Raw genomic sequence first — 72,089 nt, forward strand, 5'->3', positions numbered from 1 at the left:
TTAATGAACTTTTACAAAAGAATAAATTTTTATAAATATTTTCAAATAAAATCTCACTAAATTATTCAGAGATTTACCTCAAAGTAAATCTTACCAAATTATTGGAGGACTTTACTAATTATTTTGAATAAAATATATTAATAAATTCGACGACAGAACCTATTCAAGGTAGGACACTAGTCTTCAAGAATACTCTTGAGGTGAAAAAATTATCTTAAATTGCTACCAAACTATTGGGGTAATATTATGATTAATTTTTTATATTAAATATTTTGGTAAAATATAAACATACTTAAAGTTTGGATAATTTAAAATCAAACTGGTATCATTCTTTAAATGGGTATTATGGGATGCTATAACCTTTCTCACACATAACCATACTTTCCAAACCTAAATCTGATTTTGTAGATTATAATATACTATTTAAATATACCTAAGTCAATCTTGGGGCTTATTTTTAAATAGGATGATTCGATTAGGTGGTTAATCACACATAAACAAAAAAGATTAATGGCGACTCCTCTAATCCATAACTAGTGGTAGGTCTACGGATCTATACGTTATGATAGTTGTTATTATTTATTTATTATTTTTTATTTAATGGCCAATAATGAACTATTAATGGTTTTTAAAGAAGGATCTTTTATGGGGCCTTTTATGTCATGCCATTTTGGGCATTCAATCTGACCAATGCAATGGACCTCACTATGGAACCTCCATCGGGCTTCATTCTCGAACATTTAAAAATGGATCGTGTAATGGGTCCAAAAAACTTATGGTCAAAGTCTAATTGCAAATCGAGCTTGGGTTAAAGTGATAAAATATCCCAATCAAAATTAAGTGTCTGCAAATGAACAATGATGTGAGGAATAATTTAGGAACGTTTAGAATTATAAATCCTAACCCAACATATTGTGAGCCATTAGAAGCTAGCTTTAAGTAAAGCAATGCTAGCCATTTTTGTATAAATTACCTGAATTAAGACATGTAAAGAACATTTTGATGCAACTTATATTTTGGGGGTAACAATAATGCAAAGGAAACTAAAATTAAAAAAAAGAAAAAAATTCTTCCAATGAACGTTTTTTTGACAGACTATTTGATTAGTTTAGTGATTGCCCAAGAATTGCATCTTAAAAAAATATTTTTATTTTTCAACAAAAAAAACACAAAATTTTCAAGAAAAAAATGGAAAAGAAAAAACAAACAAAAAAAAAATTTCTTAATTTTTTTTTGTTAGTCAAATAAAATGTGAAAATGTGAAAAAAAAAAGGTTTTAAAAAAAAAATTTACCCTTTTTATTTCAAGCTAAATTTTCTCTTAAGTGAATTTAGAATCAAGATTTTGTTCCCATATTTTTTCAAATAAAAGGAAAGTTTTTTAACTGATTAAATAGTCTAGCGGGGCTTGCAAAAAAAAAAGAAAGAATGATTTGGTAAAAAGTTCAAAATAAAAAAATAAAAAATAAAAATTTTCAAAAAAGCAAAAAGTGTTTTTCCTAAATTATTTGATTATTGGGAAAATAAAAAAAATATAAATATAAAAAAAATCTTTAAATCTTAGTCATTTTGTGTGATTTTTTTCTTTGTGTTCTTGAATTTTTTCTCTTTCTAGAAAAAGATAAAATTTTGAGTATGAGTGTTGTTCATTTGATCTTTTTTACATACATATTTTTCATGTCTTTGATGTTAGGAATAATAAGATGGTATAGGCATTCCATCTTATATACATTTTGATAAGATAGTACAAGTATTCTATCTTACATACATTTTGATAAGCTAATACATGCATTTCATTTCGTGCGCATTTTAATATATAGTACATGCATTTCATCTTATAAACGTCTTAACAGATAGTACATGCATTCTATCTCATGCAAATTTTAATAGTAATGTCAATTTCATTTGGTTTGCAAACACATGTATTGCATTTCATGTAAACATATCTCATGCACTTTATTACTCATATAGTATGTAATTGTATTTCTTGGATAAATTCACATATGACGTGATTCTAAATTTGTATTATATGCACATTGCGTTTCATTCAAACATATCATAAAATAGGGTATTGCATTTTATGCATACACTTTCACATTATTTGTATTGTACATATACTGCATTTTATATAAGTGTGTCTAATCATTCATTTCATGTGTATATACTCAAAAATGGTACAATTATCATCACATTGCATTGTAAATACACTTCATTTCATATAAATATGTTTGGTTAATTGGTGTACATACGTGGATAAATATTATAATTCGCATCTAACTTGAATAGTACATGCATTACATCTTGGAGAGGTATGCATCATCTTTATTGCACACATATTCACAAACTCTTCATGGAAATATCAAGCCATTCATACATTTATTTAATTGTTTTCTCATGACATCCCATCATTTGATTAATAAAGAGTGCTTCCCATGGAGAAAATTAAAAAATAAGAAAGTTCTTGCAGAAAAAGTTCATGATCATGAAAATTTGATAGAGCCCAATTTGTTTTCCAATGTACTTTTTTTTCATATAAGTTTTGGTAAGAACTTCGAGATGTTGAATATTGGAGAAGATTGAGCACGTCAGAGTGAATAGGTCCAAGACGAAAAAAAATAATGTTGTGAACATGAAAGGCACAGTTGTTAATCATAGACGATCATTAGTCTCTCTAGCTTTGTACATAATTTTATTTTGAAAACTCTTGAGAGTAGATTGTTGTTTAGGAAAAAAAAATGGCTTTTAATTTTTGGATGTTGCAAATGATAACATATTGATTGGTTACATTAGATTTGTAAATATTTTTTATATTTTTTCTAACCTTTGTTTGAGAAAATTTTGAAAAAAGATAAAAATAAAAAATAAAATTAATGTGAAATTGTTTGAGAATAAAAGCCCATATTAGTAGTTTTTTTTAAAAGGAAAATTAAGATAAAAAATAAAGCAAAATTTTGGAAAAAAATGAGCCTTTTTAAAAAAAGAGGAGAAATATATGTTCTTATAAAAAATAACGAGAGTCTCAAAGAAATTGGTGGTTGCTATTAGGAATAAACTCATCAAATACATTCACATTTGTTTTTGAACATTCTCATGTTTCAAATCATTCAAATAATTTTGCTCATTAACCATAATCCTTTAAGAGGTATGAACTAGAATTTATGAATCTTGTCTTCGCTTGATCATATGGTGATATAAAAATATGATAATATTTTTTTAGGCAATGAACAATGAGATAATCAATTTTAAAAGAAAAAAATTAAAAACTTCTAGAAGATCAGGTAAACACTACATTTTTAGAATATGGATGTGATATTTTAATATTGCAGCTTTTAAAATTGCCAAAGTTAAAACCATCCAAATCTTTTTAAATAACTTTGAACATACCAACCTTTCAGTTCTTTACCCTAAAATTGTTCTTGACCAATGTCTAAAAAAAAAGACTTCATTGCCTTTAAGACAATTTAAGTTACAATCAATCTGTTTGTTTTTGAAAAGTGACGTAAACCATTTGACACCTTAAATGAGTTCATTTCATATGACTTTTCATTAAGGGTGACTTGTCAAAATGAGGCATTTTTCTTAAATGATGGTAGGGGACATGCAAAGAAAATCAAAAAACAAAAAAACCAAAAAAAAACCAAAAAAAAAGAAAAAAATTTCTTTATTGTGACATCATGTACTTAGAACACTCAAATGAATCTAAAAATAAAAAAGATTTCAATAAATTTATGAAGAAACCAAGAAAAAAAACCAAAAGAGAAAATGAAAAAAAAACCAAAAAAGCTTAAAAAAAAGAAAAAGAAACTTTTTGAAAGAAAAAAACCTATCTTTAAATTCATTTTTTCCAATTTAGTGATTATAATTGAGATGATAAATGATCATATTTCATTAAAGTTCTTTCAAAATAAACCCTAGTCAAGAATCATCATCCATATTAAGAGGTAAAAAGGATGCATTTAAGGGTTAAGTATGGCAAAGTCTAAGGAATGGATCTTATATGCTGAAAGCAAAGACCCAATAAAAGATTTTCAAAGTTTTGAAAAAAAAAAGTGAAAGAAAGAAAGGGAAAAAATGAAAGAAAATAAGAAAAGGGAAAGAAAATGAAAAAAAAAGGGAAAAAATAAAAGAGAAGGATAAAAAAATAATTTTTTTTCAAAATAAACCTTAACCAAAGATTATCTTTCATGTTAAGGGTAAAAAAGATGCATCTAGGGCTTAAGTAAGGCAAAATCTAAGGAATGACCTTATATGATAAAGGCAAATGCTCGATAAAAAGTTTCCAAAGTTTTGAATCCACTTAAAGAAAAAAAAATGAAAGAAGGAGAAAATAAGAAAATGAAAAAAATGAGAAAATAAAAAAAGCAAAAAAATGAAAAATAAAAGAATAAAAGAAAAGAAAAATGAAATGGGGAAAAAATGAATAATTGAGTGGAAATCATGGGAAAATAAAATGATAAATGCCCTAATATGAATGCTTCAAATAATGATCTTTAATTTAATTACCTTTAAACACTTATTTTGGGTCTATCTATCTTTTTCTTTGAAAACCTTGAATCTTGACCTACATTATGTCTTAAAAAAAATTCATATTGAATCAAGTATGGATGTTTAAAATTGAAGAGCTTCTCTTTAAAGTATAAAAGAAAACTTATAAACTTTTTTTTATCTTCCTTCATTACCTAATTTACTTGTTTAGACCATCAATTCATTTTGGATAAGTTTAAATTATTAAGTTTATGATGTAATAATGAAAAAATGAATGTGACTTTAAGGTAAAAACCCTTTAAAAGGACAGTCTAGAGCAGATCTTGAAGGCTTTAATACCGATCCTAATACTAAATGAAATATATGCTAACCAAAGGCAATCTAGACCTTTTGAAAGATCCAAAAATATTAAAGTACCCAAAAGCTTGAAACGTGTAAAAAATGATTGATTTTGAAAATTTTATACCTTTTTTTCTTATTATTAAATGACCTTTTAAAATTTTGATCATATCATAGTTGACCTTAACATCTATCAAAATGTTGGACATATTTGGTTTTTAAAGGATTCATGCTTTTTAGAAAAACTTATGTTTCATTTCTTAACCTATATGAAAAATTATACACCTTTTTTATTCCCTTTAAATGGTGCAGCCCTTTTGGATAAACCTTAAGGTGTTAAACCATTTAATTTATTTGAAAAAAAAAATTGTTACCTATTTCATTTGTAATAGAAAATGTCAATTTTCAAAAAATTTTAAAGTCACAATTGTTTGGATATTTCATTATTTTTTGCTAAGAAATTTAATTATATGGGGTAATTTTATTGATAATTTTAAAAATTTTGAATAACCAGTCACTTTATTTTTGTGAAAAATAAGGAAACCTTGTTATGAAAACCTTTAGATTGGTTCAAATTTAAGAAAGAAAATATTTTTAATTGAAAGAATTAAGAAAAAATGATTTTTTTTTTTAAAAAAAATGTGGTGATTTATCTTTTTTATTTTGCAGTCAAATTCGAAAAGCATGTTGCATATTGTAAAAAGAAAAATATGTTGAAAAATGAAAGAAAAATCAAGAGAGCTTCTTTCAAAAGAAAAGAAAGTAGAAATTGGTGAAGAAATAAGATAAAATAGGTGAAAGAATAATGGAAAGGTAAGTTTAGATCTTTTTGGAAAAAAAAGTTAAAGATGTGATTTGATAGGCAATAAGGAATAAGCAAAATTGAGAAAGGAACAGTTTTGAAAACAACGTAGTTTTAGTTTTTACATTTTCAACACTTATTTGTGTCATCATTTTAAATATTGTGGTTTGTGTCCATGTTAGGGCATATGTACCATGAGAATTTCTGCATTTGCATAAGCATTAGCGTTTTTTAAGTGAAATTCTATAATTGCATAAAGCACAATATTATTAAAAAATAACGAAATTTATAAATTTGTATTTATACCTTTTCGGCATCTATATTATGTATGAACATTCACATTTGTATTAGTAAAAAGGTATTTGCATGTAAAAATTTTGTTATTGCATATTTATTGGATAAATTTATGCCATGAAAAAATTTGTATTTGCATCTTTATAGAGGCATCCACACAAAAAAATTATTGGCATTTGCATTATATGGATAAGTTTGGCGTCTGCAACTATGTTAGGTACATTCACATCATGAAAATTCATTTGTATTGCAATCACTAGAAAAAAAATTTTCATTTGTGATCATTTGCATTAGTGTAGAGTTATTTACATTTTCAACATTAGATGCTTGCATCTTATTACATTTGTCAATTTTGTAAACATTGAAAAAAATAAAAAATGTGGACATTTTTTTTAAGTTTTGAAAAAAATAAAAACAAAAGAAAGAAAAAAAAATTATCAAGGAAAAAAATTTGTCAAGAAAAAAAAAGAAATAAAAGTTTGTTAACAGAAAAAGAAAGAAAGAAAAAAGCAAAAAGAGATAATGAAGTCTATAATGAAAAAAGAAAGAGAAATAAGATTAAGATAAAATAGTTCGACAAGAGGCCAAACTGTCAAAAGAGATTGAAAAATCGAAAAAACATATGCAAAAAATGAAAAAGTTGTTGAAAAAATGACTAAAAAAGATGAGATCTAATAAGAAGCTGAGTTTTTAGAAACAATAAATGTCAAGAAATTTAGAAAGAGATAAGATTTAAGCCCATATTAGTTGGCATTCAAACTTTACGCCTAGATTAGTTGGTACCCAAATTCTAAACTCAGTTTAGCTGGCATCCAAATTTTAAGCCTAATAAAATTGGCACCAATTAAGAAAAATGTTGTCATCAAGTTTTCTTCAAACTTATTCAATGATGATATTCAAGTTTTCTTCTGTAGTGATATCCGAAGATATTTGTATATTTTTCTCGATGATATTATTCGAGATCCTTTCAGTAATGATATCTGAAATCATTTGTATTCATTTGGTGTTGATATTCGAGTATTCATATTCATGTCTAAATTACATTTTCCTGGTAAGAGTTTCATTATATGATTCTCGGTGGTGATATCGAGCTTTTTCAAAATCATTTAATAGTGATATCTTAGTATTCAAATATGAATTTCATTAAATTTTTTGATGTAAGCTTTCATAGCATTCACTCAATAGTGATATTCAAGTTTTCTTCGGTAGTGATATTCAAAGATATTTACATTTAGTTGATGGTGATATCCGAATATATAAATTTGAACTTGCATAATTCTTTCGGTGATGAATCCAAGTTCTCTTCGATGGTGATATTTAAAATTTAAGAAATTTTAAAAATGGAATGTTTCATTTTTTACAAGTAAATTTTCAAAAAATGATTTGTAAATTCTTCGGATATAATCCCAAAGACCTCTGAGCAAAAGTTCAAATAATTCAAAAGTCCTTTGGATAAAAGTTTTAAAATTTTAAAGTTATAGAACCTTTATTTAGATGAGCATTCATAGGTGTCGAGATTTGTAAGACTTATGGGCGAAATCTCTAAATTCATAGCGTAAAATTCGTAAGTTCTCTAGCCATGATATTTTAAAATTTAAAGTTATAAAATTTCTATCTAGATGAGCATTTATAGGTGCTAAGATTTGTAAGACCTTTGAGTAAAATTCGTAAGTTCTCCGAGTGAAACATATTTTAAAATTTAAAGTTGTGAAGCATTTATTTAGAAAAGTATTTATAGATATTGAGATTTGTAAGTCCTCTAGACATAATCTCTGAGTTTTTTAGGTAAAATTCGTAAGTCTTTTGGGCAAAATATATTTTAAAGTTATGAGGTTTCTTTTTAAAAAAGCATTTGTAAATGTTGATATTTGTAAGACTTCTGGACATAATCTCTAAGTCCTCCGAACAAGATTCATAACTCTTCCAGGTGATTCTGTTTTCGTATTGAGATTTGTTGATCTCCAAGTATAGTCTCTGAGACCTTTAGGTGAATATTTTTAAAGTTGTTGAGTCGTTACACTGAAGCTTTTCAAGATTAGATTATATTTTTAAAGTTTTCAAGTTTTTGCAGCCGAAGGTTTATAGGATTAAATTTTTAAAGTTTCAAAACCTCTGTCCAGAAAGACCTTTTTAAAGATGAAATTTTTAAAATTTTAAATCCTCTGTTCTTGAGGAGTTTTCCAAAGATCAGATTTTTAAAATTTCAAAACCTCTATTTAGAAGAAACTTCTAAACATGAGATTTTTTAAAGTCATTAAGCCTTTACTCAAAAGAGCTTTCAAATTTACCTTTTAAAGTCATTGAGTGTTTGGTTAAAAGAGCTTTTAATTTACTTTTTGAAGTTGTTGAGCCTTTGTTTAATAGAATTTTTAAATTTTTTTTCAAAAGTTGTGTAGCCCTTGTTTAAAGGAGTTTTTAAATTTATTTTCAAAAGTTATTGAGTTTTTGCTTAAAAGAGTTCTTTAAATTAACTTTCAAAAGTTATGGAGCCTTTGTTTGAAGGAATTTTTAAATTTATTTTCAAAAGTTGTTAAGCATTTGCTTAAATAAGCTTTTTAAAATTTATTTTCAAGAGTTGTTAAGCTTTTGCTTAAAGGAGTTTTTAAATTTACTTTCAAAAGTTGTGGAGCTTTTGTTTAAGTGAGTTTTTAAATTTATTTTTAAAAGTTATTAAGCCTTTGCTTAAAAGAATTTTTTAAAATTTATTTTCATGAGTTGTTAAACCTTTGCTTAAAAGAATTTGTAAGCTTATGTTCAAAAAGTTGTGGAATCTTTGTTAAGAGGAGTTTTTTTTTTTAAATTCAAAAAATCCAAAAAATTGAAAAAAAAAATTCCAAAAAATCAAAAATCAAGAAAATCTGAAAAAATAGGAAACACAAAAAAAATCAAAAAGTAAAAAAAAAAAAGGGCCAAAAATAAAGAGAAAACAAAATAAAACAAAAACAAAATAAAAAACAAAAAGCAAAAGAGGAAAAAAATTTTGAAAAACCTTGAATCATTAACTCTGAATAAAATTATTATCTATATTTTTGTCTTATTTCTGATTTTCAGTAACATACAAAAAAGAATAACTTTAAATACTTAATTTTATTTGGGTTATTTCGAGTTTGTTCTATTTTGCTAATTTGCGAGCCCTGATTTGGATTATTTGAAAATTTTAATTAAATTTATCTTATTAGGTCATTTGCGTTTTATTTGCTTTAAGTCAAATTTAATTTTGTAATGAGTAATTTAAAATTGGATTATTTAGACTTAAAAGTTCAAATTTGATAAAAAAAATGCCCATAACAATTTTTATAGTTAAAATCTATTATTAATGACCCAAATTCAATCCAATTTAAAACCTAAAATTTAGGCCTAATTTTATTTAATGAGAAATTAAAAATTAAAAAAATAAAAAAGCAAACAAACAAAACAACAAAAAGGGAAAAAGACAAATTATGGTGGCCAATAGTTATGCAAAGCACCATTTGCCCAATTCAAGCCATAAGTAGCCAAAATTTCCAAATTGTTTGCGCTACAAAACCTAATTTCATAGATAAAAAAAAAAGAGGAGAAGAAGCTAGGCTAAGGAACCATCTGCCCTATTTCCAAATTGCACCATCGTCTAGTTTAATACAGCCCTTAACCATTGCCCAAATCAATGGCCATCATTGAACCATCATCCTAATGCCCAGCATTGTATGACACACAACCACCTCAAACCACCACACATCACTTTAATACCTATCCCTACAAGAGCCATTATCACAAAAATCACATAGATCTACAAGAAGACATAACAACACAAGTTGGGACCCCCACTTAACTAGCAAGAAATCCAGTAGAAAACCCACCCCCAAACAGACCTTCAAGCTCATTTCCAAGTCTAAACCAATAATCGAAAATAATACCCACTAAACCTCTACTATAAAAAATGCATTAGCACTCATTCTCTCATAAATAGCCATCCTTAACCAAACCAACTATCACCCATAGAAAAGACCATAATTAAACACCAAAGACATAAAAAAAATCCTAACAATCTATTAGCAGAAAAAAAAATCAAGCCACAATCTTTTTGAAGCAACAAGAAAAAAACCACATAAAAAAATAATGAAAAAAAGAGAAGTCAAATCCTCTGGGGTTTTCAATTTGGAGTATTTGGAAAAGATTCAGGGCCCAAAGTTTGATGAATAAGGGGTCTAAAATTAGATGAAAAACATAGTTTAAAATGGAGTTAAAAGAAATGACGAAATATGATGTTTTAAAAAGGTGAACCAATGACTTTTGTCTAGGATTTAAGGAAATTTATAGGGTTTCTAGGTGTAACTAAAACTAGATTTATGAAAAGAAGGTGAAAATGGGGCTCTAGGTGAAATTTAGGCTTGAAAGGATATTGACTAGTAGTCGACAGTGGTGCCGATGATCGGATTCTAGGATTATAAAGATTGGTATTGCTTTTGTTTAAAGAGGGAGAGAGAGACTTTTGAGAGATTAGTTTTTTTTTTTTTCTAAAAAGGACTAAAATATGCCAAAAAATGGTTATATGTAATGATGTAAAACACACCATGTAAGGAGAAAAAAGAAATGCAACATGTTGATCTAGACTTAACCTGTTACCTATTTTGACCCAACGCAGTTCGATCCTAGTCTGATTCAGATCTTGTTTTAGTTAGGCCACTTGACTTTTTTGCGCTTCAATCTAATGTTCAATTAAGGTTTTTTTTTATGTAGCTTTAGGCCTATGTTGTCATTTTATTGCATGCATTTTTATTTCTTTTTTAAGGTATTGATGAGTATGAAAATCACTTAAATTTTTTAGAAATAAAAAATAAGATGATATAAAAAACTAAATGATTTTTTGAAACCCTGCCTAGATGTCAAAGGAATTCAAATTACATTTTGAAGAATTAATTTTCTCAAATTTTGGGTAGATTTTAGGGAATTAAAGGAAATTTTCTTTCATAAAATGAATTCAAAATAAAATTTCTTCCATCCTTAATTTTCTTTTAAAAAAGGAGATAATAACAAAAAATAAAAATAAACAAGATTAAATACGTATATGATGAATTGAATTGTCATTTTGCATCTTTTAATTTGTATTTACATCATTTGTGTATCCCTTATTGCATTAAAACTAGAACTTTTAAGGAAAAATGGGAATCATGAAAACTGAATTTATTTCAAAAATCCGCCTAAAAATTAAGGATGATTGAGAAGTTCAAAATGTCAACAATTTCCATTTTTCTAATAAAATACCCTAAAATCTTAAAATCCCTAAACCCTAAAATCTTGAAAGCCTAAAACCATAAAGCCTTAAAACCATGAAACCCTAAAACCCTAAATCCAAGAATTCTAAAATCCTAAACCCTAAAACAAACCTTAAATCCTAAAAACTCACCATGCCATAAGTTTAACCCAAGCTCTAAAATCAACCTACAACCACAAATTATCGAGACCCTGAAACTATTCAAATCCTAAAAACCATAACCTATACCTACAACCAAAGCCATTTTAAAATTCTAAGAATTCTCATGAAAATCTCATATCAAGTAATTTGTTTTCAAATGCCGTCTAGAGGACAAGGTACTTAGGAAATTGTGTTTCATCAAGCTTTTTGTACAATTCGTTAATCCAATAATAATAAGATTAAACAAAAGAATAGAAAATAAAAATGAAATCTTAAATATAAATGATCACACTTAAACTTTGTCTAAAAGTTGAGAGTTCGGGCGGTCTCTTTATATTTGAGGACTTGATTTCAAAATTACATCTCATTAACATACTTGATACCTATTTGCATATTTTCATTTTAGAATTTTTGCTTGTATTTGTTTTGCTTGTTTATTATTTGTTATTTAATTATTACACCATTTTCCTACATAAATATCTTTTTTATGAAAAATGTTATTTCAAAAAAAAAAGATTTTGAAATAAAACCAAAATAACATTCTAAGAGAAATAATTTTTGGTGCTCTGCCTAGATATTAGAAATTCACCAACAATTATCATATATCAAAAATGTTATTTTCATTTTAAAAAGAATGTAGTGGTGAATCTTAGGCAAAAAGGGTTGTTTTTAAATTCTACCTAGATGTTAAAAAATTTTAAAATAATTCTTTAACGTAAAGATTTTCTCAATATTCTAAATAAAGACTTTGAATAAAATTGATTTAATTTTAAAAAAAAGTGAAGGGAATTATCATTGAATTTCAAATGAAAACCATTTTTATCCAAAATCAAAGATAACATATGATTAATTGGTACCATTTTTAAATGGTCGCTATGAAGGTGTTAATTCTTTCCTACACATAAACGTACTTCGAAACTCAACTTTGTTTTCATAGACCAAAACATCTTTTGATAAAACTTTATATTTATTTTTATTTTTATCAAAAAGATAAATTTTTTATGTGGTCAATCACACCTAACAAAAAAAATTGATGGTAACTCTTTTTTTTTTTTAACTATTTTTAAAATTTTCATTTTATAGTTTTCAAAACTGTTATGACAATGTTCTAATGTAATGATGAATTTAATCTTTACCATAAGAGTGTTTCTCATTTATTAGCATATAAATCAATGTATGATAACTATTTTAGTTTTGAAAAATGAATGATAAAATTTAATAGACATATAAAACAAATTCACCATAAAGAAACTGAAGTAAAATATTTAGCAACATATAAATTCCAAAGCATTTTAATGAACACCAACTTCTGGCCTTATTGATATACCTTTTAATATCCAAATCAAGAAAAAATTTGGATCCACCATCATACATGTAAAAACCTTTCTATACTCTAATTCCATAGTCAACATTTTATATCCTCAATTTTTTTGTCTCAACTAAAATTTTCCTAAAAAATAAAAAATTAAAAGTTAAAAGAAGTATACATATAAATAAGACTAACAAAAAATGCGAAAAAAATGATTTTTTTTTATTTTATTTTTCCTTCATTTCTTCTTCTCTTCTTTTTTCCTTTTGGTTTCAGTCTATTTTCAGTGATTAAAAAACCAATAAATCATGTGACTATCAATAAAGCCACAGAATCCTTGGTAAAAGACAAAAGAAAAAGTTTAAAAGAGCAACATAAAAAACCCACAAATCCAAACTTTGATTGGAGTCCAAACCTTAAAAAATTGAGTGTTTAAGGAATATAAAAAATTGAGTTTGAGAGAAAAAAATTATAAAAAAAATGAAAACTTTAAGTTGAGATCAAGCAAAATACTCAACAAATATTTTTTAAAAAATTAAAAATCTCATTTGAAAATCTTATTGTTAAAATTTTAAAAAGCTAAAAAAAGAAAATTGAACAAAAAAAAGTCATGGCTTTGCAAATTGCCTATACTTTATGAAGGGTTTCTAAATTACTTTTTTGTTTTCATAAAAAAGTAAAGAATGAAAAAGAAAAGAAAAGAAAAGAAAATCATAAGATCAGAAAATAGGGAAAGAAAAAGGTAGTAAAAGCCCCTGCTCATCTTCCTCTGTCCATTTTTTCTCTTTCTATTGAATCAAAAGACGTTGGGTAAAGTGAAAACATAGACAATCATGTGGGTATAGGGAAATAAAAGGACAAATCACAAATTAGAGTGATGTAAAATAAATATTTATTATTTTGATTGATGATAAAAAAATAATTATTAAAACTTTTAATTTAAGAAAATTTATTGTCTTTTTATTATAATAAAATAATTAATTTAAAAATTAATATAAAAAGCTAATCAATAAATATGTATAATTAATTGATGATTACAAATTGATAAAAATAAAAATTTTATGTTTATTAATTAATAAATATAAAAATATTAACCCAAATTAGTAAAAAATTAATATAAAAAATATTTATTATCTTTTGTGCAATAATAAGAAATAATTAGTTGAAAGAAATTTTGTAATATAAAAATGAAGAAAAAAACATGTGCAATTAGTTGATAATTACAAATTGATGAAAGTTGAAAATTTTATGTTTATTAATAAATTAAAAGAAAATATTTTCTTTTAATAATTAGGGTAAAAAAGTAAATATATTTTATTAATAAAAATGACATATTTTTATTACTTTACTTAATTAGGGTAAAGTAAATTTTTTTATTAATTAAAAAAAGCAAAAAAGTAATTATCTTTTTAATTAAAAATATCATTTTTATTTATTATTTTTTGTTTTAGAATCCATTAATCAATTGTTTTATTTTAATATCTTATTTTGTAATTTTTTTTGAAAAGAATGTTTGACTTCGTCCTCCTTTATTTTGAAAAGATTAATGAAATGAAAAACGTTGACACGCGGATTAGGGGTGTAAATGATACATTAGTACTCGCAAGTTATTCGGGTTCGATTCGAAAAAAATTCGAATTCGATTTGATTATTGTTGAGTCGAGCTCGAGTTCGAGTAGCTCGACTTATCGATCGAGCCGTATTCGAGTATTCTTATATCTGACTCGAGTAGCTCGCGAGCTTAATTGAGCTTTTATATTTAAATATATTTTTATTATTTTAATTAATAAAATATTTCGAGTCCGAGTTCGAGTTTGAATTCGAGCATGAATAATCAAACTCTTGTCGAATATACGAATCGAGCTTATTTTTACATATTAATCGAGCTTAATCGAGCGAGTTCGAGTAACTCGAATTCAATCACGAATCGAACTCGAACTTGAAAAATAAAAATCGATCGAGTTCGAATCGAGTATCGAGTCTCGAGTTGTGAGTCGAGCTCGAGCTCGACCTTCTCACTATTCGACTCGGCTCGGCTCGTTTACACCTCTAACGTGGATAATCTGAAAAATGATCAAATTACTTTGGAAAGGGTAAAATTAATATTATGGATTATGTATTCTCGGTAGTAAAATTCGTAAGAGGACAGTTTGGAGAAAGAGTTAAATGTTGTGGGGGCAAATCATGTATTTTCTAAACATTTGGGCAGAATCTCATATTAAAGTAATTATGCCGGTAAATCAGTGAATGAGGGACATAAAAATAAATAAATAAATAGCGTCCATCGAGGGTAGGGGCAAATCAAAACGACAAAAAACACACAAGCGATACGACACTGAAAAAAGTAGGGATCAGAAAACAGAAGCCGTAAGTCTTGTTTTTCTTGTAGGCACCAAGATCAGAATACGATCAGCGATGGCGGAAGATCTGGTACTTGACACGGCGATCAGAGATTGGGTGCTGATACCTCTATCGGTGGTGATGGTCCTTATCGGCATCCTTCGCTACTTTGTCTCTAAGCTCATGCGCTCCTCTCAAGTTCCCGACCCTAAGATAGTTAAAGAAGGGCACGCCTCTCACAACTTTATTTTTTTTATTCCGATAAATATAAATAGGTCTCAGATTCTCCGATTTTTGAATTTCTATTTTCAGGCAAGTAATTGTTAGGGCTCGGAATTTGCGAGCTGGTGCTAATTTTATCCCTCCCAAATCCTTTCGCTCTCGTAGGGTTTATTTCAGCAATGAGGTTTGCCTTTTCTTCTTCTTTTAAAACTTTTATTACCAAAATTTTATAATATTAATTGTTTTTTTTTTTTCGAATTTTGTTGTTTTAAGCCTTGTTGTACTGTTAGCCGATTGTGCATTAATTATAAATAATCACGCGTTTGTAATCAGGCTTCGGTCAATTTAGTTTTTTTTTTTTTTTTTTTGGAATTAAATTGCAACCAATCAAGACGCTGCATACTGCAGCTACCATTAAACTTAATGGAGTGTTAAAATCAGGTTAAATTGATGAAAATAATCCATTTAGGTGTATATTAAGTGTAGTGGAGTGTTAAAAATCCGGTTAAAGATGAAAATAATCCATTTACGTATCTATGTGTCACAAAAAGGAGAAATTAAAGGTTAGTTTATTGCACTTTGTAGGAAAATGGGTTACTGTTTGTCCCCAAGGGCCAAGCTCAAAATGCGCAAGCGCAAATGTTCTCTGACCCTAACATGGCTATGGACATGATGAAGAAAAACCTCTCTATGATTATACCTCAGGTATTTTTATGGTGCGTGGACCTTTAGTGTTCATATGCTTTTATGTAATTGGTCATGTTAGAGAACTGAGTGTTTTCTGTAAACTTGTTGTTGCTGTCAGACTCTCACTTTCGCATGGGTCAACTTTTTCTTCTCTGGATTTGTTGCAGGTTTGATTCTTTACTACTGTTTTACTTCCAAGGTTTCTGAGTATTTCCCTTTTAATGCTACATTTGAGATTGAACTTGCAAATTTATTTATAAAATTGATTTCATTCATCTGATGTTATGAATTTGCCAAGGTTAACCATTTCGTGTTACTGATTAGATTGGATCTTTTTTTTTTTTTCATTCTTTATGACATGGTGATGGACACAATTCTAACTTAAGTGATCATGTCAGTGTTATTAGGATTTTTATTTGTTGATATTATTGAACTAATGGTAAATGGTAATGTGACTGCCTCTTCTATATCGCTTTCTTTCTTTCTCTCTTGCAGCCAAAATACCCTTCCCATTGACTCAGAGGTTCAGATCAATGTTGCAGAATGGAATTGATCTTAGCACAGTTGATGTGAGCTATGTCAGTAGCCGCTCATGGTACTGGTCTAATTTTGTATGCAAACCTTTTCATATATGATCTTTTAGTTGTTTTTTTTTCTCCCTCTCTCTCTCTCTCTCTGAGCTCTTCTATTTTTGATAGCTCATTATTGACAATTTTTTTATTTCCAGGTATTTCCTCAATTTGTTTGGTTTGAGGGGTTTATTTAGTTTGATTCTAGGAGAGGAAAATGGTTAGTATTGGATCATGAACTTCCTATTATATTTTATATTAGATTGCGATCTTCACTTCCAGATCTTGGATTTATCATCTATTTGTAGAGTTTCATCATGTAAATTGTGATATTTTTGGCAGCAATGGACGATACACAGCGTATGATGCAGATGAGTGGATTTGGCTTTGATCCAGCAAAGGTATTGATTCAATATGTTCTCCATTGAGCTTTTCTGGCTCAAGAAGTCTTGCAAGTTTCAGATGTCTAATATAATTTCGCATGGTCTTATATTCGTCATCAGCTTGTTCTTTATGTAGCATGTGTAGGAAGCAAATTAGCTTAATTTATTTCATTTGAGAATTGTGTTGTTAACACTTTGTTATTATGCTAATTGAAATCTTTTTGCAATAACTCAAGTAGATTTCTTTGGTTTCTCTCAACAGATAAGCTTAGGATGACAACCTAAATGGTATTGAATAGGCAATATAGAACTTAGGCTGCAGCCTTAGAACTTGAGCAGTTTGCTTTCCAGAGAATTGTTGTGGTTAGAATTTAGTTGGTCCTACAGGCAACAAGTGGTTGCCGCCTTTATAAATTTATGACAAAATCTTCTACTTGTCCCCTATTCCTTTTGTTGATGTGACTCATTTCTTGAGCATATAACTTGTATAGCCTCCTTTTGCCACAAGATCATGGAGGTGCGAAGATGTTTTCCTTTTTTTTATTGACAAGGAGTTATTTATTTAGATCACTTAGTAGAATGCCTTGTGGATAACACGTATTATTGTCATCCTAAAATGTAGGAGACACATGGCTGTTAAGCCCTTTAGCCAGGGGAAAAATGATTGCTGTTGCCATGGGCTGGCGAGTTGTTTGTTTATGATTTGAAGTTGACGGCAATACTAGCTTGTCCATTAGAAAATTGTTCAGATGAGGAAGTGGGCATTCATTCTCATTTTGATGGACCTGAGACTGCTACCATCAGCGCCACTACCCACTATTGTGCTACCACAATCTTTTGTTGTTTTAATGTATGTGCAGCTTGGGCTGCCAGAGTCAAATAGATTAGAACTGATGTGTATGTGGGGGCTCTTCATCATATCTAAGTTCTACTCGATAGAAAATTTATATTTGTCTTTCTTTTTGAGGCATTATTATGAGTAAAGGACATTTTAGGCAAAGGCTTAGTTTTTCTCCATAACTTTAGAAACCTCCCATGCTTTTGGGGTGTGATATTTACCTGTTAAGAATCCTTGGGATAGGAATTTCAGCAGATGCTTTTCGTCACCGTCACATAGTCCTCATTCCCTTTTGCTTTAAAATGGGGCCAAATCAATCAAAAAATGATAAGAATTGCATGCAACTTTTAGTTCAGTGAAGATCAACCAAAATTTGGTTTTGGTGATAGTGGTAGTATCATGGAAGGCATTGTTTTTTTTATTTGGCTGATATATGGTTTAAATTCGTAAGCATCTTGAAAAGAAATTTCAAATAAAAATAACTTTGTTTATTTCTTAACTTCTGCAAGTTAAAGGCTCTTTTGTGGGTTGGCTAGTTTCATTTCTTAACCTTGCATGCCTCCTTATCCTTTGATTTTCATTATTGTCAGAGCCTGAGTGCTGAGAAAGACGGTCTTGACATTATCCAACATGAATGGGCACTCCCTAAATTTGAGCATAGGGCTGAAGAAGTATTGAAAAAACTCATCAGATGAAGATGAGGAGCCTGTAAACAGCTGTCAGAAGGGGATGGTTCAATTGAAGATATCATCTGACAAAGCTTGCTGAACTGTAAAAGATGACATACCTGTAGAACCCAGGTCTAGGTTTTACTTCATATTCCAGTTCTACGGAAAGCAAGTAGAAAACTTTCGACCTTCCTAAGTATGGCTTATTATTGATGTAGTATCTTTTCTTTATCAAACCCACTGCGGAGACTGTCTTACTTTTCTTCGCTTAGTTGTTTCGTTGTGGGATAAAGAGGAAAAACAGAGAAAGCTCATAGAGCAAAGAGGGACGCTTCAGCTGATGTCTTCTTATGTGTTTAGGCGCCTGGGATTTTTGAATATTTTCTTGATTTTAAGAGAACTCTTTAACAAACTAATTATCATAATCGTAATTATATTGTCTGTCTTAAAATTGAAAACATTATTGCCATGGGCTTAGGGCTGACCGTTACTGGTGGCCCGAAATTTCGGATACTTTATACCCTGATGGCCCATATCCAGTCAATAGGTGGAAAAAAAAATGGAGGAGAAGAAAGGGACAAGGTATTACACTCCCTAACTGATCGGCTCGAGAATAGAAACAGAAAATTAAAGGGGCAGGTAATTGTCTGGTACAGCCTTGTCGTCAAGTCGTAGCTCAAAAAGGCAATACGGCCATGATTCTTTTTCTTGGGCAAGAGGCGACCGGTTCCTTCTATTTTCTTTATCGCACAATCTGCGGATTTGGTTTTGAAAATAGATCCTAACGGTTGTTTGTTTATTTAATTCTTTGGGCAGCCGAGAGGGAAATAATTTGACTGATAATTTTGTAATTTTTTTCAACTATTTAAAAAATATATATCACAAATAATTTTAAAATTATAATCAAATATTTAATATGATAATATAATTTTAAGTATTTTTAATAAAATAATTAAATTATATATTTATTAGCTAATACGATATTTAAAAAAATTTATTTATCATATCATATTAAAAAATTTTTAAATTAAATATTATATTAAATATTTTATTATAGTATAAGGACTATTAGTGACTCTTAAAAAAAAAATATAACTTGTGATTTATTATTTGACATGCATTGATTTTGAGCACAAATGATATTAAAGGTTAGGATGTCAATTTTAGTTATATTCAATGAAGATTTTGATTTTTTCTTCATAAAGATGAACGAGTATTAGATTATGAGGATGACAAGTAGAATGATATGATTTTAAATTTATATTAATTATGGATACAAAATTGAGTAATATAATATCTGTCTCATGTTAATGCTTAAATTTTACATATATATATAATAAATTTTTATTAAATAGTATAAATTATGATTAAAATTATTAAAATTTATATTTTAAAAATATATATTAATATATATTTATAAAAAAATTATATAAAATGTGCAAGATAAAATAAAAAAATAAATCTAATATAAAAATTTAAAAATAAGTAAAAAAATTCTACCCGTCATACCTATCAATTGCAGCGGCGTCGGTGCTTTCTCTTTGCTACGTGCACATACAGAGAGGGACAGCATTATCAAAGCCCCTACTGCCCAACATGAGCCCACCTGATAGGCATTCTTCGCTTTCCCTTCACCAAACTTTTTCAGGATTAGCAATATATCAATAACATGCAACCAAACACTAGTTTCTAGAGTCTGGACTGAGGTTGTCCCACCTTCGAACATTACATGTACCTTGTTCCAATTTGTAGAACAGCTTAAACTCTTTCGTTGGCCCGTTGGATTTCTCTAACCACCCTCCCACCGTCATCTAAACTTTTATATTATCTTTTTCATTTTAGGGGTATTTAGTTTGTGAAATTTATGATTCTTGTAAGAGAAATGATCTCAGAAAAAAGTGTTGATTTTGAAAATTGAGTGATTCTTTTATGAGAAAAATAATACAATTTTGTTTTTAGTTTTTAAAATGTCTAATTATATGATAAAATTTTTTTATTATAATATATTTCATTACATGGGAATAGTAATGACAAATATTATGATATAGAAAATTTTTATTTAATTATAATTGTTAATTTATCATATATGTTGTTACATATTCTTAATATTTTTATTTTTTATTAATTTATTTCTTAAACAAAAATTATTAATTGGTTTTCATTTTTTCATTAATAAATGGCATATTTTATGAATAAAAAATAAAAAAATAAAGACCAGATAAAGCAACGTTTATTAAGTAAGAAAAGTTATTTTATTAAATAGATTAATTTAAATTAATAGATATGAGAGTAAAAAAAAAAAACCAATGTTGCTGTTTGATATAAAAACTACGTCGTTGTTTTTATATAGTATACAACGTTTAATTAAATAAATCATAATATTTGACAATTAAGATGTTTTGATCATTATAAACAATTAAATATTGGACAAGCACAACGTTTTAGTCATTTTACGTGTGCTTTGACATACTTGTAGTATATAAAAAGTTTATATTATAATCTACTGATCTAAAATTTAAAGACTTCAAAAACAAGTTAAATTAACTTAGAAATATATATTACCTAATGTTGACAACTATGAACTTTTGGCTTATCCTCAATCATTTATTCAAAACAATTAGTGATGTAGAATGGACAAATTTTGTTTCAACTTAGTTGTCAAATGAATTCAATGTATGTATAATAATTTTTTTAAGTGTAAACAATTATTGAAGAGCGATTGTTATGAAATTTGTTACTTTCATAAGTTTCTGATGTGCAATAATTCTTATTCTATTTTGTTGCAGAAAATAAAAGAAGCGCAAAAGAAAATAAGAGTAAAAAAAGTATAATTATAGACATCAAAAAAGGGTTATGCAAATGTGAAATATAAACTTGTAAGTTTTTTTTATTGTATATTATATTCTTGGTTCAATTTATTTGAATTTTATTTACATTACAAAGATAACTTATACTTTCATATGCTAGTAGTAAATATCTAGATCAAGCACCAAAATAACAAGATAGGATATTTAAAAAAAAGCACATGCATAAAAATGTGATCAATATAATGATGAAGCAACTGAATTAATGGTGAAAAGATGAGAAAGTCAAATATATCTCATGTGTTACTTCAATGATGTTCATGTTTATATATTTTATTGATTTACACAAATATTTTGTGTTCTAAGACAAATTTTCTATGAGATGCTCAATTAGTGAAAGTTGATATGTTAACATTGACTTTTAGTAGTAAAGAGAGACTTGGTCCTGTTAGAAGTGTTGGAAGTGTTGTTTATCCAATAACATACTTTAAAACAAAACCTAAATCCTGCATATCAAAGATTGCTGACTTGACGACTATAATAGCTTAGCAAAATTTATTCATTGCTGAATTGGAAGCATAATTGGCAACTTTGATAATTAATAAAGTGAGTCAGTCAATTATTGAGAATATGGAAAATGTAGTTGTGAATGAAGTTTTTGACCAAATACCTTAGGTAATATACTTTTTGACTTAAGTAATTGAAACATTTAAATCTTCAAGTCAATGTTTTGGATTATAGTGTCTTTGTGATTTGATTTGATGTAAATACATTTGAATTTTATATGTAATAGGTTTTAAAGTCTAATAATAGTCAAGTTTTACCTTCCAATAGTATGCATGCGCTTACCCATTATGTGAAATATCAATTAGTTAGCGGAAGACTAATTAACTTGGTAATTGAAAAATGATTATTTCGTTATGCAACAGTTCATGGATTGGGTAGGAAAAAATTATAAGATTTTGTATAATGATGGAAATATCAATTACAAAAATCATAGTGTACATAAGATTATCTTATATATTTATTATAATATATAATATGTATTCTTTCATATATGGTATAAACTTATATTATAATTTATTTTTACTTTCATTGCAGCCTTTTTTACAACCATATCAAGAAGTGGTAGTTGACTACTACCTATAGTTTTATTGACCAAAATCACATATTTTTTAACATTACATTGCTTTGGTATTTGTAATGGGAAGAAAGTCTTAATATTTTTTTGCACCTTATGATCTTGTGTATGTTTTCATAATATATCATAATGTATGAACAAATGGTACTTAATTACTTTACATTGTTTCATATGAATATGAAAATAGTTAAAAGCCTAACATTTCAACATTTTAATCCATACTTAATTAATTTATACAAGGGTCATTGGTAGTTGGATGTAATTGACTTCATAAATCATACAATGTATTTTTTCAACTTAGTGAAAGGTAACCCTAAACCATCACAAGAATTTAATATATAATAAAAAAATACCTATATTTTGTTAAGTAAAATTAGTTCTATTATATTTATGGTGGAATCATGTACGTTTTGTATGGGTATTAAGTTGTTGGTTTAGGGCATTAACTATCCGTAATAAAAAATAATGTGGGTTACATTTACGATATACATGTTTATTTTATTTTATCAATTATTAACACCGATGTGAAAAATACTTGGCAACCCAATAATCATTTGCAAGTTTCTCATTAACTAGAAACTTAGAAATATGGGTATTATGTTTTACGTTTCATAAAAGAAATAATAAAAAATGATATTATTAGTATACCAAATAAGGTTAAAAAATTTAATTAAAGATACATTGTTAGTATATAGATTATTATGAATTGCATCTTGATTTCATATTCTCGCTTAATTAATTAATTTGCAGAGGAATGGAACATTTCACAATGAGAAAATTAATGAGATGTGAAATAAATGGTGTGATTATATATCCAAAGTTATATAGTAAAGACAAGGACTCTTCATTGTATTATATATTATTTATGTATATTTTATGTATATTTATGTAAATTCAACATATAATGTTTATATAAATCTAAATTTTTTTCCTTACTTTTTGTGGATCATATATTATTGTTCAAATTGTGTAATTGAACCATGACGTTTTTGTCTTTATAAATGTAGCAATTGTCATTCTTAGACCAAACACAACGTTTTATTTTTAAAAAAATAGTATTTGTCTAATGTTTATCAAATTTAAAAAAGTAATTGGTTTACATAGATTAAGGGTAACATTCACATCATACGAAGAAATTATCAACACATTATATAAACAATTAACTATATATTTGAACAATCATTTATACACTTGGTAAAACATTCCAACATAAAATCTTCAAGTTAATCGCGAAAGAATACAATATCTTTAACATTACATAAATTTTTTAACAGTACAACTAAATACAATGTCCATAATCTAAAATAGCTACATATTTCTTGGAAGAGAAAAGTCAAATGATAATCGATACATGTTCATTCATTCAATTGCTTTACTATATAATTGTTTCTATATTTATTTGACAAAACAAAGAAGAAATCAACCTTGTGTATATCTGAAGATATATTTCACAACAAATAATATTTCATCGCGGAAGAATCCATTTAGTTGTATGATTTTGAAAAAGAGTAATAATTTCCTTTAGCTTTTTTCTTTAAGAAAGATAAATTGCTTTTAATTTCTTATGTTGTCTTACAATATGTAGCCCTAATTTTACCTATCTACTCCACCAATTTGACTAAGCCATCGAAGTTCCTAAAATGCTTTTTATCTAACAACGTTTTGCTTAAGGCAGAGGTTATAGCACAAGTTATACCTTTTACTTTCTCATTTTTTATTTTTTTTTCATTAGGATCAATGTAAGGATCATTATCGTTACACCTAACTTCAACATTATCATCAATTCGTCATCACGATGAATTGATTCTACAATATCAACTGTAGTTTTAGCTTTAGCTTTAATTGCTTTGTCTTTACCAAATATTTTGATAAAACTATCAATATAAGAGAAAAGTTCATTTCCCAAACCTTTAGTATGAAAGTGAGTCTATATAAAAGTTAAATAAAAAAGATTGAATGATATATATAAAATATTTTGATAAGAAACATACAATTAAATAAATTATGCTTGTGTGTTAACTACTTACTTGAATTTATTAATCAAAGATATTTTTGGATGCAGTTAAATATATCTCTTAATCGTTCCAACCAAATCCACTTCCTATGGTTATCATATCAAAATAGTATTATACTGTCTCTTTAATAAGTTGACCTTTGACTTTATATGTGAGTTTGCTTTTAGTTGTGAGTTGAAAAGCTTTGCCTCTAATGTTCTTTTCAACTACCTAGGTACTAACTCTAAGTTTACCATTATCTACTTTTCATTTAGGATCATTTGTCAATACATATAGGCATTTGACAAATGTGGCATCTTCAACCTTTATCCATTAGTAATTACCAAAAGATTTTTTTTTGTTTGTATTTCTCCTATTCATAGCTGATAACAATATATTGATATCATAATAATCTAATCAGACATCATGAAACAAATGCATTTCGCATCGAAAACAAAAATTTAGTATAACTAATAATTAAAAAGGGAAAAAAAACCAGTACACATGGTAAAAAATAAATATTAAAAGCAAAACAAAAGTCAACTACATCATATCAAATAAAAAATATATCAAATAATATAAAAATAAAACAAATGTATAAAATAAATAGTATACTTAAGATATAATATACTAAATAATGTCAGAAATCAAACTGGTAAAAATCAAACAAATTATCCTTAACCATTGGATTGTAGCCAACTTGTGAATATATTCTTTGTCAACTTGTCTCTAAACTTAGTCTAGGCATCAATTGGTTTAATGTGCCTAATCAAATCTTGTTCATCAATACATTCTACCTAGCTATTACTCACTTCACCAACATCATTTATAATAAGATCAATTAACATTTCAAACCTAATAAAATTATGAGAAAAGGGAACAAGCATAAATGATTCTACATTTTGTTTTAATTAGATAAAATGATTTCTCCTTTACAATTGTTTATCTAGTTTTTAATAAACCAAAACATCTTTCAATGCAATTTTGTATTTGAGAGTGTTTCATATTAAAGTATTCCTAGGTTATTGTAGATTGGGTCCTAACCTTCAATCACTCAATTGGTATATTTGACCTCTATAAAGTATCAAAAATTTTTTTTATTTGTGTATTCAGCATCACACAAATAGTAAAAACCTAGTCTAGTGTCACAATGCATTAATATACATTTAAATTGTGTTTCATGGCATGACTAAATCTTAAGTACAAAAGCTAATACATTACGGTATCCTTAAACCATTTCTATGTGTAATGGCATCCTTGAATACTCTATTACCTATTATAGAACCTTGTCATCTTAGTAAAACATAAAATAATTGCATGTCTAGTGTACAAACACCAAAAATATTTGTAGTAATTTCATTTTTCTTAGACCTGTATATTGAGTCTACATTCACCCTTATATAAATTTCATATAAGGCACTCAAACAACCTTAAAGTCAAAAGCACTGATTAATACATCTTAATACATTATACAAAATTTAGATTTAACATTTATTATTGTCATTGCAAGCAATAATTAATGCATTACCTTAAATCATTTTCATTTATTATTTATTGAATTCTTTGCTATTGGTTTTGGTTTCTTAAATAATAAGGAATGTAATCTTAAAATAATTTCAATAAAGCATTAAATTGCTTACTACTTGTCTCTATAGATTTAACTATTTAACGCCTCATAACCCTATAATTTGTATGGTGTCTAATGATATAAAAAAAGCTAATAATTATTTCTTTTATTGTTATATTTTTAACTGCCATTAATCTTTTTTGTGTTTGAAGCAACTGATATAATTTTGCAAAGCGCTTCTATCCATTTTACAATTATTCACATTTTGTCTATCACTCTCAAAGGCTTTTTAATTTAAGTTCAATGACCTAATATGAAATCTATCAAAAGTTTCATTAGTATGAGAGATTCTACATCTATTTATGAGCTACCTAGTAACTAATGCCATGACAACAATAAGCAACACTTGAAACACACTTTCAATCTACTTCATTGGCAAAATAAGCACTATTACTAATTGACTTTGCTCTATTAGTGATAAATAAGTTATAACTGTTTACAAGAAAAATTTTTGTTAATGTTGAAAACACGTGTCAAAAGCAACATTGTACATTTAGTAAATCAAGATCTAAGCTACATCAAACATATGACAAATAGTGAGAACACATATCATTGATCAAGAACATTTAATAGATCAAGATCTAAGCCACTTTAGTAAATATCTAGAATACATTTGAGGCAAACAAATAATATAAAGAAAAACCTAAACTCGATTATAGAAAATCGAAAATAGACTAACAGGATAAAGATAAAAGATAAGCTAAATTGAAGTGAATGAAAATGAAATCCCACTAAAAGCGTGAAGGTGATATTTTGTGAAATAAAAAATATTGCGATATAGGGTTTGACCAAAGCTATTGGTTTTTATGAAAGAGAATAATTATACATCATTAAATAAAAAAAAGAAAATAGATATATCAATTACTACGTTTTCAGAATAAAAAAACATTTTTGATATCAAAAAATATAAATTTATTTTTTAATTATTTTCTACTATCAACTACATTTTACATATAAAAAATGTGATTATTGCTAGGTGATAATTGATCAATTACTACATCTTATCAATAATTACATTTCTAGAATAAAAATTATTGTTGATATAAAAAAATACAAATTTATTTTGTTATTTTTTTTCTATCAACTACGTTTTTTTTATGTAAAAAACATAATCATTGTCAATACATAATCATTGTCAAGTGATCATTGATCAATTACTACATTTTATCACTTATTAGTTTTCATAATTAGAAACATTGTTGATATCCAAAAATATAAAATTTATATTGTTACTTATTTTTATAATCAACTATGTTTTATATGTAGAAAACATTATCATTGCCAAGTGATCAATTACTATGATTTATATGTTTTAGAAAATATTAATTCAAAATTAAAAAAAAAATTTCACTATATATTTTTTATAACTATTACATTTTTATATAAAAACAACATTATTTTTTTTATCAATTATTATATTTCTATAATAAAAAAAGTTGTTAATATTAAAAATCTAAAAAAGAAAAGTTGTTTTTATAATAATTTTTTCATTATTATTTGACAAAACATTAATTACATTTTACATGTAAAAAACGTAGTGTTTCAAAAACTAAATTAAAAATTTTAAATCTTTATTTCCAACAATTTTTTTTCTTTTGAAAATGATGTTTTTATTATAATAAATTATTTTCATAATATAGTATAACAAATGATTACGTTTCTAATATAACTAACATTGTGTAAATGAAAATTTTGAACTTATTTCAATTTTATTTTATACATGATCAATTACGTTTTATAATTATGAAATATTATCTTTTTAAAAATTTAATAGTTAAAATCAAATATTTAAATTTATAAAAAATTAATTATACATGATCATTGCAGATGCTCAATTATATGGATTAGAATGCATCTTCACATATAAAAATAGGTCTCGATTTATTATGTAATTATGTTAATATTCAAAGATAAAATAAATTATAAAAAATATTATTGAGATAAAAATGTGATAAATTTTATATTTCATCAAAAAATTTATAAAATCTAAAGGAGAATAGTGTTTTTGATTTAAGGTTATCAGTTTTTCTTCTTTAAGGCTATTAAAAATTTTAAAAAATCTTTAAAATTAGATTTTGTTAACTAAATTAAAAAATAAAATTCTGACCAATAATCTAACACTTTTTTTTTTTTTAGAACTAATAGCTCTTAACAGTGTAATTAGTGCTATACATGAGGGAAAGAGTTTGAAACCATTTTTCCAATCAAAATCACAAGAACCAAGTGCACAAATAGTGAATCTAGCGACATGATGATACGCAAATCTCGATAAAGCATTATCATTTACGTCCAAAATTGAGGTTAAAATAGAGATCCGCGATGAATCATAGTACTGGTAATAGTAGTGGTAAGTGCATAAAGTCACTGCAAACCTTTGTCGAGATTAGAAGAAATTAGCCTTGGAATTCTGATAGGTACGGGACTATTCCATGGGTGTATTGGTGACAAGGAAGGTTGGGACTTGGGTCGTGGCTTTATACGAGGACATGATCAGAGCGATCATGCGCGGCAAATCAGACGGCTAAGTAGTGGGGACCAGTGTCACGAGAGTCCGATCTGGAAAGATCGAGCATGGGGGCCACAAAAGGTTCATCTTTAGAAAGGGCGGTTGCTGAAGGGCCAAAGCGAAGGAAAAGAGGGGAGTGGGGTGAATCATGGGTGGAAAAGCAGGCCACGGCAGCAAAGATTGGAGAGTGGGCCTTTTGTTGGATGGCAATGATCGCATTTAGTGATTGTGGGTCCCTGCTTTGCCACCGTCCTAGACTCCGTTGTTGCCTTCTCTTTGGCTCGTTTTCTACACCAGCATTCACCTATTTTAGTCTCATCAATTATGAAATGTCGGATGGAGCTAAAGCAAAGTGGAAGGTGAAAAACCCTAAAATTAGGTAAACATTTGACCCCAACAGTTTTACACCCACAATTATTCCAATTCCAATTCACTCCAACACATTTCATTTTGTTATCCTATGTATTATTGTGTATAGCAACAACGGTGGCAATTCCATTTTTTTTTTTTAAATTTGGTGCGCCATCCATTTGTTGTTGTCGAGTTAATTATTTGGTTTATATATTGATCTACACTTGCATAATTAGCCTACAATTTAGTTATCCCACATTGGTGGGTTTGTGTGCTTACAAAATACTAAGCTATATACATATATATATATATATATATAGAAGACCATATATTATCCATCTACTAATTCAAATTGGCTTTATTCGAAGGAAAAAAAAAATCAATTGGCTTTTGATACATTCAAAATGTCAAACTGAATTTTAGGAATGCAAATATATTGCGTGTTAAGTGATAATTAATTAATTCATTCATTCAATCATTTATTCATTAATGAGAAACTTGGGTTAACAAAAACTTTTATACATATACATGCCTCATATATAGATGGATAATAGTTGAGCTTCTTAATATAAAATTTTGAGATTTTCTTTTGAATCAAATATTTTTCAACTATTAATTTGGTAGAGATTTTCATCCATATATATAGGTTTACCATAATTATTATCACTATATATATTTATTTATTTTAAGTAAAGGTAAATATATTCATCAGAATATCAATTGAACAAACTAAAGAAAAAGATTCATAAAAAAAATAAATAAAGCAAAAGAAATAGCATTAGCTAGCTAAGAACATGAAAGCATGATGATCATACAGAGCGACCCACTCAAAAGAAATTAGATATGATGCTGATATGAGAAATGGCCTCCACCATATACCTTTACCAACTCAATGTTTGATAGTAATAATTCTATTTAATTTATACCCAAAAATATTATTATCTAATTAATATTTTATTGAGAAATGTAGAAACATTATTTACAACTAAACAATGGTTATGTCCTTAGTGTCAGTGACATGAGAGCCAATTTGCCAAAGATTCTTTCAATTGCTCATGCTCCTCATCTCTCTCAATTCTAATTCCCTCTCTATATATACCTCTCACATTCATCAACTATATATTCTCTATACTCTAAGCACTACTGCTCTTGCTCATCCCTTATATTCATTTACTCTTTTCAATCTTTTCTTCAATTTCCCTTGCACTTTCCTTTGCTTATTCCCAAATGGCCAGTGTTGAGGTAATCGAAATACTAATATTTTGGTTTATATATAGTGTTTTGTTTTTCAATTTTTTTCTTCTCATTTGGGTGGATATCTTATGATAGATCATCAATTAATTCCATCGCGTAACCTGCGATTAAGCTTGTTGTTTAGTTATGTAGTCCTATAGCTGATCGATCTTGTTCAAATGAAATGGATCTGTTGGTATGTATCTTGTCTTTGATAATAAGCTGATAGTTCCAGAGTACGTTCAACGAGTAGTCCATCTTGGGCTTTTTGCCAAGCTTTCGAGCAGGTTTTAGATTAATAGTCTTGGATATTTAATTGATCTCTTTTTCGTCCTTCGAAACTTAACTGGTCATGATTCTTCAATACGGTGACAGCGGCTTGGGTATGCTGAACTGATAAGGCAAAATCCTATATAACTTTCAATAGCTTTTTAATCCTTTTCCCTTACGTTCAGTAATGGAATGAAACCAAAGGATCGATAATCAACTAAAGTAACATGAACCTTCTTTCACATTTAGAACAACATTAATATATCTTAGTTGATCATTGATTTCAGTGATCTCAATGATCTATTCAAGATTCTCATAACTTCATGCGGAATAAAATGATTTCGGGCCTTCCAGGTTCAACCAGCTGCAACAGCATTGCCAGAGAATGAGACACCAGAGCTGACCAAGTTTGAGGAGACACCAAAAGAGGAGCCAGCAGCTGCAGCTCCTGTGGCTGAGACAGTGACTGAACAAACGGAGGAAACAACATCCGATGTCCCTGCTGCAGAGGAAAGCGAAGCTCCCAAAGCCGAAGCTCCCGTTGAAGTTGATGCCAAAGAAATTGTAGAAGAAGCCAAGATTGATGGGGAAGCGAAGCCAGCTGCAGAGGAGACAACGGAAGAGACTCCAGAGGTCAAACCAGAAACAGTTGCAGAGGAGGCCAAAGCAGAGACCACAGAGCCCACCGTGGAAGCACCAGCAGCTCCTGCAGCAGAGGAGGAGAAACCAATCGAGGAGGAAAAGGCAGCTGAAAAAGCAGAAGAAGTAACTGTTGAGAAGGCTGAGGAATAGAGCAACCATACAGAAGGTGGCATTGTTTGAAGGGCTTCTTTTTTAGGTTGCATGTGAAAGTTGGCAAATTTCAAGTGTCACTCGTATTATTTATTACAACTATGGAGGATGCGGGGATGAGGAGGTTTTTTCTTCTTTTTTTTTTTTTTTTTTTTTTTTTTTTTCTGTGGGGTTTGATATAGTATTAAACTTACATTTGGGTAACTCCAGGGTCAACAACACGCATACATACCATGCTGGTGGAAGAATTATATGGGTTTTACATTTAGAAGGAATTAAGTTGTTTTGAAGGGTATGGGCTGTTTGCATTGTTGGTGTTCTAAGAGAGTGAAGAAGATGATGAGTTTGATATGGCGTGATGATGAGATCATGTGATCTCTCTATATTTGCATAATAAAGATATATTTTTGTCTAATCACATGCCTTATAAAATTTTCTTTACTTCTTCGTGTTAGCAATTTTACCAGTCTTATTAAAGTTAATTTCCTTCTATTCATTTTTATTATTGTAATCGTTTGAGATTTTGAATAAGCATCTTCCTAAATTTTTTCTTTTTCTTTTTTTAAGCATAAGTTGAAATCTTAAGCCCTAGCATAGGCACTTTGCCATCATCATGAATGGATGCTGGGCTTGCCATTGATTAGTCTAAGAAAGGTGAATCATTACGGGATCTACGATGCAAATTGATTTTCACAAGTATATTCCAACTCAAGTTCCTCTTTACGTTAGGTTGATAAGTATATATTACAAATAAACTTATTACATATTCGCAAAGACGATAGAGAAGCACCCCCAGTTCCATATGCCTCGTTATGATTAACGTGAAGTTGGTGCAAATGCGAACTTGGGATTGTGTGAGAGGAACAGATGACCTGATTAATGCCCTTGCCTGTGAGATTTCAGCTGAGGGCAAATGCAGCGAGGCATCTGCCAATGGTTTTTTTTTTTATTCTTTTCTTTTTTGGTACTAGCCAATCATGCTCCTTATAACAGAGAAATTCCAAGTTTTGGTAAATTCGATTTCTTCGGATATTTCAACATTCATAATATATTTTTCTTCTTTCATTTCCGGAAGTTGTTTGAAACAAAATGAAACCGTAACCTTCCAAGTTCTATAAGCAGATACACCCTAAAAGGCAGATTACAAGTAGAACAGCTGAGTAATTACACGAAAGCTGTTGCAGCTGAGGCCAGCAAAGTCCAGGCAAGTGTGCAATTCTTCCATCCTGCCCCCTGCCTTATTTAAGCAATACCTATATAAACAGTTGATTCGAGAAGAAAAAAAAAAGCAATGACATCTCGTGAAGGAAAGACAATTAACTTCATCACCTTCTTACATAGTCTAATGATAAAGCAGAAAATATTATCCTACAACCTGTACAAGCTTAGTACAATTTTTTCTATGTGCAATCAAAAACCCTTTTTACCCCAGATGCAAATGTAATTAACGTTTTACCAGGTACCAAAGCTGCAGCCAACATGTTCCAGAGTAATAACATTAAGACGTTTTTGCATTTCAGCCATGGAGGGATATGTTGGGAAACACAACCGGTAAAAGCAGGTATGAGAAGAAGGAAGACGCTCATGGGGATCTGAGGACTTATAAATATAAAGCCGAGAGGCTAAACCCCGGAAACCTTCAACAGGAAGATATTTCACGGAGGTCCAGAAGAAAAGAAGTACCTTCCTTTGCTCTGCTGACATTCCCCTAACAATCTGCAATATTTTGAACTTGAGCTAGCAAATTATCGGGAGAAAATGGAAAAACCCTAGAGTTTCATATAACTAAGTAATTAGACAACTATACCTATTGCACATGTCCCACTTCATCACTTTGTTTTTATCTATTGATATATTATTAATTATGGTCGATGTCAAAGCCTGAATAATTTGATACTACTAGATACATATCGTTCTCCAAGCAGACAAAAACTAAAATACTGAAGCAATCATTAACAACAGTTTCATCACTGCCTTAACCTCAATTAGTATTATCACGAATACTTTTACAGCTGAAGAATCATGCACCATACTACTTCTTGGGCATTAATAGTCGGTTCATAAACATCAAAAACATTGTGAACTTATTCTTGCCTCCTAAGGTAGTGTCTCAATCACTATAGTAGTGCAATTCAGCTTTTTATCTAATAGTTTTAAGAATCTACTCACATATATGCAAACCTAGATGACAAATCAAGTCATCGAATGAGGAAGGACAGAAGTAAAGGCTATGGATGCCATTTTCTAACTAGTTGTAGCATTATTGACAATGTTTCTTTAATTTAAGATATAGTCATCCTTGTTCCATAGGTCCCTGTTTTTTGAAACAAGACTGTAAATATCTGACAAGGAGCATGAATAATTAATAGAAAAGAAATAGTTTTTTTTTCAAAAATAATAATAAAGGGATACCAAGACCATGACATGATTATACGTCCATACCTCCCAGAACCAGGTTATTTGAGGATCATTTTCTCTGTAGCCATTGTATTCTGTATGTGCCTTCCAGTCTTCAACACAAATGGGACTTTCACTTCCATATAGCATCCAATCAAGGTCCTCAAGCTCTAAACTTTGAAAAAAGGAATTCTGGAGCCCTGAGTCAGAAAGAATATGGCCAAAACCTTTGGAAAAATGGTGCACCTGTTCAGAAACAGATGTTACAAAGCGATCCAGAATAAGAAGATTAACATATTCCTGCCTATTCCTGCTATTTACAACAATGCTTTTTCCACCAGGGCAGAGCTCCATAACTCTCCTGGATCCTAGCTCCTGAACTTCTCTAACAAATGTCAGTCCTAAAGCATCTGAATCAATAAACTCAGCATCCATCTCCAGAATCTTCTTGCAGCTGCTATACAAGCATGGATCTGCCTCTTGTATATCTTCCAAAGATATATGCATTCCAGCCAATTGTAAGAAAAATACACGATCAAAGACAACACCTACTTGCACTTTATGCATCAATGCTAATGCAATCACACGGCCAGCGAAATTGAAATATTCAAGGTGCAGAGGATCCACCCTAGATGCTGCGTATAGAAGAAAACACATAAGGAACATATACCTGGGCCAGACTAAGAAGGAAATCCACCTAACTCGTAAGGCATTACAGTGTCTTTGCAGACTACAACTTTAAAATAAAAGAAAATATTCTCAAACAAGCAACAAGCAGAACTAGGTTTCAGGGGCAATGCCAAAAAATTGATCAATATCTTGATGTCAATTGCATAATCCAATGGAGAAGCAGACAAGTTTGATCATGCACAGTTGGTAACCATTGATTACAGAAATATCAAACAGAATCAAATATTCATTCTTCTTCTCTCAATGTACCTCTATCTCACTCTCTCACAATCTTTGTTTTCCACCAGATTCAGCGCCTTACTTTCTCTCATACTTCTTATCATCTCGGATCTCTCTCTCTCTCTCTCTCTCTCTCTCTCTCTCTCTCTCTCTCTTTCTCTCTCCCTTTTTATTGTTTCCCATTCTTGCATCATTCTCCTTTCTGCCTCTTTTGCATCTCAAAACTCAAGCTAGAAATTGGCTGCTGTCTTTGTTTAATACTGATGAAATATAGCTTTTGGGAGGGTTTCAAATAGGAATGCTGTAACACGTGAGTTGCTATGTCCAATGAATCAGACACTTCTGGTATCACCACTTATCATGTTGTGTGCTAGTTATTTGGCCTAAATTGCAGAGATTGAGCAAAACTAGGGAATGACACAACAAGAAGCTCACAACAGTGGAGAGAAATAGAAAGGCTCATTGTATTTCAATAGAATATCATAGTTAGGCTCAGAAAGGAAACAACTTTTCTTAAAGCAGCCCAAAACCTAATGAAAACTAGAGACATAAAACCCTTGAATGACTCATCAGTGTAATTTTATACTTGAGGGCCTGAGCAGAAGAATCCGCTCATATTGAGAAACAATCAATATTGGAAATAAATCATAGGTCTCACTTAAGAAAAGAGAAAGTATAGGAAGAAAAATGGGCAAACAAACAAAAGAGTTTAGTAAACAATTCAGGCATGTTTGAACTCCTCAACACTTAATGGGACTATGAAGATACCTCTTTGCGTCATTAAGAAGATGTACAAAGTACACCGTGCATCTTTCAAGGCATAACGTTTGACATGAGTTAGTAATTGTGCTTTCGCTCATGCCAGAGCCAGCAAATAATATAACCAGTAATAGTTGCAAAGGCAGTCCTCAAGATTTTACCTTTCTACTACCTGAATCCATGTTCATAATCAAAACAAGGGGACACGGACACAGACACAGACACAGACAAATGATAGATAAAGTGAGCAGTAAAAGGTCTTAATTTCTCCTACTTATCAAGTCCCTCTAAAATTCATTCTGTTCTTATTCTACATCAAACGGATAAAAAGCACATACTTTAAACAAATCTAATAACAGTATCAAAAACAAATTAAATATTGCTTGTAATTATCTCATATTTCACAATGAGCTTCGAAAAATCCTGTCTCTCCCTTGCAAAGCAAGACTAAGAAATACATTATCTTGAGGCAGAATGGTAAGGGGAAGAAGTTTAGAAGTTCAGAGGAAGATTACCAGGATTAGGAAAAAATCTTCTACGATCATTTGAGCAAGGCACAAAAAGGGCATTCTCTGGATTGAATATTGCTTGGCATACCAAGAAAAACCACTCCCTCAGTACACCAGGGCCAGTAGCTTCTTCATTTTTAAATTCCATGAATAGACCAGCATGCAGTGATTCAGGGTCAGCACGCGCAATGTATTCAAATGATTCCGCCAATAACTGAGACCTATCAATGAGCATCTCATGCAATTCATCGTAATCTTCTTTTACCTCAGGAAACATCATCATGGCCAAATGCCTCCTGGATTCAAAATCAGTAACATCCTTGTGCTCAAGTAGCCACCGATTATCATCATTTCGTTTTGCAAACCTAATAATTAAGGCACACAACGAAGATTTTCTGTTCCTCAAAACCATCCAAAACTGCTCTTCAGCACCCTGATAAAGTTTTGAGATGCCGTTCAGTTCCTTCAAAATGACAAGATACTGAGACCACCCTGAGTGAAGAAATTCACCTTCACTGCTTCCTCTCGTAGCAAAGCTTTCCTCCATTTTTATAAGGCATTTTTCCATTTTATCCAACAAATCATTAAATATAGAATGAAGAAACTCAATCTCATCTCCGTAGGGAGGATGGTTGTAATCCTTCTTTTGCCACTCAACTGATATCGGAATCCGCACTTGCTCAAGAATGGCAGACCGTAAAGGGTTCAAGAATGCTTTGAAATCCCTTACATCACTCGATATTGGTCCCCCACCGGTGGTAGAATCTACACTAGAATCCAAATCATTAGATAAATTATCAGCCAACTCACTAACAAAGGAGAAAATGTCTTGCATGACAATCAACCGTTTAACCTCTGGGAGCATTAAAGCACAGGAAGTGCCAGCACTTTCCAACAACACCCCGAGTGTACTCCGGCATGACGCATACAAACTATCCTCATTAACAACCTTCCTAAGTAACTTGCAAAACTCTAATACTATCGGTGCACAACAAGAATGCAACTGTTTTGATAATGCACTCCTACATGAAGTTAGGAAATGTCTTATTGAAGTATCAGCACACTGCTTGTTACTGTTAATCGTAGACATATAAAGCATCACCAAAGCGGCAGGGGCCGAAGATGCCATGAAAATCTGCAAGTGAGCAGGGGCAGAGTCGTTATTGTCCTTCGGAGTAATTGTGAAGAACTTGGTCAAGCATTCTTTGATGCGTTTGGTTGAGGAAGGGACTATTTCTCCTCGGCAAAGGCGGCAAATGAGGGAGATCATGTCGTCCATGACCTGCCAGGTTTGTGGGTGGTCCGTCGATCGCATACGGCCGACGAGTTGGAGACCGGCGTCCTTTTGGATGGCGCAATCAGCTAGGGATTGTTCCCACTGTAGCTGTTTCCCGCAATAAATTAGGCGTTGTTCGATCACTGGAATTCCGGTCATCACCCGAATCCGTTCGTGGAGGGATTTCACGGTGTCCTCCGAATTAGCTTGGACAACCATGGTGTTTCCCTCCGAGATCATCCGGATGAAGAATTGGAGACGCGATGAGGTACACGTGGCGGACGATGAGGGAACACCGGATGAGGAAGGGCGGAAATCTATGAGGGAGGCAGAGAAGGAGGAAGAGGGAGCTTTCGACGAGGTATGAACGGCTGTGATCGGATGGGTGCCTTGATGGTGGTGATCGTCTTTTCGTAATCTGACGGGGACTAAGGGAGCCTCGTCGTCTTGGTCGTTATCAAAAGAAAGGGCATAGTCGTCAAACTTGCGCTTGGAGGGAAGGCGGTGATCGTAGCCGTTGGAGAATTGATCAACAGCGGGCGATTGGAAGAGAGAAATTGGACGGTGGAAGCCCCCATCCTGGTGCGGTGGGGGAGAGCACATGGAGAGAGGTATTGGTCAAGAAAGCCACAACAAACAGAGAAAATGAAAATAGAGGGTGTAAAACCCGAAAAAGAGATGGAAAAACCCTTGGAATGGTAAAGGGTGGACAGAGAGAAGTGTAGAAATCATATATACAAAGAAAAAGACAGAAATTGAAAGCAAATTATCCAAAATGTCGTTTCAGAACATGGCTATCTATAATCAATAAAATGAATTAAAACTGTCCCAACTCTTTAATGACGATATGTTGTTATTAAAAATAATTGGAAGGGTAATTTAGAAATAAAAGATAAAGATAAACAAAAGATTAAAAGAGAGTTTTCCAACTAACTTGAAGTATGATACAAAAAAAAAAAAAGACATATGTGAAAGAAAACAGCAGCCATGAATTAATCTAAACTAAACCTCGCCTCTCTTAGATTTGGAAACTCGCTTCTCCCCTCGAGTCAGTTCAACTCTTTCTTTCTCCTCTCAAGTGAGTCGCTTCTATTGCTTTTCTTAACTTCTTTCATTTCAAACACTCTTCTCATTTGCTAAACTTTCATCTAGGGTTTTACTTCTCTACAAAATCTAACTCTTTGCTCCATCTCATACTTACCAACTACTGGTCTGATAAGTCAGAGGACCTAAAAAAATGACATCGAATTTCTTCAATTAGGCACGTGAAGGCAATGGATTTTCTCCCGATTCTTTTGTTTATAGCTTTAGAATTATGGCTAATCAATAAGAAAATTTAAAACTGTCCCGATCTTAGATTTACTGTCCAGCTCATATATGTCATGAAAATGATTGGAGGGGTAATTTGGGAAGAGATGATTATATGTGAGAAGTTAATCGTCTGATGTTCATTCCTGCTTCTACTTTTTCATTGAGAAGTTAATTTTGTTTCGATCGGTTTTTTGGTTTGGTGTCTGTTGGGTTACTTTTTTTCAATCTGTTTTATTTTTAGGTTGGGTTGATTGGGGCATTTTGGGAATGCGAGGATAGGTTAGAGAGTTTTATAAAAGAGTAAAGAAAAGCTCTGCGATGGTGTAGAAAGAAAGAGAAAATAGGAAGATGAAAAGAAGAAAAGGTGTCGTTACCATGTTCGTGTTTTTTTAGTTTAAATCAGAGCTCCAAATTATGGTTTTTATGGTCAATTTTCTTCTTTTTTTTTTAATTCTGGGTGAGACTTTAAGGATTTGTTGATTTTTCAGTTTAATTTGTTGATTTTTGGGTAATGATTGTTTTGTGCACAGCATTGTTGAAGCTTGGAGGAAGAAAGATCTCGTGAAAACAAAACCTAATGTAAAAAAAATTAAAAGAGAAAAGGTATATTTTTGGGAAGCTTATTTTTAAGTTTTCTTTTGAATTTTTTAATTAAATTTTGGTTTTCTTTTTGTGTTTCTATTGGCTTCAATGACTACTAAAGCCACATTTCAACAGTGCCAAATCAAAAAGAGGAGGAAAAATTAAGAGGAAAAAAGGTAAGGAAGACTAATTTTTTATTGGTATGGTTGCATCTTGGTTTGATCATCCAGTTAAGCATGTTGTGCCTTCTGTTGGTGGACTGAAATAAGAAGTTTTTTTATTTTTTGAGTAAAACTTTGTATGGATATCATGTATTGAGATTTTCTTAGAAAAATCTAGATTGTATTAAGTTTGATTCTTATCAAACACTCTATTTTGCTTTGTGGCTATGTTAATGGTGCATTTGGGCTGTTAATAGATTTAATAATAAAATAGGATAGGAAAAGTTTCTTTAGAAATAAAGCATCTAGAACAATACGAGCTAATTGAAAAATGATAAATATAGCTCATTTGGCGGAATTACATTGCAAGATTTCAATTAAGAAAATTTTCTTTAGCCATGTTAGTAGATTGTGAGACTTCAACTCCTGATTAAATAATTGAAAAGGAAACAAGAGCTCCTGATCAAATAATTGAAAAGGAAACAAGAACTAAGATATGCCATTTTAAGTCTATATATTGCTGCAAGGTCACTCACTAATTGAATTCAATTTTTTTTTTAATTTGCATTATGGGATTGGTCATAGCATTTGTAATTACCCAAAAATAATCTCTAATTTTTTGTTTAGTAGCAGTTAGGATAAGTAATGTCATAAATGTAAGATCAAAAAATGGGCTAAAAAAATCTATGGCATAACAGGTTGTATAATCTGGCCAAATATCTTTTCTGATATGTATCTTTTTTTTTTTTGTTTGGTTTTCTCATAAGTTAGTTATATTAGTGGAATCAATGCTCTAATAAGAGTAAGTTTAAGTTTCTTCTTGATTTCCTTTTTGTTTTTGTTGCATGCATTTGGATTTATATACCATGGATAGGAGTTTCATGGCTTGATATCTGATCAGTGGAAAGAAATGGGGTGGCAGGGGTTGAAAAGAATGAGCAGATGGATCCTTTCTTTACCACCCCACTTATTACATTACAAACATAGTTGATAACGTTAGATTTATGTTGTTCCCTAACATGGCTATTGTTTACACATTTTCATTGTAGTCTTATTAGATAGCGGCCTGAATGTCCTTAATTACCATAGCTTACCCTCATAATAGTTTATAGTAGGTCACTTCCTTGAATTTATGTTACTTTGTTTGACTTAAAGATTCATATATAATCTATTTCTTTATGCATATAAGATACAGCTCCTCATTTGTAGAAAGATTTATTTGTTATATTTATTTTATCACTTGATGGTTATCAATCAAAACCTTCTATGGCTATGTATGGGGTTACTAAGACAGTTATTGGGTTGACCAATGTTTGGTGTTTGAGGTTTGTTCGTTTATATAAATTCTAAGTTTGTATATTGTGTCCTTCTTCGTCTTCCTTTATTCTTTTCTATTCCAAGCTCTCCAACTGAAATGGCCCCTGATATTTATTTCAATTGTATTGCTCGTAGCTTTCTATGGACCCGTTTTGCCATCACTGCAAATGAGGTCACAATAAGAATATATATGTAACATTTTGTTCAAGCTCTGTCATGCTAAATTTGAGTCTTTCCTTTGTCATAATCTGATTCTGAATTGAAATTTATTATAAAAGAAGGCTTTGAGAAGGGTACCTTACTTCACAGGTTTAACATCTTGGAAGAAATTGCTGCAACTATTTTCTTGGCTTCGGATGTTGCATGTAAGCAAGTCAATTAGTTTTACAGGTGAGTAGTGAACAATTGTTTTACAAGAAAAAAAAAAAAAAGATACTTTCATTGTTAGTGTTTTTTTTTTTTTTTATAGTAAGTACAATAAGTATGCAACTGTTTTCTAGGCTTTGGATGATGCACTAAATTAGTTTTACAAATTAGTAGTCAATAGTTGAGTTACAAATAATTTCAATCAATTAATATATATTTATGGGTCTATGAGTTAAGGTTTAGGATTTAGGATTAGGGTTTAAGGTTTTACAAGACGCTTGATAAATGTTTATTGTTTTAGTTTTCTTCCTTTATATCAATTCTATATTCAAGAATGCCTTAAATTTTGCTGCTGCAAATCCTGTTCTTCTTAGTTTTCCTTGATTCTTTTCTAGATTCTCGCAATTGAAATGGCCCTTGATATTTGTGTGAATTGTGTTGCTCATGGTTTTCTATCAACTTCCTTTGCAGCATATATCACAGCAAATGAGGCCATAGTAAGAATATATATCAAGAAAATCTTATTCCTTAGTGAAAAAATCAGTTCCTTGGTTTTCTTAAGCTAGAAAGTTGTTCACTTTATTTCTCAAATGCTATATGTTGTATGCCTCAGAATATGTTTTGCTCATATAGGTGGGTTAAAATAATTACTTAGTTCATGCCAAACAAACTTGCTATTAAAATGGAGCTCCAAAGTGCTGATGAGTTCAAGCTTTCTGTTTTACAATGCGTGCTTTATTGTTTTATTAGAGATAAAGGGTACTAAAATTAAATTTTAGTAAGGTCTAAAATTTTGTAACTTGCATTCCACAATTTTACAAAAATATCTCATCATAATGCATGACAATAGCATTGGAAAACATTTTTTGCAGCACTTGATACTTTGAATCAGTAGCTTCTTCTTTTGTTCATAATGGTATGATATAGAACCTTAAATAGTATTTATAATTTATAAATGAATTAGATTGATATCTCATATCATTGTAATCTGTTGACGTAAATCTTAAAGAATTTAGAATATTGGAATTCAATATTTTTATTTCTTTTTCTTTTTCATTCTCATTACTCTAAATGTATAGCATTAACAATATTTAAATAGGGTCATATTGCAAAAAAAATTGAAGGGTAAATTTGGATAAAAACATAAAAAGTATATTTCTCATTTGTTTTAGGGTTACTTGGATAGCTTGATTTTGTTTGAGAGAGGAAGTTTCGAGATATGTCGAGAAAAGAAAGAGGAAAGCGAAGTGAGAGAACAAAAAGAGTTAGGAATTCTACAAAGAGAACAAGAAATAGGGACAAGCGGAGAAGACTAAGCAAGAAAAAGAGGAAAGGTTGCCAATTGACTAGATCTTGGTGTCTCTCCTATTGAGATTTCACCATTTTTTTTTTAGTTTAGCTTCTTTTTCTTTTTAATTCTATTAGAAAAAAGAGTGAAGACAAAGAGAGAAAGAGGATGAGAAAGTAAGAAGAATGAATTGGGAGGAGTATATATATAATCGGATCTTTTTCTATCTTTAAAAAAATTTCACAAATCTAAAAAAAAAAAAGGGAAATGATGAGTGGTTGAAAAGTGTCTTCCATAGTCATTCTTACCTTTAATCTAAAGCTTTCCTTCAAAGTGTGAGTTTTCTTTTAATTATTTTTCTTTTTTTGTTTGAGTGCTTGATTTAATTTTTTCAAATTTTGGTTTTTAATCTCAATTTATTTTTTATATAATTTTCAAAATTCCAAGTTGAATATTCTTAAAGCAGCCCCGTTTATAGCTGTCTTGAAATGTGCAGCTGAGGAATTCAAAGTTCCTCCCCAAACCAACGCTATCATCACCAATGGTAATTCAATTTTTTCTTCCAACTTTTTTGTTTCTATTTGAGTAGTAATGTAATTATTTTTCTCCTTTTTTTTGCATATAATTTTCAGTTAATTAAAACTGGTAACTGTCTTAGATTAGTTTTCATTATATTCATCTTTTTTTATATTTATATTGCCTTCAAAATAATTTCATTTTGGAGTATTAGATGAATTTTCAATTTGTTGTTTTATTGTTGTATCTTATTATATCACTATTAATTTGGAATTACATTGTTATTACTATAACTAAATATACTAATATTTAACATTTCTTTAACTTCTTTTTATTGCTTTCAACACTTATAGGTGATAAAGGGTTTTGGTTAAGGAAATACATTATGCAAAAATATGATATCTGTCACACATTTATTTATTTACTTATGTTCCTTGTATTTTTATGCTAACTTTGGTTTGAGTCTTTTTTTTAAAAAATGGATCAATGGCTTAATGTGAACAACAATATACCCATTGACTAAGCTTAAAGGTACTCATTAATTTTTATTAGCTTATCTATTCTTTTCCTTTTCCTAGAATTCTCCTTATATTTTATCCTGTAAACACCCTATTTTTTTTTGGACAAAAAACAAAACTTTGGGCCTAATAGAAAAATTTTCAATTTTAATTTGATTTGATTTGATTTAATTGTTTTAAAAAAAAAGTAAAAAAAAAAAGAGAGAAAGATCGGAAAACAAGTGATTTTGGTTTGATTCATGCAAATTCTATAAAAAGAGAAACTTAAAATCAAATCACAGATTACAAAATCGCAATAAAATAATAATCAATTTGATTTATTCAATCTCTATATATAAACAGAAATCACACACAAAGAGGATCATCATTAATATATATATACACACACACACACAAACTCTTGAGAGAAAAGAAAAATGGGAAATAAAGATTCTACAGAAACTTTGAAGAGAAAAAGAGAAATTTGTTTAGCAACCAAGAAATTTTAGGTTATGGGTTTGATTTATTTAAATTTTCTAGAATTTGGATTTGGTGTTTTTAGGTTTGAATTTCTGTAGGGCTTTGTATTATAGGGATTTTTGGGTTTAGTTTTTTGGACCTAACCCTCAGCGATGTCTAGTTTTGACCAGCTCTCTTGTCTGCTGAACTAAGCCAAGCTGTGTCGGAAGCCGAGTTCCAAGCCACTCAAGTTGATTTGTTTCTGTAACTGCCTTTTTCAACCGCCAAGCCAAGCCAACTGCAGGTAATTTTGTTTTTCTTTAAATGTTATTTTATTTACTTATTCATTCATTTATTTATTTGTCTATTATTTTTAGTATTCTTAAAAAAAAAATTTATGTAACAAAATAAAATTTTAAATAAAAGTCTTACCAATACATTGGAAGGCAATCATTTTTTTTTTAAAATAGGGTTTTACCAAACTATTGGAAAACCTTATAATTTTATTTATTTCAAAAAATATATAAAGAAATAAAAACTTACCAACAGATTGGTGAACTTTATAAATTAATTTTTTTAAAAATCTATTGTTAATAAAATATTTTGTATTTTATCCTACCAAACTATTGAAGGATTTACATTTTAGATTAAATCTTATCAAACTATTAGAATATTTAATATATTTTCTAAAAAACAATCTTATAATAAAATCTCACCAAACTATTGAGAGATCTACATCAAAGTAAATCTTACGAAACTATTGGAAGATCTTACTGATTATTTTTTTAATTAAAATTTAAATGAATCCGACGATGGAGCCTCTTCAGGGTGGGACATTAGTCTCCATGAATACTACTGAGGTGAGAGAATTATCTTAAATTATTACTAAACTATTGGAGTAATTTTAAGATTAACTTACAATATTAAATAATTTGGTAAATCATAAATATGGTTAAGGCTTAGATAATTTGAAATCAAACTGGTATCATCCTTTGGATGGGCGCTGTGAGGGTGTTAGAACCTTTCTCACGCGTATGGTTTTGTGGATTAAAATCTATTATTTAAATATACCTAAGTCAATCTTGGGACTTCTTTTTAAATAGGACAGATTTTATTAGGTGGCTAATCACACCTAAACAAAAAATATTGGCGGCGACTCATTTAAACCATATCTAGTAGTAGGGCTACAGATCTATACGTTATGATATATCCTTTTCATAACACAAATTTGTGTGGTTTTTTATGTGCGATGTTAACTTTGTCATTCAATTTCAATTTGTAAGTTTAATAATTTATGCGAGTCTTTTAACAAGTTTATTTTGAATGCAATGGATAAGCCTATTTTGATAATGATGGAGATTGTTAGGAAAAATTAATGTAAAAGATTGTTTTAAAGAGTGCAACTGCTGAAAAGTATTCGGGACCACATTGCCCCAAAATACAAAAAAGTTGGCTCATATTGTCTTTTAGTCAAGTAGGTGTTGGCTAAAACATGCTGGTGGTCCAAGATACCAAGTAGGATGTGGGCCATCAAACCAGCACATAGTGGACTTTAATTGCATACCTATTCATGCAGAAAATGGCATCTCACTGGGATTCCATGCATGCATGTTATTTCAGCCATGTTCTTCTCTAAAGAAAGGCTTAAAAATTATGTTGATCCATGCTATAGCAAGACCACATAAGTCAATATATATTTTAACTTCATTTGCCCTGTCAGAGGCAACAAATTAATGGACAAGTGATGGAACTCTAGAACCAATACTACCACCCATTATAAGAAGGCCATCTGGAAGACCACATAAGAATAGGAGGAAGGAAAATGAAACAGGTGGAAGTCAATTCAAAATCAGCAAGAAAGAAGGGACACTAAGTTGTATCAAATGTGAAAAATCAAGGCATAATGCAAAGACATGTAGAGGGGAGATTGGTGGTAATAGCAGGTTGAATGTAGCTAGGGGATTTGTCAAACAAGTAAGAGGAAATGTCTCAAAGTTACCTATGAGTGTTTTGGTTTATTGATTTATATTTATTAATGATAATAATGGACAAACTATAGTAACTTATTTTTATTATTTTAATTTTACAAGTTAGGAGAGCTATTAGGATTATTAATTAAAAGGCTAAGGATCCTGCCACTGAAAAGGTAATATATAATAAAATGTTTGGGATCATTTAATCTAAACCTTTACACTTCTAATTTATGTTTTAGGCTCAAACTACAACTAGAAGATCTAGAAAGCATGTACAGCCATCTCCAACAACTGTTAGATGGATGCCTAATAAATAATTCTTTTGTCTATCCTAGACCCACTCTAAATTAATCATAAATATTGAATGATTTACTGTATTGATGTGTAAGGTTTTAGTCAAGTTTTTTCAATCATAATAGAATTCTTTCTTTGGACCCAGTGGAGTTTTTAAACCTCTTGGAACTCTTACAAGTATTGAAGCCAGTCAAAAAGGAATGCAAGTGTAGTGGAGGTACTTGGTTAAACATGTTGCTAAGAGAAAGGTGCCTGCAACCAATGTTTAACAAAACAAGAGAGGTACTAAAGGACCAGCAAAGCCAATTCCATGAAATGAAAAACTAACAACTCGCAGATGAGCTTTTTTTTTTTTTTTGGTACATGATTGGGTTAGGGTATTTTGTGCACATGACTTGTTTAGGATATTGATCTAATAGAAATCTCTTTTGTTTTTGGTATGTGGGATTAGGGTATTTTGTGCACGACTTGTTTTGGATATTGATCTAATAGAAATCTCTTTTGTTTTTGGTATGTTGAATTAGCAATAAGTTTCTTTTTGATAAGGGCATAGATGTAAGGGTTCTTTTTATAGATAAAGAGTTTTTTTCTGTTGGAAAGGGTATAGATGTAAGGAGTTTATGGTATTGATGTTTAAGAGTTTGTTTCAAGTCCAACATGCTTATTGAAACTACATTATAGATTGGTGTAAATGCCTTATAATTATCAATACAGTCATGTTTTTGTTAACTGTTTCTGTATTGGGTTTATCTGTTACTTGTTTATTGGTTTCTGATTTTTGGTTTCTTTAAGTTTTACATGTTTGTTAAAGTTATAGATTCATTAAAATTAGGTTTATGCTTATTATAGAAAGTAGTTTGTTAAACATGGTTAATCTTGTTAAACGGTATACATCCATGTTACAAAATAAAAGCTTCTCTAAATTAAAGAGTCTACTACAATAACATACTGAAACAACCTAATAATTTAAAGTACCGAGTTCATTAGATAATCTAAACCATTACATAGTATAGTTACCACTTGATACAAAAATGATCTTTTGATACCAATATAAAACCTAAAACACTTGATACATAGTATAATGCACATAAAACACTATCTAAACCAATTCAGTGGCTATTATCATTCACTAACATCTGATACAAAATACACAATAAATCCATAATTCTTCAATGCCATTGTGCCTAATGCACTTAAAATATTACCTAAAACCCATAATACATAACTTTAAACACTAAGCAACCTTAAACCATTATATCAGAGCTTAATCAAAGTGAAAATCAAATAACGAGCCAATAACAAAATCCACAGTACCTGTTCCTTCTTTCGTTGGCTCTCAACGGTTCTCACTTTTCTTAAAAGCCCAATAAGCACAACTCTTGCACGAATTGGATCATATCAATTGAAGAAATGACATCTGTATGAATAAATATAATTCTTGCAACCTAAAAATCTTTTTCCAAGATTGTCATTTGACCAGAAGATCCTCAATTGATTTGGTATTTCGCAATGACAAAAAGGATTACTCATATTAGGGTTTTCCATCCTTTAACTAGAGGAAAAGAAACAAAAAAGAAGCAAAAAGAAGAAGGAATAAACAGAAAAAAATAGGAAAAGAAATGAAATTAAAAAAATGTCGTAATTTTGTGTATGACATGGAAAAATATGGGCCATGTAAGCAAACCGTTTCTAATAAGTGAAGCCATATGAGATAAACATTATGGTTTAACTATACAATGACTCAAAAAATACTTATTCAAACGTTAGTGACTAAATTGAAACTTTTAACATTTTAGTGACCATTTTAAAATGACTCCAATAGTTACCATAAATAAATAGCAATAGTTATATGCTCAATTACTTGGGTCAAAATTGATTTATGATTTATCTATTAATTGTAGATGGAAAGTTGTATTATGACCAGCATTATGTTACTTGATCCATTCGTTGTATCATTTAGGAAAGCTTCTTCTATTCCAGAAGAAGAAAAGGAAAGTCTATCTTCAGCAAAGAGAATATATGGAGTAGAAAATTAGCGAGATTCGGAAGCAGGATTGTCAATTTGATGTTTATTCGTTTGGTTTCTTTTTAGTATATTTTATTTTTTATGCCATCTCTTTAGAAGGTTTTAAGGAAACCCTTCGCTGGAAAATATAAGTTTATTCTGTGTACCAATTAATTTCTGTTTAGACTCAAAAACTTTTAAGTTACTGTTTGGAGAGCAATTTTCAGTTTGCTTATTGTGAGAAAATGGTGGAAGGTGGTACAGTGAAAGCCGGCTAGACAGAGTTTAAGAAGTGCTGGAAGACAACATGGAAGACTCCCTTATATTATGCGCCTTACACTTTCAGCTGGAATTGGAAGGTTCCTCTTTGGTTACGATACAGGTAAGACGATATTGATAGAGATGAATTTTACAAGGTAAATGATCTTCATTAGTTATTCTCGGTGACATGTCTTAATTATTAATACAAATCCTTGTTGGAGAGTGCAGGAGTCATTTCAGGTGCCCTGCTTTATATCCATGAGGATTTCCAAGAAGTTGACAGGAAAACATGGCTACAGGTTTAGATCCTTCTTGTTACCTTGTTTTGATATGGTTCCCTGTTGGTTCAAATGTTTTACTTGAGTTGATTTTCAGGAAGTCATCGTGAGTATGGTTGTAGCTGGTGCCATTTTTGGTGCTGCATTTGGAAGATGGATAAACGAGGTTCAGGAGAAAACTATCAATTTTGGTTGCTGATGTTCTATTCTTTTTAGGTGACATGATCATGTCTCTCGCCCCAGCTCCATGGTTGATTGTTTTTGGAAGAATTTTTCTGGGTTTAGGAGTCGGAATGGCTTCAATGACCACACCTCTTTATATTTCATAAGCTTCCCCTGCTAGAACCCAAGGTGCACTTGTTAGTACCAATGGTTTGCTAATTACAGGGGGGCAGTTTCTGTCTTACCTAATCAATCTGGCCTTCTCTCATGTAAGTGATAATAATCGCTACAATTGAAAATTTATTTTCTTTTATTAAATAAAGTTTAGGTACAAATATTGGAATGTTTGATTGAACCCCCCACAATTTTATCTCTCTAATTACAAACAAAAATTTTCATAATCAATACTGTTTTGTGTTTTAGGCTCATGGAACCTGGCATTGGATGCTTGGAGTAGCAGGAGCCTCAGCCTTGGTTCAATTTGTCTTGATGTTGTCACTTCCTGAATCTCCTGGATGGCTTTACAGACGGGTTAGAATCTTGTCTTGATTCATGCAATCGTTAAGATTTGGTTCAAGTTGTGTTAAATGCAAAAGGTTTTGACCATTTCGATAAGTTACAAAGAAGATTTAGATTCAAAATTAAAAATAAAAGTGTAAATATTTTGCTGGAGATAACATGTACTTTCTCAAATACATGAATATGATGAATGCATTTTGTAATCCAAAATGTGCAAAAGTTCTCTTTACCCCTGCCCTTCTAGGAGTCTTTTCCATTTTGCGTATGGTATCGCCACTTCGTTTCACAGCATCTACTAATTAGGAATTTAATTTGAAAGTCATATTTTGATTGGATGTTTTCAGGATGCTCCTAATAACATTTTTTTAATATATATATTTCGTTAGAAATAGTGACTTAATTCCCGTAAGAGATTTGTTTGATATTGATTAAATATTGTTTGATGGATTAGAAGACTTACCAAAGAAAAATTTAAAAAAAAAAAGGATTCTTGATAAGCAAATATATATACTTATAAATAAGTGGAGTCTCTATAGGAGAAAAAGATGTAAGGAGTTCTAAGGTTTTATTAGGTAGACATCCCATAGACTACAAGATGTGTATGTTTGAGTAGACTAAAGGAGAATAAGATGATTCACAAGATGATTCACATAAGTATGGTGTATAGGTACACATGAGTATTTGTTTTGCTTGAAAATATTCTATAGGACTATAGGAGATTGAGAGGGTCTATGAATATTAATTATTGAGTGTTTGATTTAATTGTATGTTTATAATTCTGTACAACTAGTGAATCTTTTTTCTCAGTTATAGATGTAAGTTGGCTAGGTCGAACCACATTAAATTGTTGTCTTTTATGTGGTTGATTAATTGTTTAGTTTTGCTTCCATTGACGTAAATGTTTAATTAATTGAAGGTTTTTTAACCTAACACATTCATCCTTTAATTTACATACATCAAAGCTGAATTTATTTTTCCAAATTCATATTTACAAACATAGCATCAAGTAATTAATGTTGTCAAATTTTTATTAAGATAAATAATGAAAATAATGATCATGTGAATTTTCTGGCTTGATATCCAGAATAAAGCAGAAGATGCCAGGTCTATCCTAGAGAAGATTTATCCTACGAATGAAGTTGAAGATAAATTGAATGCCTTGAAACTCTGGTTGAAGGAGAAAAGGCTGATGAGCAGGCCATTGGGGACAATTTGATAACAAGGGTGAAGGAGGATTTAGGCAACGTTGTTGTCCGAAGGGGGCTTTGTGCTGGGGTGACTGTTCAGGTGGCTCAGCAGTTTTCGGGCATCAATGCTGTTATTTACTACATCCCAACAATGGTCCTGTTCGCAGGATTTGCTTCAGACAAGACAGCTCTGGCGCTTTGTCTTGTCACTTCTGGTCTCAATGCTGTCGGCTCTGTTGTTAGTATGGCTTTTGTTGACTGATATGGCAGGAGAAGAATGATGACCATCTCCATGTTTGGTATCATCTTTTGCCTTGTGATTTCATCGGCTGTGTTCTTTCAAGCTGCCAGCCATGCTCCCAAAATAAACCAATTTGAATCCACCCACTTTGCTACAAATGCTACATGTCCAAGTTACCTTTCCGCTCCTGATCCATCATCATGGAACTGCAATTCTTGCTGGAAAGCTGATTGAGCCTTTTGTGCCAATGGGGCAAATGACTTTAGATTTTGATTATTATAGTTAATGACTTCAGATTTTGATTTTTGTTTATCTTTTACCAATTAAGTTAATCTGATTGATTTGTTTTTCTCTTTTAGTATTCTCCAGGAGCATGCTCGGCAATGACCGAAGATCTAGAGAATTCATGCCATGGACAACATCGTACATGGTTGAAGGACGGTTGCCCGAGCAAATTTGGATTTTTGGCTGTCATCGTCCTAGGATTGTATATCATTTCCTACTCACCTGGTATGGGAACGGTCCCACGGATTGTGAACTCTGAGATTTACCCACTGAAGTACGGAGGTATTGGTGGAGGGGTGGCTCCAGTTTTTAACTGGGTCTGCAATCTTATTGTCAGTCTGACATTTTTAACGGACTAAAGTTATCGGTTCCTCTGGTACATTCCTCCTCTTCGCTGGCTATTTTGTAATTCGATTTTTTTTCATATAATGGTTTGTACCCGAAACCAAAGGGCTGCAATTTGAGAAAGTTGAGAAGATGCTGAAGTCCGGTTATAAGCCGGCAGCATGTAGGTGCAAGTCAAAGGGTGACGTTGGCAAGAAGATTCAGTCTGCATGGCATGTACAAACACCATCACATCAATTAGTTTTTCTTCAATTAAATGTAAAAGATGTCCAATTTATTTATTTATTTATTGCCCATTATTCTTTCTTGGTGATGATCGTTACAGAAGAAATTGAAGTGAAAATCTGTTCTTCAAATTGAAAATAACGAAACCTTCAGATAAATGGTACTTCCCACTTGTTACCAAATAAATTTCCCAAACTAAAACCATTTCTAAAGCCTCCTAGTTGTCCTAATACTATGCACCAATAGAGAAGAAAAAGGCAATCAGATATCCATTAATCATGTTTTAGGCTATTAAATTTTTGAGTAATATTCTTGCCTTGACTCTTACTTCTTCCTCTTCTATTTAATTCAACATGTATTTCGGTTTTTGATGGGAAGAGAACCATTTCAAACAACCACCCAAGGTTAATCAGCATGGTCGATCTGCATTCAACAGAATATTTCGAAGCTTCACTTTTCATGAAAGTTATTTGCCCCATGAGCAGTACGGTTCCAGAAGCTTATCATGCCTTATTCTTGCCTGATTCATCCGCAAGTATCCGCCTTAGCCGAACGTGCCTAAATGTTACAGTGTTAAATCCACAAATATCAGGACTGAAGCGTAGCTAGATGTTGGAGTAAATGCATGTAACAAAGTGGGTCATTCTCTGAGAATCACGATGTTCATGTAAAGAGTTAAGAAACTTGGTTGTAGTACTTTAAGCAACAAAAGTCTCTTTCTCAACCATTGAATGGTTCAGATTGTTACTCTTTGAACCCTGCTTTGGCTTAAAGATAAGCTTTTAAGTCCAGATGCAGGAATCAAGAACAGATCAAAAGGTAGTTAAATTCTTAAATGTCTCACACAGTAAAGGCTATCAACAATCCCATATTATAAAAAAAAAAAAAAAAAAAAAAAAAAAAAAAAAACACCTTACCACCAGAATGTACCATTCTCATTCCCCTATCGGTGCAATAAAATTTTGCGACCCACATTCAGATGATATAAAAGCAGTAGAAATAAGAAAGATAATATAAATCGGCCAAACCAGACTCCCCATTTTGTTCCGTCGTTCACAATAAGTGGCTACAACACTCCAAAAGCTTCCTCTTTTGAAATCATGTCCTACAACATTTCCTCTCATAAGTTTAATTCATTTACAAAATTTGGCCCTTGTAAAAGAAAGTTAATCGAATGCTTCTCTTTAAATTAAAGAATTATCTTCAACCTTACCTGCCAGGCAGCAGTCATATGTCAACACCTCCTCAAGTCAACCCTTTGGGGGATCCGCTGTAGAAAAACAGAGGGAACATGCTAGCTTCTTGGCCCTTCAAGACATATTTATAAATAAGTCAATTTCCTACTGCAAACATCTAAGTCAACCAACAGAAGATTAAGCTCCAAAAAGAACATAAGCATACGGAAACCAACACCAGTGAGCATTAAATAAATAAACTGGAACCTTTATAAGCGATTTAGCTACCTCGCACTTTGCTCATATTCTGTATATTTTCTTCATTTTGATCATAAAACCAACTTGAATCCTTGCGACAGGAAATCATCCCTGGGGAAAAAAATAGAAAGAACCAATATTAAGCATCAGGGTTGTTACTTCAAGAATGGATTACAAGTTTGCATGACAAACTTAATTTATGGCTGTTCCACTAGCAATCTAAGTAATGCACTATAAATATTAGTATACACATCGTGCCTTTCAATTTTATGTTTAAGATTCGAACAAGTTTAAGTTTGTGCATCATTTACCGCTTATTTCGATTTCTGTTCTTCTGTACACCTTGTTCATTTTGTTTCTCATTTTCCTTTCTTTTCTGGTCTTCTATTGGAATCAGGCTTCCTACATAAACCTCTGCACCAAATGTACCTGGACTACCACCAATCTTCACACTCCGCATCTTCTTCTTTTGTAAATCATACCACGCAAACTTTTGATTATTAATCTCCAACAGAACCTTCTCACTAAACTTGGAATATGCTAATGGCTTTAAAAACGTTAGTGTGTTAATGGCTCTAGTTTTTTGAACAGAAAGCAACCTAGACCAAGATTCTTTCACTCCATATTCCTTCATAACCCAGACATCAACAGAAACTTGGTCATAATTACAAACAGCACAAAGGCATCCTTCCAAGACACCCACATCCAACAGATAGTTCTTATTAGCACATTCAGGCTGAGGCACTTCAACAAACTCCTCGGTTCCAAGATCGAAACCAACAATCCTATTTCTCATTCCCAATTCAATTCGCGGAGGCATCACCCAATGCAAAACCCCACCAGCAAGCACACCATAGCCTCGCCTATGCAAAAGATGGTAGAAAAATTGAAACATAAACCGCAGATAAGGAGGAAGCTTAGTGATTTTTCTCCAAGAATCATTCTTTAAACTATAAACCTTAACCTCGTAATCATAAAAGTAACCTTCACCATCTTCATCGTCATTTTGATTAAACTGTGCCATTCTCAACACTTTGTAATCATCAGTTTTAACATCTTGTCCAAACCCATAAAAAACATACCCAGATTTACAAGATTCACCTGGTGGAGGATCAATCTCTGAAACAGGCAACCTACGGAACAGTCTCGTTGAAGGGTTGTACAAGGCAAGATTTTTCTCGGTGATACGGAATGCAAGGAGGCCGTTACAAGAACCAAAAGCTTCTGTACCAGCTCCGTTACTCAAAGGATAGTCGAGGGGAACGGCGGTATCCAGGGCGTCAAATTCCACGGAATAGAGATGCAAGCCTTTGAGGATGATATTGAGATTTGATCTGGTTTGGATGGAACGATTCAAGTGGGCTCTGATGAAATCTGGATCGTCGATTAGGAAGCAACATGGTTTAGACAAGGACTTGAATCGTACGAGAGCCTTCACCGGGAGGCGATATAAAATGTCGGTGATTACGTCCATAGGAAGCTTAGACATTTTTCTTTGGTTATGTGGTGTGTATTCAGGTTTTTTAGATTGGGAGTTTCAGGTTTTTGAGATTGGGGGTTTCAGGTTTAGGTTTGCCTCAAAACAAAGGAATCGTTAATCAAGAGGAAGTGCGCGAGTGCGTCATTCGACAAGTGGCGAAAAGAAGAACTGACAGCAAAAAGCTTATTTTAATTTAAAGGATATTACGTGTCACAGTATTTTTCCTTTAAAATATAAAATCACTTGGGCTCCAGAAACAACATCTCATTATTTATCTAGAATCACGCGAGCGGAGTGAACAAGACAACACACCAACATAGACTACCAACATTGATTGAGAGCGAAGGAGGTGATTAGACGGAAGGGTGTATTTAGGTGGATAATAAAATTAATTTGATGAAATTAAAAATAAAAATAATTATTATAATGGTGAAATTAAAATTAATAATAAAAATATATGTTTAAATAAATACAATGGTGAAATAAATTGTAAGAATATGAAAAATAATTATTAAAAATATTAAATTAAAAATTATATGTAATAAAATTTTAAATTATTTATTATTTATAAAATTAATAAAATATTAATTATTTATTAATTATTTTATGTCAAATAATAATTTATTAATAAATAATTAAATAATAATATATTAAATAATATTTTTTATTATATTAAATTAACTAAATTATTTCTTGAAAAATTAATAAAATTATTTTAAAATTTTTAAATAAAAAATTTCAAATACAAATAAAATATTAGAATGTTAGGATATTTTTATCCTTATAACATAATTGAAAGAATAAAAATGTAAAAGGAAAAAATGAAAATGGTGGGTTTTTTTTACTGCACCTAAAAGCTCCAGTAAAGAAAAGCTGTTAGTCTCACCGGGCATTTGAGATCCAAATGGCATTTTCGCGCTATTTCCACAGATTTTCACACAAAAAGCAATCGCATTGGAAGTGCTTTTAGTTCCAAATCAACTCTAAGGAAATCAAAATTCAGAAGGAGGATGCGGCGAATTGTGTTAAAGTAAGAGATGGGTCTCAAATTCTGAATATTATTCTTTTGGGTCTCGTATCCAAATCCAATTGGACCCACAATTTCAATCACAAGTACATTTCTTTTCAAATACTACAAAAAAAAGTCAATGTTCACATTGAGTGTTTAGTGTACGAAAGCATCGAGTAAAAAATGTACATTAGAGGGAACAAAGGATTAGAGGAAATACATTGGTTTCAATTCGGATGTCCCTTATTTTTGCGTTTGAATTATTTACATAGATATAACTAATTGGTTTGAGTTTATTGGCAAAAAATTATTTATTTTAGTTTATAGTTATTCTAAAGTTATAAGACTACATGATAATAATTTCCTTTTTTGAGGATCATTTGTTACGCTCAGTATCTGACATTGAATTACTCGGAGACTAATTTCTTTAGGCGAGGATAGATGAAGAGGGTGTGACCTTTGTCTAAACAACCAGAGTCCACGAGAATTCTTATGAGCCCACCAAGTTTACTTGGGCAGCATCAAGGCCTTTGGACAAGTAGGCCACAACCCACCAACTTTATGTCATTTCATAACGTCTTTTCACGCGATTATTATGATTTCACATTTTGTTTTTACTTTTTATCAATTTTCTTTAAAAAATCTAATACTTAAATTTGGTAGCGCAAGACAGAGTGCTGTTTTTCAGCTTGCCACGTGTTATAGTTTTGTTTTTTTTTTTCTTAATGCTAAAATGTTACACCTACCTCGCACGGGAGTTTTTTAATTTTTATAAAATATAATTTAAAAAATTTTATCTTTTTTTTTGTTTTTAAAATTTTTTTTAAGAAAAGAGTTTGAAAATTTAATGTCTAGAATTTTTATATGATTGGTTGCTATTAATTTGTTTGTAATTTATTAAAAAATTTCAAATCTAATATTTTTAGTTTTTTAATTGTATATTTTTTGTTTTTAAAATATATTTTTAAAAAAATATTTAAATTTTAGATTTGATAATTTTTAAAGAATTTTTATTTTTTTGTGAGATTTTTTAGTTAATTTTCATGTAGGTTATTTTTTTCAAATTATTATTTTTAGTTACAATTTTTTTTTTGTCTTAATAAGTGATTCGAATTTAATATGTTGATTAATTTTAAGATTTTGAAAGTTATTTTTTTTTTTGATAAATTAGATATATTTTTATGGATTTTTTTTATTACCTAGGTGCTTGTTTTTATCTTTACAAAAACATTGGAGGGCATTATAATTGCCAACAACGTATCATCGTCCTTATTCTTAACTCTTACAATATTTTTTTATTATAATTATAATTAAGTAAATAATCTTTTAAAATTATTCTTATTTTAAAAATTTTTACATTATAAATAAAAAGTTCGTCACATGTCACATGTTAACATACTAACAATTTAAAATATTTTTAAAAAATTAAAAATAATAAAAAATAACACATGACAAGCAATGGACTTAAAACGTATCATTATACTATCTTTTAGAGATAGTTTTTATATATAAGATGTAGATTTTAGTTTTTTTTATTTTTTTAAAAATACTTAATAAATATTTTTTAAAATTATAAAATTATATATTTTAAAAGATTGTATTTTTATGTATGAAACTAACTTATGTCATTTTTTTATGTTTTCTTTTTTTGACCTTTTTTACTTTTTTCTTTTAAAATAAAAAATATTTAATAAAATTTTATTTAGATTTTGTATTTTTAGGCCTAACTTGAGTATGTACAGTCAATAGTACTGTTTTCTTGGACTATGGTATGTCATTTTCAGCTTTTTTTTTTTTTTCATTTTTTTAGTTTTTTAACTTTTCTTTTAAATTATTTAATAAATGTTTTTTAAAATAAAAAAATATATATTTAAAAAAATTTACTTTTTTATGTTTGAAACTTACTTATATCAAACCTTTTTTTTTGACCTTTTTAACTTTTTTTGTTTTAAATTTTTTAAAAATTTAATAAAAATCTTTTAGATTTTTTTTAAAGACTCACTTACTAGCAATGATGTGCCACAGGTTTGTTTTTTTACTTTTTCTTTTCTTATTTTATTATATTTTTAAAATTATAAAATATATTTTTTAAAAGATTATTTTTTTATATTTGAAACTCACTTATATTAAACTTTTTTTTTTACTTTTTTTTAAATAGTTAATAAATATTTGTTTTTGAGATTTTTTATATAACCCACTTCAGTAATATATAGTCAGTAATGCCATTTGCTTGGGCTAGCGTATGTCATTTTTAGGTTTTTTTTTCTTTTTACTTTTTTCTTTTAAATTATTTAATAAATATTTATTAAATAACCAAAAATATTTATTTATTTAATAGAGGGAGTGACGGTGGTTTTGGTGTTTTCAAAAGTTAAACATCAATTGTCCAAAAGCAGTTTATTTCTTAAGTAAAAAATTTTCTTATGGCAATTGTCAAAACCTTAGAAATTGGGCCACCTATGAATGGACGGATCCTTTTTCCAACATCTCTCACCTGCACAAAAATAAGTGCCAACTCTCATGATTTTAAAAATATTTTTTTATTCTTTACATCAGATTTGTATGTATAAGAAAATAAGCCATACAACTAGCATACTTCAAGAGCTTAATTATTATGTCATTATTAGGTGTATATAATAACTCAAAATCACATATAGTCACTTATACAACGATTAAGTAGGTATACTAACTCTCAAATATAAGTACAAGTAAAGTAAATATATAGCATTGTAAATCCATTCAATCACATTCAAGTTTTTCACAATCTCTCTTTTATCATATTGCATGATATACTTGTATATTCATAATTATTTTCAATGTCTTAAACATAATTGGTCAATCTGTAAATACAACCAAATATGATACTGAAATGATCTTTCCTTTTTTCTAGAATCTCTTCATTTCAATTTAATTGCTATCCAAATACGTTCTATTAGGTCGAATCATCAATGATCATTGGTAACATTTCAAGATCACTAATACTAAATTAAAACTTTAAGAAATAGTCGAAAGTCCAAAATGGTAATAAATATGAGATCTTCTGATCTTAAGGATCTCACACAATAAAAAGCAAAGATCTATTTTTTTATTACCCTTATTGGTCAAACAATGTACATGTAGTATGAAATACATGTTAAAGTATTACTCTCATTTTTTCAATAAGCATATGTCTTTTATTATTTATGTATCAATGCCATACATATGATAATTTAGATACTTTCAGTATTTAACTTAAATCTATGACTCTACTTGATTTTACATAATTAACAAAACTTCCACCAAGTATATTAAGACAAACAAAATGAATTATGGGTTTATTCATTTTTTATCACAAATCTCAATATCAAATAACCTTATCTTGATCTTTTTCAAGATAATTCCATTTTAAGCTTGAGCTATTGATCCATAACTTTAAACTAATATCATTTTTATGGTGCCAAACCATTAAAACAATTAATTGTGTAAGAAGGTCAATTATCTGTCCGACATGCTTTTCAAATTATATTTATATGTACACATACATATATATACATGCACTACAAAAAAATTTTCATATACTAACACTTACCCATACTGATGGTCAAATTACATACATAAAAATGATCTATATTGATGGATTTTTGTTATTGTTAGTATAAACAATGCCTATACCAACACTTTATTCTCTTATTGGTGTACATTGATATATTTCTAGTAGTATATAAATATCCGTTAATATACGTATTTATATATTAATAGATTATATAATAAATATCGATATAAATTTTAACCAGTAAAAATTAACCATGGGTAAGTCATATTTATACTAACGGAAGTAATTGGTTGTCAATAAAATCATCAGATATACTAACTGTTGTATCTAATTGTCAGTATAAACAAAAAAAAAATTTTTGGACAATGCTAGCTTATGCTGACTACCTCTTATGATAACCCGTTAGTAAAAGTCAAAGTAAGGTATTTCTAAGCATGGTTTTTTATTTAGGACTTTTGTTAGCCTAACTTGTGGTCATTCCTCTTCAAACCTTTTTGTTCAACTTAGTTACAACAAGCTAATCCTGTGCAAATCCTTTTCTATTGTTGTTATCTTTCTTTCTCTTTGTCTGTCAATTTTAAAATCTAATGCTGGCGATAAAAGAAAAGATAAAAAACAAGTGTTATTGATTTTTCAAAAATGAGGACTGAGGTTAGTAATTTAACTAACGTTTTCATGTTTTGTAAATTACTTCAACTCATTGATTTTTTGCACCACCTCACTTTTGAACCTTAAACCCTTAGATTTAGAAGAGGTGTGTTAAAATCCTCAAAGCAGTTGGGCTGCTACAAACAAGTGATTTAGTTGGAATCACTCATTTCCACCGGGTTCGTTCTTTTTTTTTCTTCATTTTTATATCACATTCATTGAATATATTATTACATTCAATTGGGTTCTCTTCAAATTTCAAAAAGTAATTTTTGTTACTTATACGGATGACATATTTTCACATTTACGCTATAATTTTAGGTTTGATTGCTTATGTTATTTGTTATACCTTTTCTAAAAAAAAAAATCTATTCATAGATTTGTTAAAGCTCACAAATTTGTTACCGAGTTGCTAAACTGGTTTGAGTTTTCTCTTATAATAAAATATCTAAAGCTTTTGCTGATAAACTTCAGCTCCATTTGTTTCGTGAAAAATGACTTTCGCAAAATGATTTCTATATTTTCAGGTGTTTGTTTCGCATAAAATTGACTGGTTGATAAAAAATGAATTATTAGTCAACAAAAAATAAGGTCATTTTTTTGAAATTTGTTTACCCCTTTTGAAAATGAGCAGACAATTTTTGACAAAAGCTATCTATGAGTAAAATTATTTATTAATGTATTTGAATATAATTTTACTTAAATCAAACCTTATACATAAATTTTTTAAGCTCAAACTTAATTTGACCAAACTCAAAATATTATTATATTAATAAAATATTAAAAGTCTTTTAATATTTTAATTTTAAATATTTTTATAATTTTAGACAAGTAAAACTTTAAACATAATATTTTAAACTCAAACTTGATTCAATTCGACTTAAAATATTATTATATTAATAAAATGTTTTATTTAATTTTAATTAAAATATTAAAATATTAACATTAAAAGTCTTTTGATATTTCAATTTTAAATATTTTTATTTTGTATATTATTAAACATAAATATTTTTAGTATTTCAATAATAATTAGAATTATATTATTATTTTAATAATAAATAATAACAAACATAATAATTTTTTATTATTTTAATAATTAATGTTAAATAATATAATAATATTATTTTCTTAATATGAATATTTTTAACAATTTCTTATTAATTTGGTTTAAATTATATAATTTTATATTTTTATTTATTAAGGTATTTATATTACTATTTTAAAAATAAATATAAATAGAAAAAGATTTCTAATATGATTTAATAATATATACTTTTAATATAAAATATAAATATTTTAATAGTAAAATATTTTAATAATAAATATTATGATTTTAATATTAATAAAATAATATTTTAAGAATATTAATACTATTTTAAATATTTTAAAATATTAATATAAAAAATAACAAATAGTTTTAATTTAAGTATTTTCTATTATTATAATATTTTTAATATTAAAATTTTATTATTAAATTTAATTATTTTTGAATATTAATAGTTTTAATGATAAATAATTTCAATATACTTTAACAATAAATAATTTTTAATATTTTAATAGTTATATTAATGTTATTTCCATTTTTGAGGATCATTTGTTACGCACAGTATCTGACATTGAATTACTCGGAGACTAATTTATTTGGGCGAGGATAGATGAAGAAAGTGTGAACCTTATCTAAACAGCCAGAGTCCACGAGGATTGTTATGAGCCCACCAAGTTGACTTGGGCAGCATCAAGGCCTTTCGACAAGTAGCCCATAACCCACCAACTTTATGTCATTTCATAACGTCTTTTCATGAGATTATTATGATTTCACGTGTCACAATTTATTTTTATTTTTTATCAATTTTCTTTAAAGAATCTAATAATTAAATTTGCTAGCGTAAGATAGAGTGATGTTTTTCAGCTTGCCACGTGTTATAGTTTTGTTTTTATTTTCTTATAGCTAAAATGTTATACCTACCTCGCACGGGGGTTTTTTAATTTTTATAAAATATAATTTAAAAAGTTTTATCTTTTTTAGTCTTTAAAATTTTTATTAAGCAAAAAATTTGAAAATTTTATATCTAGAATTTTTATATGATTGGTTATTATTAATTTTTTTGTAATTTATTAAAAAATTTCAAATATAGTATTTTTAGTTTTTTAATTATATATTTTTTGTTTTTAAAAGAAATTTTTTAAAATATATTAAAATTTTTTATCTGATAATTTTTTAAAAAATTTATTTTTGTGAGATTTTTTAGTTAATTTTCACGTAGGTTATTTTTTTTTTTCAAATTATTATTTTTAGTTGCAAATTTTTTTGTCGTAATAAGTAATTGAAATTTAATATATTAGTTAATTTTAAAATTTTGAAATTAGTTTTTTCTTTAATAAATTAAATATACTTCTATGGATTTTATTATTATCTAGGTTCTTGTTTTTATCTTTACAAAAAATATTTGAAGGCATTATAATTACCAACAACATATCATTATTCTTATACTCAATTTTTATAATATTTTTTATTATAATTATAATTAAGCAAATAATTTTTTTGAAAATTTTTTTATTTTAAAAGTTTTCACATGGTAAATAAAAAATTTGTCAATGTTAATATATTAATTGATAAAAATATTTTTAAAATAATTAAAAACAATAAAAATAACACATGGCAAGTAATGTACTTATCACATGTCATTATACTATTTTTTAGAGATAGTTTTTATATATATAGAATATAGATTTCAGTTTTTTTATTTTTTAAAAAATATTTAATAAATATTTTTTAAAATTATATATTTTAAAGATTGTATTTTTATGTACGGAATTAACTTATGTCAAACTTTTTTATGTTTTCATTTTTTAATCTTTTTCTTTTAAAATAAAAAATATTTAATAAAATTTTATTTAGATTTTGTACTTTTAGTTCTTACTTAGGTGATGTACAGTTAAGTACCGTTTTCTTGGACTTTGGTATGTCATTTTCAGCTTTTTTTTTTTTTTCATTTTTTTAGTTTTTCTTTTAAATTATTTAATAAATATTTTTTAAAATAAAAAAAAAATATATTTTAAAAAAAATTTATATTTGAAACTCAATTATAGCAAACTTTCTTTTTTTTTTTTTCCTTTTTCTTTTTGACTTATTTTACTTTTTTTGTTTTGAATTTTTTAAAAAATTTAATAAAGATCTTTTAAATTTTTTAAAAAACTCACTTGATACCAATAATATATCATATTTTTTTTTATTTTTTCTTTCCTTATTTTATTATAATTTTTAAAATTATAAAATATATACCTTTTAAAAGATTATATTTTTTTATATTTGAAATTCACTTATATTAAAATTTCTTTTTTATCTTTTTTGACTTTTTTTATTTTTTTAAATAATTAATAAATATTTTTTTGAAATTTTTTATGTGACCCACTTCAGTAATATATAGTCAATAATGCCATTTGCTTGGGCTATCATGTGTTATTTTTAGGTTTTTCTTTCTTTCTTTTTTAATTTTTTTACTTTAAAATTTTTTGTTTTAAATTATTTAATAAATATTTATTAAATAACCTAAAATATTTAATTATTTAATAAAGAGAATGATGGTGGTTTTGGTGTTTTCAAAAGTTAAACATCAACTGTCTAAAAGTTGTTTATTTCTTAAGTAAAAAATTGCCTTATGGCAATTGCCAAAACCTTAGAAATTAGGCCACCCGTGAATAGACGAATCCTTTCTCCAACATCTCTCAACTGCACAAAATGGATGCCAACTCTCATGATTTTAAGAATTTTTTTTTATTCTTTGTATCAAGTTCATATAAAGAAATAAGTCATACAATCAACATATTTCAAGAGCTTAATTACTATATGACTATTAGGTGTATATAATAACTCAAAATTACTTATACAACTATTAGGTATGTATATTAATTCTTAAGTACAAGTACAAATACAATAAATATGTAGCACCATAGATCTATTCAATCACATTTCAAATTCTTCACGATCTTTCTTTTATTATATTGCATGATATATTTGTGTATCCGCAATTATATTTGATGTCTCAAACATAATTGGTCGATTTGTGAATACAATCAAATGTGACATTAGAATGATTATCCTTCTTGCAAAATCTCTCAATTTCAATTTAACTGTTATCCAAATATGTTCCATTAAATTGAATCATCTATGACTATGGGTAACATTCTAAGATCGCTAATACTAAACCAAAACTTTAAAAAATAGTCGAAAGTTTAAAAAGGTACTAAATATAAGATCCTCTGATCTCAAAGATATCACACAATAGGAAGTAGAGATCTATTTTTCTATTACCCTTATTGGCCAAACAATATACATGTGGTATGAAATACATGTTAAAGTATTACTCTTTTTTTTTCAAGAAGCATATGTCTTTCATTATTTATGTATCAATACCATATAAGTGATAATTTAGATACTTTTAGTATCTAACTTAAGTCCATAACTCTACTTGATTTCTCATAATTAATAAGACTTTCACTGAGCATATTAAAACAAATAAAATGAATTATGGGTTTATTCATTTTCGATCACAAATCTCAATATCAAGTAACCTTATCTTGATCATTATCAAGGTGATTCCATTTTAAACTTTGGCTCTTGATCCATAGCTTTAAACTAATCTTATCTCTATGGTGCCAAACATTAAGACAATTACTTGTGTGAGAAGGCCAATCATTTATCTGACATACCTTTCAAATCAATAATATATGTACATATACTTATATATACATGCACTACAAAAAAAATTTCATATACTAACACTTACCTATACTAATGGTCAAATTAAGTAAGTAAAAAGGTTCTATATTGATGGATTTTTGTTACTATTAATATAAACAATGCCTATACTAACACTTCATTTTCTCGTCGATGTATATTGATATTTTTCTAGCAGTATATAAATATCTGTTAATATACGTATATATATATATTAATAGATTATATTATAATTTTCAATATAAATTTCAACTAGTAAAAATTAATCATGGGTAAATCATATTTATAGTAACGAAAGTAATTGATTGTCAAGAAAACCATAAGATATACTAATGGTTACATCTAACCATCAATGTAAACAAAAAAAAAATTTGGACAATGCTAGCTTATGCTTATGGCCTCTTATGATAACCCGCTAGTAAAAATCAAAGTAAAGTATGTCTAAGTATGGTTTTTTATTTATAACTTTTGTTAGCCTTGCCTGTGGTCACTTTTCTTCAAACCCTTTTGTTCAACTTAGTTACAACATAGCTAATCCTATGCAAATCATTCTCTATTGTTGCCATATTTCTTTCTCTTTGTCTTTCAGTTTTAAAGTCTAATGCTGGCAACGAAAAGAAAGATAAAAAAACAAGTGTTATTGATTTTTAAGAAATGAGGCCTGAGGTCAATAATTTAATTAATGTTTTCCTATTTTGTAAATTACTTCAACTCATTGATTTTTCGCACCACTTCACTTTTAAACCTTAAACCCTTAGATTCAAATGAGGTGTGTTAGAATCCTCAAAGCAGTTGGGCTACTACAAACAAGTGATTTAGTTGGAATCATTCATTTTCCATTAGTTTTGTTCTTTTTTTTTTCTTCATTTTTATCTCACATTCATTGAATATACTACTGCATTCAATTAGGTTCTTTTTAAATTTCAAAAAGTAATTTTGTTACATATACGAATGACATTTTTCACATTTATGCTCTAATTTTAGGTTTGATTGCTTATGCTATTTGTTACACCTTTTCTACAAAAAAACACTCTGTTCATAGATCTGTTAAAACTCATAGATCTATTATTATGCTGCTAAATTGGTTTGAGTTTTCTCTTATAGTAAAATATCTACGGCTTTTACTGGTAAACTTCAGCTCCATTTATTTCGTGAAAAATGACTTCTGCAAAATGATTTTTGTATTTTTAGGTGTTTGTTTCAAAGAAAACTAACTGGCTGAAGGAAAATAAATTACTAGTCAATGAAAAATAAGGTAATTTTTTTTTAAAATTGTCTTATCCTTTTGAAAAGGAGCAAACAATTTTTGAAAAAAGCTATCTATGAGTAAAACTACTTATTAATGTGTTTGAGTATAATTTTACTCAAATAGAACCTTGTACATAATTTCTTTAAGCTCAAATTTAATTTGACCCAACCCAAAATATTATTATATTAATAAAATATTAAAAGTCTTTTAATATTTTAACTTTAAATATTTTTATAATTTTACTTAAATAAGACTTTGAACATAATATTTTAAGCTCGAACTTGATTTGATTTGACTTAAAATATTATTATATTAATAAAATATTTTATTTAGTTTTAATTAAAAAATTAAAATATTAACATTAAAAGTCTTTTGATCTTTCAATTTTAAATATTTTTATTTTGTATATTATTAAACATAAATATTTTTAGTATTTCAATAATAATTAGTATTATATTATTATTTTAATAATTAATAATAATAGACATAATAATTTTTGTTATTTTCATAATTAATGTTAAATAATATAATAACATTATTTTTTAAATATAATTATTTTTAATAATTTCTTATTATTATTTATTTAAAATATATAATTTTATGTTTTTATTTATTAAGGTATTTATATTACTATTTTAAAAATAAAAAAAAAGATTTCTATTATGATTTAATAATAGATACTTTCAATATAAAATATAAATAGTTTAATAGTATAAATATTTTAATAATAAATATTACTATTTTAATATTAATAAAAAATATTTTAAGAATATTAATACTATTTTAAATATTTTAAAATATTAATATAAAGAATGGCAAATAGTTTTATTTTAAGTATTTTATATTATTATAATATTATAATATTAAATATTATTATTAAAATTTAATTATTTGTTAATATTAATAGTTTTAATAATAAATAATTTTTAATATTTTAATAGTTATATTAATATTATTTGAAAAAACTTTTCAATAAACAATCAAATAACAAAAAATATTGTCATAATATATAGATCCGCGTACCTATCGCTAAATATGAATTAGAGGAATCACCACCAATCTTTTTTGTCTAAGTGTGATTGACCACTTAAAACATATTCTGATCTATGAAAACAGATGTTATGTTCGGGAGTTGATTACACATGAGGAGGTTGTAGCACCCTCACAACGTTCATCCAAAGAATAGTACCAGTTTGATTTCAAATTATTAAGCCTTGCTCATTTTATGATTTGTTAAATAATTTAATATTAACAATTAATCTTAAAATTATCTCAATAGTTTGGTAACAATTTAAAATAAATTTTTTACCTCATGAGTATTCATAAAGACTAGTGTCCCATTCTGAAGAGGCTTTATCGTCGAATTTATTAAAGTATTTTATTCAGTAAAGTCTCTAAGTAGTTTGGTAGGATTTAATATGAAGCAATCCTCTAATAGTTTAGAAGTTAAAAATTTTTTGCTTTGAAAATTAATTTATGGAATTTTCGAATAGTTTGGTGGATTTCATTAAAAAACAATTAAACCCATGAAAACGCTTTAATAATTTGGTAGAATTCATGAATTTATTTTGTAAGGATTTTTATTTGAAAAATGTTTTTTTTATTTTTATTTTTATTTTTATTTTTTGAAAGGATTTTATAAATATTTTGGGAAACTTTATTTGAAAAGATTTTTTTTTACTTATTTATTTTTTATTTAAAAAAATCTTTCTTTTTTTTTTGAATCATTTATCCTTTTTTTTTTACTTTCAAAAATAAAAAGGCAGAAATAACATTTTTTAAAAAACAAAACTAGAAAAATAATATAAAAATAAAAATGAAATAAAATGGGTTAAAAAAATAAAATAAAATCAAAAAATAAAAATAAAAATAAAATGAAAATGAAAATGAAAAAAAAAACCTTGCGATCTAGGTTAGGTCAGAGCACGGGTTAGCGCGTGAGTTGATGGGTTGAGGTGCGGATCCTGCACTACCAAAACGACATCATTTTGAGCTAGTATATAAGCAAAGTTGCTTGTGTTTTCTTCAGAAGTTCAGTCCCTTCTCTCTCTTTAACCCTTAAACACTCTCCATTCTCTTTAAAATCCAATCGAGACCCTGTCGAAAACTGAAGATTCTTGTTGGTTTATGGAAAATCCCACCGAAAAGTTCATACTTCACCGAAAAATTAATCAAAAAATTCATACTTCGCTGAAAAATTCATCGAAAAATTCATCCAAAAATCGAAAAACCCCGAAAACTCAACAATTTCCTAAATTTTCCAGATTCTTTCAAAAAATCCCTTAGAAACCTAACCCTAATATAAAAAATCTGAATCTAAACCTGTAAACCTTACACCAAATTTTAACAATCAAAATCTCAAATTTCAAAACCCAAAAATCCCAAAAACTGAAACCTAACACCTAGAATCTTTCCAAAACATTCTTTTTTTTCTAGTGGTCGTATTCTCTAAGAGCTATTCACTTTATAGTCATCTGTAGGATAAACTTTTAGGAAACAAACAGAATTAATTTAGGCTTAAATCTTAAAATTTGATTCTGCCAAAGCCTTAATCTAGGGTTTTGATTTAGTCCCGATTGGATTTGGTCAGTTATTTAGGCTTGATTCATCATTGACTATGAGATTTTGACCTACCTGATTCAATTTTCATTTTCATAATTCTCGCCAAAAATAAAAAAGGGAAAGGAAGGAAAAAATGAAAAATAAAAATGATGATGATGATGATGATAATAATAATAATAATGATGATGATGATGATGATGTAACACTATACAATATGATAATAACAAAATAATGAAACACGATCCAATTGACCCTAGACATGGTTCGATCGATCCTGGACACAAATGGGTGTCACAGCTGTCATTCTTTGCACGTTACTGTCAGATAGGGATGGTGTAAAGACCTAGACACCCACTATGTTTCAATTAAAGAGTCAAATCAACGAGTGAAAGTGATCGAGATAAAACCACAAGTCAAGAATGAAGTGACCAAGATCGAGTTGAGATGAAAAATAATTAACCGAGATGAAACCATCAGTCATAAGAAATGACCTGGACTGAGCTATCAAGTGATCGGGATGAAACCACTAATTAAAATGTAGTGACCAAGACTGAGTCGAGGTCGACAATAAATGACTAGGATAAAATCACGAGTCATAAGAAATGATCTGGACTGAGCTAAGATCAAGTGATCGGGATAAAACTACGAGTCAAAATGAAATGACCAAGATCTAGTCAAGGTCAAAAATAAATGATCAAGATGAAACCACGGGTCATAAAAAAATGATCTAAATTAAGCCAAAATTGGATAACTGGGATAAAATCACGAATCAAAAAATAAGATGACCTAGAACAAGTCGAGATAAAAAATAAATGATCGAGATGAAACCATAAGTCATAAGAAATTATCTAAACTGAGTTAAAATGGGATGACCGGGATGAAACCATAAGTCAAAAAATAAAACGACTAAGACCGAGTCGAGATCGAAAATAAATGATCGAGATGAAATCATAAGTCATAAGAAATGATCTTGACTGAGCCAAAATCGAGTGACTGGGATGAAACCATGAGTCAAAATAAAATGACCAAGATCGAGTCAAGGTCAAAAATAAATGATACGGATGAAACCATGAGTCATAAGAAATGATCTGGATTGAACCAAGATCAAGTGACAAGGATGAAACCACGAGTCAAAATAAAATGACCAAGGCTGAGTCGAGGTCGAAAATAAATGACCAGGATAATGCCATGAGTATAAAAGATAAAGTGATCAGGACCGAGTCGAGGTTAAAGATAAATGATTGGGGTGATGTTGTGAGTCAAAAAAATTATCGAGCCTGAGCCGAGATCAAATGAGTAATGAATGATGTATGTCATATTTATGATGCAAATGTAAACACAATGTATCAATGCCATGAAATTTCAATTATGGTAGCAAAGTTTTCAAAACTCCATCAGTCATTCTTGGCTTCTTAGTATTAATAGTCTCAGAGTAAATTTTGTCAATTGATCTATGTTATTCTTCTCATCTGATCACAATTCACAGGTCATGTCAACCAATCTATCAATTAATTGGGTCATTTTATTTTCCCTCAAACTAAAACATTTTTTCATGCTTTTTTCATTTATCTCATCTTGAATTTCTTTCAAAAATGGAAAACTCTTTATGAAACATATCGTTCATTTATTTGACATCATTCAAATTAATGATAGACATGATACATGTTCTTGGTCTATTCAGGGAATGGTCATTTGGTGAAGGGTAAGAAAAATGGATCTCTATTATTGAAAGAACAAAAAGTAGGGTACAAATAACTCTAAGGGTGAACAAAGATAAAATGCTGTAATTTATCCCAATAGGACATTAACATCCAAAAAAATGATTGTTCAGACAATTTTGAACTCAAACTCAAGATCATCATTCTAAAACACATTCCATTAATACCTTCAATCTTTTAGCTAATCATAATCCTCGTTCTGAGAACCTTCACATGAAGTTATTTTTTCAAGTTTTCATCTTAAACTACCATTTTGGGTCTTTTTTTTTTCTTTTTGCTCTTTTTTTTATTGTGTTTTTTTTTTTACACTTTGATCAAAACTTCACATAATCCAATGCAAACCTACCCAAATTTAATCCATGATTCTCCAAATTAAATATCCATATTTGATTAAAATAGATTTTAAGAGACGTAATGTAGGCTAGAGTAAATGGTACAAAAAAAAGGATAAAATAGGCCTAAATTGCATTTGAAGGGTAATCAAACCAAGGATCATTTTTTCATTCGGGGCACTTTAACATTTTATCCCATCAATTTTTTTTTATTTTTATAATAGAGTACATTGGCATTTTTTCTCATCAATTCTTTTTTTTTTTTACGGAGCATATTGGTATTTTGCCCCATCAATTTTTTTTTTTATTTTCATTTTTCATTTGTCAGGAAAACTTGACCACAACATGATTTTGCCCCTAAAGATGAACAAATTTCTCAAACTTTGCCCCTAGTGTGGAGGTGATCCTTAGTTAAGGTTCCTCAAAAGAAAATTTCAAAATGCTCAAACGAGGCAGTAAGGGATTTTTTTTTTTAAGGATATAAAAAAGATGGCCATTTCTCATTTCAAAGATAAATACTCTCAACAAAAAATATTCATTGACTAAGAGCAGACTTATGAACAATTGCAAGGATCATGTATTGCATCGCTTTTGAAATTCTGCCTCAGATTTATCTTTTATTTAGTAGTACCAACAATCTCAAATTTATCAATCAAAACATCATGAATGGTGTTTTCAAAGTCAAATCCTGAATTATCATCACGATTGTCTAAACATTTATTATTTAAAAAAAATGGGTAAAGAAAAAAAGGTATAAGATGGTAAAAGTAAATGATGGATATTCATAAAAAAAACATGTCATGAAAATGCATCAAGCATGTCACTTTATTAAGATAATGAAAAATAAGATAAATCCAAGTACATAAAAGAATATCCACATTTTCAAAAGATCCAAGATGATAGATAATTCTCATCAACCTCTTAAAATTATGCCTCTGGATGATTAGGCGACGGGTTATTGCTAACATTGGATGTCGTGTTTTCACTGGTATCAAAATTGATCAACCCTCATTTAATTAGACTTTGCAACATATGTTTCAAAAGGATGTAATTTTTAGTGAAATATCTTGTCACCCCAAAATGATAGTCACAGTGTGTAGTGGAGTCATACCATTTGGGATATGGAGGTTCAAATTATTTTGTAGGAATAAGGGCATTAAGTGGTTCTTATAAAGCTCTTGGCATAGTTCGATATAGCTCATGAGGATAGGGTCAAATGTAGGCTTTTTCCCATTCTGTGATTCTTGTGCACCACTTGTTGGGGTAATGGGATGAATGAAGGGTTTAAGAGAGGATGGATAAAAGGGTCATGCAGTTGATTGGTCGAGTGCAGTAGAAACATGACTTGCAAGAGAATGATATGTGGGATAAATTAGCTGAGGGTAGTTTCTAGATTCTTGCCTGTCAAAACTCACAGCTTGAGTTTTATTTTCTTTTTTTTTAGGTATATTTCTAGTAGCAGATTTTTTTTCTTCTAATTTACCGTTCTTAATTACTTTTTTAATGATCTCTTTTGAAATCACTATATCGACAAAATTCTTGGTCACATTTTCTATCATTTTCTTATAGTAAGATGGCTTTAGAGTGCTTACAAATGGCACTATTTTTTTTTTTTATTAAGAGAGGCTAGACCTTAGCGACAACATCTCGCTACCTTTGAGCATATTTTTTGAAAGACTCAGATATTTTTTTTCATACCTTGTAACGAAAGGCGATCAGGAGCCATGTCTATGATGTGACGATATTGGTTGATGAAGGATCGAGTCAAATTCTTTCATGACTTAATACGAGTCCTATCCAATTGGACATACTATCTTATAATAGATTCGATCAAACTTTCTTGAAACACATGTATAAGTAACTTTTTATTACTGGCATGTACCGTCATCTTATGATAATACATTATGATATGTGTGATAGGGCACTTGGTACCATCATACTTCTCAAATTCTGGTACCTTAAATTTAAAAAAAATCATAATATCTGAAACCAGACAAAGGTTGGTAGCATTCATGGATCCATAAAAATCAATGCCTTTTACAACATATAATATTTCCTCAATCATGCTTATAGCTTGATCGATTTTAAAATCCTTTGGGGGTATAACTATCTATAACTTTTTTTCTCTTTTATCTCATCCAGAATAGGAGGTTGAATAGGCTTAGTTACCTTTTCAGTGAAAATGGGATTATTATAACTTTAGACGTTCTTATGATCGGGT

General features: G+C 29.1%; 4 protein-coding genes and 1 pseudogene across 8 annotated transcripts; 3 read left to right on the top strand and 2 right to left on the bottom strand.

The window, feature by feature from the left end:
• The first annotated feature begins 14,966 nt into the window (after positions 1 to 14,966).
• On the top strand, positions 14,967 to 18,743 carry LOC111275259 (uncharacterized). Of its 2 annotated transcripts, none has more exons than XM_022860468.2 (8): positions 14,967 to 15,187; positions 15,273 to 15,366; positions 15,768 to 15,887; positions 15,988 to 16,036; positions 16,365 to 16,464; positions 16,597 to 16,658; positions 16,781 to 16,839; positions 18,250 to 18,743. In XM_022860468.2, the coding sequence occupies exons 1-8, from the start codon at positions 15,036 to 15,038 to the stop codon at positions 18,352 to 18,354; spliced, it is 741 nt and encodes a 246-aa protein (XP_022716203.1). In that variant the 5' UTR covers positions 14,967 to 15,035; the 3' UTR covers positions 18,355 to 18,743. The 2 variants fall into 2 exon arrangements, with proteins under 2 accessions (XP_022716203.1, XP_022716204.1); XM_022860469.2 differs by lacking the exon at positions 18,250 to 18,743 and adding an exon at positions 17,444 to 17,913.
• Positions 18,744 to 29,756: 11,013 nt separating this feature from the next.
• LOC111275265 (uncharacterized) lies at positions 29,757 to 31,460 on the top strand. Its single transcript, XM_022860476.2, has 2 exons — positions 29,757 to 29,992; positions 30,608 to 31,460. Exons 1-2 carry the CDS (start codon positions 29,978 to 29,980, stop codon positions 31,043 to 31,045), a joined length of 453 nt encoding a protein of 150 aa, XP_022716211.1. The 5' UTR covers positions 29,757 to 29,977; the 3' UTR covers positions 31,046 to 31,460.
• A 617-nt stretch (positions 31,461 to 32,077) lies between these two features.
• LOC111275260 (E3 ubiquitin-protein ligase UPL5-like) lies at positions 32,078 to 37,602 on the bottom strand. 2 transcript variants are annotated; one of them, XM_089755276.1, is made up of 3 exons: positions 35,626 to 37,602; positions 33,488 to 34,077; positions 32,078 to 32,282 (listed from the first exon to the last, which is right to left on the bottom strand). In XM_089755276.1, exons 1-3 carry the CDS (start codon positions 37,496 to 37,498, stop codon positions 32,187 to 32,189), a joined length of 2,559 nt encoding a protein of 852 aa, XP_089611402.1. In that variant the 5' UTR covers positions 37,499 to 37,602; the 3' UTR covers positions 32,078 to 32,186. The 2 variants fall into 2 exon arrangements, with proteins under 2 accessions (XP_089611402.1, XP_022716205.2); XM_022860470.2 differs by having other exon boundaries at positions 32,078 to 32,761.
• Positions 37,603 to 37,836: 234 nt separating this feature from the next.
• Positions 37,837 to 50,688, top strand: LOC111275262 (inositol transporter 4-like; annotated as a pseudogene). Its single transcript, XR_016334111.1, has 11 exons — positions 37,837 to 37,973; positions 38,737 to 38,809; positions 38,910 to 38,964; positions 40,402 to 40,656; positions 42,417 to 42,464; positions 43,574 to 43,696; positions 47,892 to 48,046; positions 48,154 to 48,224; positions 48,301 to 48,634; positions 48,789 to 48,896; positions 49,969 to 50,688. The product of XR_016334111.1 is annotated as an inositol transporter 4-like (transcript).
• A 1,392-nt stretch (positions 50,689 to 52,080) lies between these two features.
• Positions 52,081 to 54,325, bottom strand: LOC111275263 (F-box protein CPR1-like). 2 transcript variants are annotated; one of them, XM_089755277.1, is made up of 4 exons: positions 52,912 to 54,325; positions 52,610 to 52,711; positions 52,381 to 52,475; positions 52,081 to 52,272 (listed from the first exon to the last, which is right to left on the bottom strand). In XM_089755277.1, the coding sequence occupies exons 1-2, from the start codon at positions 54,087 to 54,089 to the stop codon at positions 52,672 to 52,674; spliced, it is 1,218 nt and encodes a 405-aa protein (XP_089611403.1). In that variant the 5' UTR covers positions 54,090 to 54,325; the 3' UTR covers positions 52,081 to 52,272; positions 52,381 to 52,475; positions 52,610 to 52,671. The 2 variants fall into 2 exon arrangements, with proteins under 2 accessions (XP_089611403.1, XP_022716210.2); XM_022860475.2 differs by having other exon boundaries at positions 52,631 to 52,711; positions 52,912 to 54,319.
• Positions 54,326 to 72,089: the final 17,764 nt, after the last annotated feature.

This window comes from Durio zibethinus, chromosome 26 (genome assembly GCF_047325235.1).
Source record: "Durio zibethinus cultivar Kanyao isolate XHJ-2024 chromosome 26, ASM4732523v1, whole genome shotgun sequence".
Classification (NCBI taxonomy): domain Eukaryota; kingdom Viridiplantae; phylum Streptophyta; class Magnoliopsida; order Malvales; family Malvaceae; genus Durio; species Durio zibethinus.

Excerpts from the sequence above, each read along its gene's own strand:
- LOC111275259 (XM_022860468.2), top strand. The coding sequence starts at position 15,036 with ATGGCGGAAGATCTGGTACTTGACACGGCGATCAGAGATTGGGTGCTG. Across the intron at positions 16,465-16,596 it reads TATGTCAGTAGCCGCTCATG|GTATTTCCTCAATTTGTTTG; the intron begins GTACTGGTCTAA and ends TTTTATTTCCAG. Across the intron at positions 16,659-16,780 it reads GATTCTAGGAGAGGAAAATG|CAATGGACGATACACAGCGT; the intron begins GTTAGTATTGGA and ends TATTTTTGGCAG.
- LOC111275263 (XM_089755277.1), bottom strand. The coding sequence starts at position 54,089 with ATGTCTAAGCTTCCTATGGACGTAATCACCGACATTTTATATCGCCTC. Across the intron at positions 52,712-52,911 it reads AACAGAAATCGAAATAAGCG|GGATGATTTCCTGTCGCAAG; the intron begins GTAAATGATGCA and ends TTTTTTCCCCAG.
- LOC111275260 (XM_022860470.2), bottom strand. The coding sequence starts at position 37,498 with ATGTGCTCTCCCCCACCGCACCAGGATGGGGGCTTCCACCGTCCAATT. Across the intron at positions 34,078-35,625 it reads AAGATTTTTTCCTAATCCTG|CATCTAGGGTGGATCCTCTG; the intron begins GTAATCTTCCTC and ends TTCTATACGCAG. Across the intron at positions 32,762-33,487 it reads AAATAACCTGGTTCTGGGAG|ATTGTTAGGGGAATGTCAGC; the intron begins GTATGGACGTAT and ends AAAATATTGCAG.